The 72,089-nt window shown below is 38.2% G+C and overlaps 1 protein-coding gene across 1 annotated transcript; it reads right to left on the bottom strand.

Moving 5' to 3' along the window:
- Positions 1–47,747: 47,747 nt before the first annotated feature.
- Positions 47,748–48,203, bottom strand: LOC128661487 (protein LDOC1-like). The gene has a single exon (XM_053715738.1). It carries the CDS (start codon positions 48,201–48,203, stop codon positions 47,748–47,750), a length of 456 nt encoding a protein of 151 aa, XP_053571713.1.
- Between the last annotated feature and the right edge of the window lie 23,886 nt (positions 48,204–72,089).

The raw sequence follows: 72,089 nt of genomic DNA, 5'->3' as shown, positions 1-72,089 counted from the left end.
TCTCTTTCATTATTTTCCTCACTCATGGGTGTAGATGATCTAGGACTATATGCATATGAACTGCCCTCTGTGCTTGAAAAGGTAACTTTTCTTTGTGCTTCCTTTTTATTACTGGACATGTCTCCTTCCGCCCTTTTTCCCTTATTCTTTTTGTTCTGATGACTTCTTCTTTTATTTTGCTGAGTATTGGTGTTCCAACTATAAACTATATCTAAGTCATAGTCCTTACAATCTCTTTGATATTTGCCCAATTTTCTTGTGACCACTTCATTATCAATTCTTTCAGTTGTATCTTTCAGTTGTTTCATATAATCTTCAAATCTCTCATCTTCTTTAAGATCATCAATCTGTATTTGTATCTCAGCTAGCTCACATAGAGTGGTTTCTCTTTCCTCTGTTCTTTTCTTTAATAGTTGCTTCATAAGAATCACAGAGCAATCAGTTAGATTCTGATTCCATTCTTTCATAAAAACCACATCCATTTTTTCTGCTGCTGGGTACTTTTTCATTCTGAGGCCTCGTGGTATTTTTTCCTCATTTATATACAGTTGTAAGAATTCCATTTCCCACCATGTCTTAAGTTCCTTAATGGTTAATTTCTCTTTCATAGAAAACAATGTGCTCAAATCTACAGGTGTGTGTTTAGGAGTGGTGTCCCCTTTAATAAGTAAATCAAGTTTTGCTCGTCTGTTTACAATTTCTTCCTGATCCATGGCTTCAAAATATTATCTTATGCACTATGCGCTTGACTTGTCACAGTATAATATGCAATTTGAGAATTTCACTTCAAACAAAGACACACTGTTGCAAAAACTGTGCATTTGAGCCATAAGACATGTAACTACTTCCAGCTGTGTGCAACCAAAACAAACTGTTATATTTTTACAAATTGGTTTGTAGTCTCATATGTATCGTTGCCACAACCTAGTTTTCTACAGGAATCAAATTGTTGCAAAGTTCTTACCGGTAACACTCTAATATCAGGGTACATGTAGAGTGTTAACTGTGTATATTTTTTCGGCTGAGTGAGTTTTACACATACATATTTGGGTATTATATTTTCTCCTTTGTAGGTGAATATACTTTCAAATAACCTCCAAAAACTTTCAGTGTTCCAGTATATTATATTGTATCATAGGTAAATGACATGAGCATGTATATTGGTGGTCTTGAGCTAACTTTATGCAGTGGTGAAAACATCAACCCAGGTTACTCACGGTTATCCGGCCCCACTATGCGGGTAGTTAGAAAGTGTCCAGGCACTCCTCCTTCTCACCAGACAGCCGTTATCCAGTATAGAACTAGTAGCTTAAAAGATCTCCGCGGTGTATCTCACACACCAAAAAGGATCCAATCTTACCACAATTGCGAAGAAATAAGCATTCACAGACCGAGCTAAATCAACACTGTGTATTTATTGTCACATCGAAAAAACAAAGGTTCCACCACTCCACACACATAAGCTACATCCAACGCGTTTCCTGCTGCTAAACAGCACTTCGTCAGGGATACTCACAGCTGTCTGATTGCACCTTTTATTAAGCTCACTATTCATTCTCAGGATTTAAAGGTATACTACCGCTTATATATTTAGCGGCATTAGATATTTTTCCCACCATTTGTGTTAATGTTTCTAACTATATTTTTAGATACAATGTGCTTGTAAATTTAAGATTTTGGAGGAACAAGTATAGAGTGAGTGCACCTATTGTGTGTATATTTAGAGATAAATAATTTTTATCTAAAGGAAATAGTTTTTGTAACCTCGCTCTGTACCCTACAATAATTGACAGTTGTTCCTTCAAACGACTGTCTAATAAATGAAACGTGAATTAACCAAGGTGAGGGGAGCTTATGGTGTGGGTTAAGAAAGTTGTGTCAGAGTGTTTTTCACTATGTGTATTATCACAGTAGAAATGAAAATAAAAGTAATGAAGCTTATATATAGAAAGTATTTATTTAAAACACTTAAAACAAGTTAGAATTGTAAGTATAGAGCTCTAATACTTTAAAACATTAAAAACAATATACAATTAATATAAGGACAACATTGGAGAATTATGAACAGTCTTTTTGATTTGTTTTCAATTTGTTCATATAGTCTGATCAATTAATTTGATTGAATTCGTTTTTTGTTTAGAAAGTTCCTTTTGTCTCCTCAACGGCCTATCCTGGACATATACTAAGGCCATTTTAAAAGTTTTTTATCCAAGACAAAAACGTGAGTAAAAGTAAAACATTCATATAAAAAACTTTCTAAACAAAAAACGAATTCAATCAAATTAATTGATCAGACTATATGAACAAATTGAAAACAAATCAAAAAGACTGTTCATAATTCTCCAATGTTGTCCTTATATTAATTGTATATTGTTTTTAATGTTTTAAAGTATTAGAGCTCTATACTTACAATTCTAACTTGTTTTAAGTGTTTTAAATAAATACTTTCTATATATAAGCTTCATTACTTTTATTTTCATTTCTACTGTGATAATACACATAGTGAAAAACACTCTGACACAACTTTCTTAACCCACACCATAAGCTCCCCTCACCTTGGTTAATTCATGTAAATTTAAGATTGTTATTTTAAATATTGTAATGTGATACTGATGCACCAAATTGAATGACGTATAGATCACAAACATGCCGCTAAATATATAAGCGGTAGTATACCTTTAAATCCTGAGAATGAATAGTGAGCTTAATAAAAGGTGCAATCAGACAGCTGTGAGTATCCCTGACGAAGTGCTGTTTAGCAGCAGGAAACGCGTTGGATGTAGCTTATGTGTGTGGAGTGGTGGAACCTTTGTTTTTTCGATGTGACAATAAATACACAGTGTTGATTTAGCTCGGTCTGTGAATGCTTATTTCTTCGCAATTGTGGTAAGATTGGATCCTTTTTGGTGTGTGAGATACACCGCGGAGATCTTTTAAGCTACTAGTTCTATACTGGATAACGGCTGTCTGGTGAGAAGGAGGAGTGCCTGGACACTTTCTAACTACCCGCATAGTGGGGCCGGATAACCGTGAGTAACCTGGGTTGATGTTTTCACCACTGCATAAAGTTAGCTCAAGACCACCAATATACATGCTCATGTCATTTACCTATGATACAATATAATATACTGGAACACTGAAAGTTTTTGGAGGTTATTTGAAAGTATATTCACCTACAAAGGAGAAAATATAATACCCAAATATGTATGTGTAAAACTCACTCAGCCGAAAAAATATACACAGTTAACACTCTACATGTACCCTGATATTAGAGTGTTACCGGTAAGAACTTTGCAACAATTTGATTCCTGTAGAAAACTAGGTTGTGGCAACGATACATATGAGACTACAAACCAATTTGTAAAAATATAACAGTTTGTTTTGGTTGCACACAGCTGGAAGTAGTTACATGTCTTATGGCTCAAATGCACAGTTTTTGCAACAGTGTGTCTTTGTTTGAAATATATATATATATATATAACTATGCAATATACTTTCATTATTTATTTTGTCCCTTTTTCCTGTAATTCCATTCTGAAATTGTGAGTTTTTCAGTTCCTGTTAGAAATTGAAGTGCAGCACACTGTTATATTCTGCACATCCATTGGCTGCACACTCTAGTGACCTATTTATAACTGTCTCTAATTGGCCACAGCAGAGAAAGTAACCTAAGTTAAATTATGGCAGCTCCCATTGTTTTATAAACACTAACGGCTAGATTTAGAGTTTTGTCGGTAAGGACCCGCGTAGCTAACGCTGGCTTTTTTCTGGCCGCACCATAAAAATAACTCTGGTATTGAGAGCCCACAGAAAGGCTGCGTTAGGCTCCAAAAAAGGAGCGTAGAGCATATTTAACGCAACTGCAACTCTCAATACCAGAGTTGCTTACGGACGTGGCCAGCCTCAAAAACCTGCTCGTGCACGATTCCCCCATAGGAAACAATGGGGCTGTTTGAGCTGAAAAAAAACCTAACACCTGCAAAAAAGCCGCGTTCAGCTCCTAACGCAGCACCATTGTTTCCTATGGAGAAACACTTCCTACGTCTGCACCTAACACTCTAACATGTACCCCGAGTCTAAACACCCTTAACCTTACACTTATTAACCCCTATTCTGCCGCCCCCGCTATTGCTGACCCCTGCATATTATTATTAACCCCTAATCTGCCGCTCCGTAAACCGCTGCTACTTACATTATGCCTATGTACCCCTAATCTGCTGCCCCTAACACCGCCGACCCCTATATTATATTTATTAATCCCTAATCTGCCCCCCTCAACGTCGCCTCCACCTGCCTACACCTATTAACCCCTAATCTGCCGAGCGGACCTGAGCGCTACTATAATAAAGTTATTAACCCCTAATCCGCCTCACTAACCCTATAATAAATAGTATTAACCCCTAATCTGCCCTCCCTAACATCGCCGACACCTAACTTCAATTATTAACCCCTAATCTGCCGACTGGAGCTCACCGCTATTCTAATAAATGTATTAACCCCTAAAGCTAAGTCTAACCCTAACACTAACACCCCCCTAAGTTAAATATAATTTAAATCTAACAAAATTAATTAACTCTTATTAAATAAATTATTCCTATTTAAAGCTAAATACTTACCTGTAAAATAAATTCTAATATAGCTACAATATAAATTATAATTATATTATAGCTATTTTAGGATTAATATTTATTTTACAGGTAACTTTGTATTTATTTTAACCAGGTACAATAGCTATTAAATAGTTAAGAACTATTTAATAGCTAAAATAGTTAAAATAATTACAAAATTACCTGTAAAATAAATCCTAACCTAAGTTACAATTAAACCTAACACTATACTATCATTAAATTAATTAAATAAAATACCTACAATTACCTACAATTAAACCTAACACTACACTATCAATACATTAATTAAATACAATATCTACAAATAACTACAATGAAATAAACTAACTAAAGTACAAAAAATAAAAAAGAACTAAGTTACAAAAAATAAAAAAATATTTACAAACATAAGAAAAATATTACAACAATTTTAAACTAATTACACCTACTCTAAGCCCCCTAATAAAATAACAAAGCCCTCCAAAATAAAAAAATGCCCTACCCTATTCTAAATTACTAAAGTTCAAAGCTCTTTTACCTTACCAGCCCTGAACAGGGCCCTTTGCGGGGCATGCCCCAAGAAGTTCAGCTCTTTTGCCTGAAAAAAAAACCATACAATACCCCCCCCAACATTACAACCCACCACCCACATACCCCTAATCTAACCCAAACCCCCCTTAAATAAACCTAACACTAAGCCCCTGAAGATCTCCCTACCTTGAGTCGTCTTCACCCAGCCGAGCCAAATTCTTCATCCAAGCGGAGCAAGAAGAGGTCCTCCATCCGATTGAAGTATTCATCCAAGCGGGATCTTCTATCGTCATCCATCCGGAGCGGAGCAGCAGGATCCTGAAGACCTCCGACGCGGAACATCCATCCTGGCCGACGACTGAACGACGAATGACGGTTCCTTTAAATTACGTCATCCAAGATGGCGTCCCTCGAATTCCGATTGGCTGATAGGATTCTATCAGCCAATCGGAATTAAGGTAGGAATATTCTGATTGGCTGATGGAATCAGCCAATCAGAATCAAGTTCAATCCGATTGGCTGATCCAATCAGCCAATCAGATTGATATTGATTCTGATTGGCTGATTCCATCAGCCAATCAGAATATTCCTACCTTAATTCCGATTGGCTGATAGAATCCTATCAGCCAATCGGAATTCGAGGGACGCCATCTTGGATGACGTCCCTTAAAGGAACCGTCATTCTTCATGCGGACCCAAGCGGATGGGTCCGCGGTGGAGGTCTTCAGGATGGAGCCTGTCCTCATCGGATGAAGATAGAAGATACCGCTTGGAAGATGATGGTTGCCGGTCCGGATCTACTCTTCTTCCCGGATAGGATGAAGACTTTGGAGCCTCTTCTGGACCTCTTCAGCCACCGGATGATGGATCGCCAGCCCCCGCTTGGGTTGGATGAAGATTTTGGAGCCAGGACCGATCGGTGAACCTGGTATGGTGAAGACAAGGTAGGATGATCTTCAGGGGCTTAGTGTTAGGTTTATTTAAGGGGGGTTTGGGTTAGATTAGGGGTATGTGGGTGGTGGGTTGTAATGTTGGGGGGGGTATTGTATTTTTTTTTTACAGGCAAAAGAGCTGAACTTCTTGGGGCATGCCCCACAAAGGGCCCTGTTCAGGGCTGGTAAGGTAAAAGAGCTTTGAACTTTAGTAATCTAGAATAGGGTAGGGCATTTTTTTATTTTGGGGGGCTTTGTTATTTTATTATTTTTTGTACTTTAGTTAGTTTATTTCATTGTAGTTATTTGTAGGTATTGTATTTAATTAATTGTAGTTATTTGTAGGTATTGTATTTAATTAATTTATTGATAGTGTAGTGTTAGGTTTAATTGTAACTTAGGTTAGGATTTATTTTACAGGTAAATTTGTAATTATTTTAACTATTTTAGCTATTAAATAGTTCTTAACTATTTAATAGCTATTTACCTGGTTAAAATAAATACAAAGTTACCTGTAAAATAAATATTAATCCTAAAATAGCTATAATATAAATATAATTTATATTGTAGCTATATTATGGTTTATTTTACAGGTAAGTATTTAGCTTTAAATAGGAATAATTTATTTAATAAGAGTTAATTAATTTCGTTAGATTAAAATTATATTTAATTTAGGGGGGTGTTAGTGTTAGGGTTAGACTTAGCTTTAGGGGTTAATACATTTATTAGAATAGCGGTGAGCTGCAGTCGGCAGATTAGTGGTTAATAATTGAAGTTAGGTGTCGGCGATGTTAGGGAGGGCAGATTAGGGGTTAATACTATTTATTATAGGGTTAGTGAGGCAGATTAGGGGTTAATAACTTTATTAAAGTAGCGCTCAGGTCCGCTCGGCAGATTAGGGGTTAATAAGTGTAGGCAGGTAGAGGCGACGTTGAGGGGGCAGATTAGGGGTTAATAAATATAATATAGGGGTTGGCGGTGTTAGGGGCAGCAGATTAGGGGTACATAGCTATAATGTAGGTGGCGGCTCTTTGCGGTCGGCAGATTAGGGGTTAATTATTGTAGCTAGCTGGCTGCGACGTTGTGGGGGGCAGGTTAGGGGTTAATAAATATAATTTAGGGGTTGGCGATGTTAGGGCAGCAGATTAGGGGTACATAAGGATAACGTAGGTGGCGGTCGGCAGATTAGGGGTTAAAAAAATTAAATCGAGTGGCGGCGATGTGGGGGGGCCTCGGTTTAGGGGTACATAGGTAGTTTATGGGTGTTAGTGTACTTTAGAGTACAGTAGTTAAGAGCTTTATGAACCAGCGTTAGCCCAGAAAGCTCTTAACTACTGAGTTTTGTCGTTAGATTTCTAACGCTCACTTCAGACACGACTCTAAATACCGGAGTTAGAAAGATCCCATTGAAAAGATAGGATACGCAAATGACGTAAGGGGATCTGCGGTATGGAAAAGTCGCAGCTGAAAAGTGAGCGTTAGACCCTTTTTTGAGTGACTCCAAATACCGGAGGTAGCCTAAAACCAGCGTTAGGAGCCTCTAATGCTGGTTTTCACGGCTACCGCCAAACTCCAAATCTAGGCCTATAACTTTACACTTATTTTGCTAATGCTAATGCATTTTTAAAAAATACATCTACATGTTATTATCAGATTCATCTTTTCTTTGATTGCTTCATTCTATCTAGCATTTGTTTAGTCTTTAATGTCCCTTTAAGTGCTGCAAATACATGTATTACTATTTTAAAAAACACAATAATAATAATATATCTCCTAAAAAATGTCCTGCTGTACAGGACCATATTTAGGTAGGTTGCAGTGTACCCTTTATTTGCTGTTCTTTCCTTTAGAGGGATCTTTTGATTTGATTGGCACCTTGTTTTCCACCCACCAGAAGTCCCCAAAGCACACACTTTTGGTTCCAGTTTTTCTTGGGTAGATAAATGATGGCACAATCAGAGCTTTGTTACCTCTAAGGCCAGTTTTGTGAGCGGCCCAGCAGTGAAACAGTTAATTAGAGCAATTAGAAAAAAAAAACACTACACAATGCAGACTGCAAGGTGTGGTTCCTTTATTAACTGTTTCAATGCTGGACTGCTCACAAAACTGGCCTTAGAGGGAATATTGGGCACAAGTGTTATGTGGCTGGAGTATGCAGCCTTCTGTCCCACCTGTAAGCATTATTAAAGGGATATGAAATCATTTTTTTTTCTTTCATGATTCAGACAGAGCATGCAATTTTAAGCAACTTTATAATTTACTCCTTTTATCAAATTTTCTATGTTCTCTTGGTAGGGTTGCCACCTCAGCCATGTTTTCCTGGACACTTATGAGTTACACATGTTGCAGGGTGTGCAGGGAGGAACATGTATTGTGTTTCTGGACAGCACAATTCCTATTCCTCCCTGCATACCCTGCAGCATGTATAACTCATAAGTGTTCTGTATTTTAAGGTACGGGTGGCAACCCTATCTCTTGGTATCTTTATTTGAAAAGCAGAATTGTAAGCTTAGGAGCAGGCCCATTTTTAGTTCAGCACCTGGGTAGTGCTTGCTGATTGGTGGCTAAATGTAGCCACCAATCAGCAAACACTATCCAGGCTGCAGAACCAAATATGGGCCGGCTATTTAGCTTAGATTTCTGATTTTTCAAATAAAGATACCAAGAGAACAAAGAAAAATTGACAAAAAACAAACACTCCCCTTTTAGACAGCTCAAGACAATGCGGTATATACCCAATGGCAGTAATCCTTAAGAAATGTAAAATACTTTTATCCAGACTCACCAGCGTAGTAGTTCTAAGCAAATGTTCAAACAGCCTATTCAGCCTCCGGATCGTTCACCACTCCGTGGGTCCCCGGGCCGGTACAAAGCACCTCTGGCTGCCGTCTTGCTGAACTTTGCGGTGAAACAAAACTCTGGCTTCATGAAGTACTCCCGCCTCTATAGATGCCTTCTAACACACTCAGGCGTATTGTGATGACGTCATCTGCCGGTCCATAAGCCGGATACTATGCCTTCTGTTCTGGAAACGCCGAGGTTTTAGCTGGTGGTAGACAGCAAGTAATACAGAAAAAAATCCAGCAAACCTCCCAGGCGTATGTTTAACTTGAAAATGTATTGGAAAACCGTGCAAAATAAAAAAGGTAAAACACAAAATACAAAAATTGTCCCAGCAACCTGGAGCAAAATAGAAGTACGTCCTCCACGTTTCAGCAAATATCAGCCTTATTCATGGACATCAAAGAAAAATTGATAATAGGAGTATATTAAAAAAGCTGGTAAAATTGCATGCTCTGTCTGAATCATGACAGAAAAAAAACTGGGTTTAGTGTCCCTTTAAAGAACCACTAAGTGCAGTAGAATTGCAAAATCAAAAAATGCATAATAAAAAAGACTTCAAAAGTGGTTAGTCTGAATTTCAAATAAGTAGTAGATTTTTTTTCTGGCACATTTCAATGTTAGTGTTATTTCCCTTCCCCCTTGCATCATGTGACAGCAATCAGCCAATCACAAATGCATATATGTACTGTATATTCGTTGAATTTTTGCACATGCCCAGTAGGAGCTGGTGCCTCAGAAAGTGTGCATATAAAAAGATTGTGAATATTTACATAATGGAAGAGAATTGGAAAGCTGATTAAATTTGACTGCTCTATCTGAATAATGATTGCTTCATTTTGATTTTAGAGTTCCTTTTAAAGGAGCATTAAAATTGTGTTCCATCTAAATGATGGCATTTGACTGAGTTGTCCTTAACAACCAGCAAGAAAAAAGTCCCTAGAGGAGTCTACAAATACATATTATTCATAGTTTTACTATCAATGTAAACAGCTTTATCTTGACCAATGACCATTTTTCACATATAGGGGCCTATTTATGAAAGGCCTTTCGGACATGATCCGACATTGCGGATCATGTCCGACAGACCTCGGTGAATGCGGAGAGCAATACGCTCGCCGCAATTCAGCATTGCACCAGCAGTTTTTGTGAACTGCTGGTGCAATGCCGCCCCCTGCAGTTTCGCGGCCACTAGCAGGGGGGTGTCAATCAACTCGATCGTATTTCTCAGAGCAGGCGTACAGGTTATGGAGCAGCGGTCTTTAGACCGCTGCTCCATAACTTATGTTTCTGGTGAGTCTTCAGACTTGCCAGAAACACGGGCCCTCAAGTTCCATACGGAGCTTGATAAATGGGCCCCAAATACTTATTTTTACCATACTTTCTGTTCTTTCATTTGCATGATATTAAATATGTACGTTTAAAGTTCTCTTAACTGCAGATGTTTTCTAGTAGTCAAATAATGTCAAAAACATTTCCGATCAAAAGAAGCAGACGCATAATACAAATGTTGGCCTGTTTACCTAACTCTTGTTGAAAGTCATAGGTCTTCTATGTAAAAATTGTTCACTTTCATGGAACAGGGAACTTGTTAAAATCTGAATAATTTTCTTTGGAATAAATTGTATAGTTTGTATCCAGGAAGGCTGAAGTGCTCTTAAAGGGACAGTCTACACCAGAATTTTTATTGTTTTACAAGATAGATAATCCCTTTATTACCCATTGCCCAGTTTTGCATCACCAACACAGTTATAATAATATACTTTTAACCTCTGTGATTATCTTGTATCTAAGCCTCTGCAAACTGCCCCTTTATTTCAGTTCTTTTGACAGTCTTGCAGTTTAGCCAATCACTGCCTGCTCACAGATAACTTCACGTGCACGAGCACAGTGCTATCTATATGAAATACGTGAACTAACACCCTCTAGTGGTGAAAGCTGTTCAAATGCATTCTGAAAAGAGGTGGCCTTCAAGGTCTAAGAAATTAGCATATGAACCTCCTAGATTAAGCTTTCAACTAAGAATACCAAGAGAACAAAGCAAAATTGGTGATAAAAGTATATTGGAAAATTGTTTAAAATTACATGCTCTATCTGAATCATGAAAGTTTATTTTGGCCTAGACTGTCCCTTTAAACAGTATTACATTAAATCATCATTTGGGTTCTTCTCTAACAATGATTTGGTCATTAACTGCCAGCATAACATTTTACAAGTTCAAGTTTTGCTAATTTGTATTTACCTACATAATACACCATAGTCTTTTTAAATTTAAGTAGTATAAGGTGTTGGACCCCGATTATTCTAAATTTTGATGGTTTACTTTGTGTTCCTACTGAATATGATAATTGTAAACTGTAGGAAAAGCATGGAAAAAAATTGTCACATAGTTTAATAAAACAATGACTAAAAACAGTGTACCTGTAGATAAAAGCTGGAGACACAATAGTCCACTTTTTTTTAATATAGTTAAAAACAGTCACATTTTTATTCCTTAATAAAAAAAAATACGGAAGGTTGTGAAAAATATTTTCTTTCTAATGTATGTCTCAGAGCATGAATGTAGTTTTTATCACTTGGGGGTCTATTTATAAAGCTGTTTGCCCCCCCTATGACTGCAGGTTCTCACAAGAGAACCTGCAGTCAAGATTTATCAAGCAACGGTCATCAGATCGCTACTTCCCTAACCTCTTCTCCCCCACTAAGGTCTCGTCCAACCGGGGAGACTGTCAGCACCTGCCCATACGTGATTGGCTGTGTGCGGGCAGGGGGCAGCGTTGCACAAGAGTGTTAAATAGTGCTCTTGTGCAATGCTGAATTCTGGCAGTGGATTGCTGTCTGCCAGAGGCGAGCTGATAAATCGAGTCCTTTGTATCCAAAGAAGCAGCTTCCCTAAGAAACTGTTAAGAATTTTCTTAGATCCAGATCATCTACTACACATATGCAAGTAGACAAAGTGCATCCAAGATTCACAGAAGCATGTATTATGTCAATTAATTTTAAGAGAGTGTTCCCAGAATAACAACAATCTTTTAATAAAATGGTCTAGTGCAGTAATGATCATTTTAAGCATTGCATTACATGTTTTTAATTATATTTTTTTAAACAAGTCACAATAAGTAAAATTAATGCATTAGTAACAATGATGAACTTTAAAGAATTGGTGGCACACCACTAATAATACATTCTACATCCCCACGCAGTACATCTGCAAAGCTAAAAATAAAGGTTTATAAAAAGGCCTTTGTATTATTAGCATCATTTGCATTGATGGCAATGTGCATACTAACCTTACTATCTCTGCTGCACTCTTCTTCCAACAATACTCTTTTAATAAGTAATATGCTTGTGGCAGCAGTTGGACAGTACGGTGGTAGGTAAGATGGCTATAATACAGTGGCAGTAGTAGCACAACAGGATAAAAGTGGCAAAGTGTCAGCAGAAGGCCAGATGGAACTATTAAACTATCTGTAATAAAATGACAGATGTATAAACCAAGTCCCCGTCTCTAAATGCTTTCACCAATTGCTCACCACAAACCCCATTATTACTTCTGTGCCTGCCTCTTCTCCAACCCAGTGTGCCATAATTTTTCTAATTGCTGCCAACATATTTTCTGGGGTGTGCTGCCTATCCAAACCTTAGCATGGAGGAGAAAGGACTCATAGACTAGCTGTGTTATATAACCACCAGTCGTGCCCACGGCTGCATCATCGCAGACATTTGAATACCACCTGTGTGCTGTTACAGAAAGGAAGGTAATCTCAATTAAAAAGCGCTAAAAGAAGCTAAGGGTAAAACCAATACTTAAATGTATTACACACAGGATATATTATAGATCGTATTTTATTGTATATTATAATTAATACAGAATTTAAATACATAAAAAACCTTATGTGATCGATCACTAGACTCCAAATCTATATTGTCAGTAGTCTACAATCTTAAGATCTAAAAATTAGGGCCAATGTACAAATTTAGCATGGTCGCATTAGTTCATGTATTACAAGTTGAAAGTAAAAATATTTGTAATATTGTATATGTTTTATTTGTAATATTAGTCTAGTGGAGCATTTCACGGAATAGGTTCCCTAGAACAGTGTTTTTCAACCAGTGTGCCGTGAGAGATCCTCAGGTGTGCCGCGGCAGACTGACAACAGTGAGGGGGTGTCCCTCTTTCAAATTTTTAAATATTGGTATGTATGTGACAGGCTCATCAGGCATCATTTACAACCATGACATTGACATTCATTCACAGACAATCATTATGATATAGTTTGTAGGAGGCATGGCATGACAGCACAGCACAGTGTGTATATATATATATATATATAGATAGATATATATCTTGTATTAGGCTACAATGTGTGATTTTCTAAAATTTTGGGATGATGGTGTGCCGCAGGATTTTTTAATGTAAAAAAGTGTGCCACGGCAAAAAAAAGGTTGCAAATCACTGCCCTAGAAGATTAATAAGCCACTAACTCTGAGGATGTTTGTAGCAGAACTGCACTATTGTGTGTGCAAAGGTGTTGGTTCACACCTGAGCAAATCAGGTGTTCCAATACTTTGCCTCTGCTGACCAACTTCCCACACAGCTTCCACTTAGCGCTGTGTCCATCTCTCATACTTACAAAATCTTCCCACACCTTCATCTCTTCTGGTTCATAGTCTAATTTCTTCTGATGTATCTTATTAATTCCAAATAAATTGTGCCAGTGAGATGTGTAACCGGAACCTCTGAACTTAGTGCTGGAAAAGCTGGGGAAACCACTGTTGCTGATAACAGCTCTTCCTGCCTTACTATGCTGATTGTGGGTAGTTTGAAATAAAATTGGGCTACTTACAATACGGGCACTGGTGGCACTGGCTATGCTGCTAGTTGTTTGTACTGCTGCATGTCGCACTTCTTATGGTTTGTGAAGCTATGCTTTGTTTTAGGTGTTGGGCTGCTGTATATTTATTGACTGAAAATGATAATGTCAAGTGCACTGCCAGTTGGTTCCTGCCTACTTCCACTGTTTTTTTTTTTCCGTCTGCAGCTGTTGAACCTGCCACACTTAGGGGCGTTTGCTGTGATGGAGCAGTTTCTTTTGATGACCTGTTCTTACTCTTTTGCAGTTACTTAGTTCACTTTTAAACTACTACTAAAAGTAGTACTACTTACTAATTATATACCAAACAAGTACACCTATTGCTATAATTTAATGGGAAGGCAAATAATAGGCAATGTATGTACTTTTATTTAAAAATAACAACGGTTAGGGGCTAGGTCCAGCAGTGATACTATTGTTTGGTTTGTGAAATTATTATTATGTTCATAAATTATTGGAATATTTTAATTATGTAATATCCGTATAAATTAACTATGAAATTAAAGGCCAAATGGCAAAATGCGATGACTCAAACAGTTACAGTGCTGATGTGCCAACCTGCCACTGCTGCTAGTGCTAGCCTATAACTAAAAATAAAAATAGATAATACATAAAAAAAAAATCAGTTTAGAACACTAGTACAGACAATCAGTATAAAATTATAATATATTATAGAAGTATATAGAAACTTTGTAGAAAAGCAATACAACTGTACCAACTATTATAACTAGTACTACTAACTCGGTTATCTTAAATTTAAATATATATATATATATAAACTGTAGCAAAGAAGCACTCACTGAACGATTCCAACTGTGACAAAAGACTTTAATTCAAACGAGTGACGTTTCGGGACAATAGCAGTCCCTTCCTCTGACAAGCTAACAATGTGAAAAAGCAGGCCTTAAATAGGCTCCAAAAATACACTCCCCATAAGTGTGACCAATCATGGTCAAGGTAACAAAACCTATCTTACCCAGTAACAAATAGTAATCAATATTACAATAGTGCAAAACAAGTTAATCAAGTGAGTTAAAACATAGGACCCCGTGTTGCTAATAGAGTGGGGGGAATAATCTCAGTCCAACCAAGACAGAGATAACATGCTACTCCGCAAAGAATCAAGGTGGATCTACGAACTTGGTACCCTCAGTCCCAGGGGTCTCAACACCCACACAGGATGGCAATGTTATCTATGAACGCTGAGACCCAGGCTATATGAATATTGATGTCCATTTCAATGAGAGCTCATGATCCATTAGTTCCTAGTCTTCACTCTTTCTCTATTTCTCTTTCCTTTCTAACTTGATTTCTTGAATCCTTCGTATCTATACTTATTGTGTTTTCTTTTTTTATTTCATTATCTGTATGGTGGCTGTTTCTGTCTAATCTACTACTGGCTTTGTTCTTCTTCTTCAGTTTCTTCCCCTTTTTATCTCTTGTCTTTTTATATCTTATTTATCTTCATTTATATTTATTTTTATATTTATTTTTATTTTATTTTATTTTATTTTTATTTCTTTAGTTTATTTTATTTCTTTATTTATTTTGATTTATTTATTTATTATTTATTTCATTTTATTTTATTTTTTTTATTTTTTTTTTTTTTTTTTTTTTTTTTTTTTAAAGGAGCTTTATTGGAAAAAGAAAAATAAACAGATATTATACATGAAAATCAATGATATGGCATAAAAGAATATACAGAATTTGAAAAAGCTTTGACAATCATTTTGCTCCGTTTTTACCATTTTTTAGAAATTTTTCTATAGCATGAAATATAACTTTTGTAGATATGCCCAAAAAAATTGGGCAAATCGAGCACATAGAGAAAAAGAAAAAACCTAACAGGGCCAGTTAAAGTAAAATAAAAATGATATTGACTTATTTCAGTATGTCATCACTACTAAAGTGGCCGGTCCTTGTGTACCCCTCGACTTCATGTCGATAAGTGAATAGTCAGAGAATAGGCAGGAAAATATAAGATACTAGAATAGAGAGAGGTGAAAATGAGAAGGAAAGAGAAGAGAGGAAAAAAAAAAAAAAAAAAAAAAAAAAAAAAAAAAAAAAAACCACCCCATTATAAGAGAATAGGTAACTTACATTGTGCACCTATCTATTAGGTTACAATGGTTCCAGGTCTACTAACTAGCCCGCTGAGCGGGCACCATCCCACATCTGCAACAGCGTCATATAGACGTCCAGTTTCTGAATCCTAACATAGTGATATTTTTCCAAAAGCAGGATATCCTGCACACTTTGTTTCCAATCCGCCAGCGTGGGAATCTGAACTGATTTCCACCTCTGGGGGACAAGGTTCTTAGCTCCTGTCAACATCAATTTTAAAAGTGTCTTTTTCAGACTGTCCTTTATTTTATTGGGAAAATGGAACAGCAATATCTCTGGGATTTTTGGAATATCCATCTCCAGAATCCCCTGAATCTCCCGCCAAACGGAGGTCCAGAAGGGCTCCAAGAGGGGACAATCCCACCAGATATGTAAAATCGTTCCTGTCTCCCCACACCCTCTCCAACACCTGTCTGAAACTCTAGGGTAGATTGCTCGAAGCCTAGATGGCGTTAGATACCATCTACTTAGAAACTTGTAATGAGATTCTTGTATACGAGCTGAAACCGAGACTGTCCTGGCAGCCCAAAAAATACGCTGCCACTCCTCCTCGGACAAATCCGTTCCCAACTCTCTATGCCACCTTCTGGTATAATTTGGAAGGGGGCTATCCTTGGGGTGAAGGAGAAGGGCGTAAATGATAGAGATCAAATGTCTAGATGGAGTTTTTTTCATACATAAAGCCTCGAAGGGTGTAGGGTCCCTCAATAAATGTGTCTTATGTTTATGGGTGCTTATGAAATGGCCTATTTGTAAATAAGTAAACCAAGACAATGGGATATCAGAAAAATCTGCCAAAATCTCTTCCCTTGCCTTTATTCTCCCACTAGAAACAAAGCTAGCCACTCTGTTACCGAACTCTCTGCTCTGTTCCGGGGGTATTTTAGACTGAAGTGGTAAATCGGGGTTAGAATATATAGGCGTCAGGGGGGAATACAATGTTGAAACATGGGAGTCCACTTTTATCGTAGTATCCCATACGCTAAACAGCTCCTCCAACAAGGGGTACTTCCGCACACAGGAAGATCTGTACTTAGCAGCCGTCCACAATAGGGGCGGCAGTTCCTGCCCTTGTAAAACTTCCTTGTCAATAGTAATCCAGTCTTTTTGTGGGTTACCCTGGCACCACTCAACTATTCTCTGCAGAATCACTGCTTTCCTGTATAGTCTGAGGTCCGGGAGGCTCAGTCCGCCATCTTCTCTAGCTAGATACATCGTTTTTCTGCATACTCTCGGTCTGATCCCCTGCCAAACATATTCCTCGATTAAGGTTTGAAACTGTGTAAGAAAAGTAGGAGGTAGAGGAATAGGTAGTGTTTGAAACAGGTACATTATTCTTGGAAGGATATTCATTTTCACTACCCCTATTCTTCCCAACCAAGAGATTGTTTTGTGTTTCCACCCTGAAAGATCAGCCATAACTGTGCGTCTAAGAGACATATAGTTAGCCTCAAAGAGGTCTGCAACTGAGGCAGCTAAGTGTATGCCAAGATATTTCAATTGTCTTTCTTTTATTTGAAACGGGCTATGTTCCTTGAGCCATCCCATTACAAGTGGGTCTAAATTAACTCCCAGGACCTCAGACTTAGTGGCATTCAATAAAAAGTTTGAGACCTTACCATATTTGTCAAACTCTTGTAGTAAGGCAGGAACCGATGTCTCTAGATCTCGTAGTGTAAACAGAAGATCATCAGCATACATACATATCTTACATTCCCGATCTCCTATTGGATATCCTTTGATTTGTTTGCAGTCGCGGATATTACACGCTAGGGCCTCTACCGAGATGGCAAATAATAAGGGGGATAGAGGACACCCCTGCCTAGTGCCATTTGAGATATTGAGTGGTTCTGAAAGAAGACCGTTGACCCGTATCCTCGCACTCGGAGAGGAATAGAGGCTAAAAACTGTGTTAATAAACCTCCTCCCAAATCCCATTCTCCCCAAGGTGCCTCTAAGGAACTGCCAGTCCACCCTATCAAAAGCTTTTTCCGCATCAGTCGACAGCAGGGCGAACGGCAGCCCCCGGTCGGCAGAATGTGAAATCAGCTGCAACACCTTAAGGGTGTTATCCCTGGTTTCCCTACCCGATATAAATCCGACCTGGTCTAAAGCAATCAAGTCTGGTAGGTACTTATTAACTCTGTTTGCTAACACCTTCGCCAAAATCTTGACGTCAGTGTTCAGCAAAGATATCGGCCGATAGCTTTGCGGTTTGTCTGGGGCCTTTCCCGGCTTTGGTAATACTGTTATGTATGCCAAAAGCATAGATGCCGGTAATACCCCACTCTCAGGTAAAGTGTTGAACAAGTTCTGGAGGTGTGGCAGAAGCTCCGGGAGAAACGCCTTATAGTATTTTGCGCTTAGACCATCTGGGCCCGGACATTTACCACTCGGGAGGCTTTTCAGCGCATTCGCTATCTCCTCCCCGGTCAGGGGTGTCTCTAAAAAAGCCTCAGCTTCTTTGTCTAAGGTTCGGAGTTGAGTGGTCGTGAGATAGTCTTGGACCAATTGGCTCTGTGTGGGCATGTCCCCTAGTTGGGTAGCCGGGCTATTTTTGAGATTATACAGCCCATCGTAGTAGTCACGGAATACTTCTGCTATACCACGGCTGTCCCTATGGGTCACATTTCTGTGATCCTTCATAGAATATACATAAGCTTTGAGCTGGGATCTTTTTAGTGTCCTAGCCAGTAATTTACCAGCTTTATCCCCCTCCTCGTAGTACCTTTGCCTAAGCCAGGTCGCTATTTTATGATTTTCATCACGAAGAAGTTGTCTAAAATCCAATCTGGCTTGTGTCAGTTGGTTGTCAATATCGCTATTTAAGGGGTTTTTCTTGTGTTGTTCCTCTAATATTTTAATATCAGTTAATAATTGATTATATCTCAACCTTTTTTGATTCTGCAATCTGGCTTTATGTTTAATAAGATGACCTCTAACCACACTCTTATGGGCCTCCCACACCGTGGAGAGGGGCATATCCTCTGTTAAATTCAATTTGAAGTATTCTCGCATACGCTCTGAGACATCCTCTCGGATGACCGGATCACCCAAGAGGGTCTCATCCAGTCTCCAAATATAGGAGGTAGCAGGCATGTCGGGCCACAGCATTTCAAATGAGACAGGTGCATGGTCAGACCATGTGATTGAAGCAATATCACTACGTTGCACATATTCAATACCATGAGAGTTTGTAAAAAAATAATCTATACGGGAGTATTTCCTGTGCGGGTTGGAATAAAATGTGAATCCTGTATCAGTGGGGTGTAACGTACGCCATATGTCATGCAGCAAATGACCTCTAAGCATCATATTAATATGTTTCAATATATAGTGAGGCACACTTGAGAGACCATTGGAAGTATCCTGTTTTGGGACTAATGGAGTATTAAAGTCACCCCCCATGATAAGAATTCCTTTAGAATGCTCGAGCAATCTCCCCGAGAGTGTTTTGAAGAAGACATGCTGTGCTACATTCGGGGCGTATACATTAATCAGAGTGACTAGAACATTATGTAATAATCCTACCACTATGATATATCGGCCTTCCCTGTCTCTTACCACATCTTGCACCTGAAATGGTACCCTATGATGTATTAAAATACCCACCCCATTCTGTTTACGAGGGCCGGAGGAAAAGAAAGCAGTTGGATATTTATGATTGTGCCATTTTGGTTCTTTTTGTTTGGCAAAATGAGATTCCTGTATAAAAACCACATCCCCCTGAAGCTTATTTAGTTCTCTTGTAACTATGGATCGTTTACCAGGGCTATTCAAGCCTTTCACGTTTATTGTTAAAAATTTCAGTGGGTGAACCTGGGGATTATTATGTCTGGCATACATTATTGGAGAGAAAAAAATAAAAAAAAAAAAAAAAATAAAAAAAAAAAAAAAAAAAAAAAAAAAAAAAAAAAAATAAGAGAAGATTAGAGAAAGAAACAGCAGAAAAAGGGTAAGAAAGTCAGAAAAGAATTATAGTTATAGAAGAGAAGATCCTAGTTCTAAAGGGGATCACTAACTATATAGTCTGGATTGCTGTCGAACTAGGGTCTCTTAGTATACTAAAAGTCAGAAGTAGAGAGGTATCTGCAAAATAGTAGTTTTTAATGGTCACGTGTAACAACTATACTAAAGGAGAAAGCTACCTACTAACCTCTGTATCGGTTTCTACTAAAGGGAATATGCCTACGGTCGGCCTAAAAAAAAGAATTTAAACATTTTAACAGGACCTGAGGGGATTAAATATAAATTAGACATTAGTGTAAAACATATAATTATTTTAAACAAACAATACACAAAATGTAAATAAGAGCCGACATTTTGGAACCGTATGGGACATATATGAGTAGAGAAGGACCCTTCATACAAGTATAAATGATAACGACCCATCCCCAGCCACACAGTCCTTAATAGCATACACTAGTCTGCATAAGACCCCAATCAAAAATGAGCTGATATATGAGCTTCATATGCAAAAAGGTGATATTTATTGTTAACAATGTCCCCCACAAATAAAGCAACTAAACCCTAGAATACGAAAAACCGGGGGCCCAATACAAGTTAGTAAAACTCAAGGAGATCTTGGTATCCGAAGGGGGGCTTATAGTTAAATTAAAATGGAACCCTTATTTAAAAAGGGCATAACTAACAATTTAGAAATCCACATCCTCCCAACACCAAAAAACAACAAGAAAATAAAAAAAGAAAAAGGATCTAACTCCATTAAAGAAAGTGCATCAGCCTAAGATATCTGGGCAGATCTAACAAGTAACTGTGGCAAGGTGAGGACAAAGTCTTTATTAAAGACTGGTCCATCATAACGAAGTCTTTATAATGTATTATTGTCCTCATACATTCATTTTAGAGCAGTTCCAAGGTAAATAATTCCAAGGGAAATAAGCCAATAGTCTTACCCATCCGGTTAGATCTAACGTCCGCCTTCCTGGGGATCAGAAGAAGGGCCTGAAGAATTATCTTGGAGCGGAACCTCCACTCCCAGATCAGAGCAAAAATTCTCCAAATCAGACATGGAGCGGAAAATTGTAGATTTTTCTCCATTAAAGGCTATCAAACTAGTGGGGAATCCCCATCTATAAGGGATCTTGTTATCCTGGAGAACTGATGTTAGGAAACGCAGTTCCCTACGTTTCTGTAGGGTTGCAGGGCATAGATCAGAGAAAATTTGCAGGGTAATCCCTGCGTATTGAACTGGTTGTTTGTTCCGGCTGCAGCGAAGTATCTCCTCTTTATCCTTGTAGTACAACAGCCTAAGAATGACATCTCTTGGAGGGGCATTTAAAGATGGTTTGGGCCGCAACGCCCTATGCGCCCTTTCTATGATCACTTCTTGCGCCGACGGTGTTCCCTTGATAGTTTTAAAGAGGTCTTGTAAATACCCCAAAAGAGCAGTGGGGTTGATTGTTTCCGGAATTCCTCTAACTCTGAGGTTATTCCGCCTGCTGCGATTGTCCAAGTCCTCTATTTTTTCCAGAAGACCCTGTATAGCATTGGTATTTTGTTGAGTCTGAAAGGTGTTATCCTGCAGCTTTTCCTGCATTGTAGCCTGTGAGGTCTCGACGGTATTAACCCTCTGAGAGAGTTCAGCTAGGTCTCTTTTTAGTTCACCAAATAAATTCTTGATGTCTGCTGCTATTCCTTTTATATCCTCTTTAGATGATAAAAACTTCAAATCCTCTTTAGTAACATATTGTGAGGATTCAGGAGTAGGTAAAACTACAGGTAAAGCTACAGATAAAGCTACAGCATCCTCTCTTGAGGATGTCTGTGTCTGATCAGCACTAGGTACTTGAGATCCAGTAGGCTTAGTGTAGTAGTTCATATTTCTTGTTTTCGTGCCCTTTTCACCCCCAGGCTTTTTTTGTGACATAATAATATTTGTTTATAGGATTAGTAGGTTTTGCAATCCCAAAATTAGCTTGTTAAAAGAGAGGTAGGTTTCCTACTGTATTAATCTCAATCTAATTTTGGATTTGTGTCCCAGCTATAGAATAAGCACGATGGTGCTGATAGATTTTGCAGTCCCAATGTAAGCTTGTCAGAGAAAAAAAAAAAAAAAGAAAAAAAAAAGACACTGCAGACTCACTGTGATAATTCCTGCTGTGTTAATCTGCTTTTGCTTTGTGTCCCATCTGTAAAATAGGCAGAATGGTATACTGGTGTATTGTGTGCTGTATTAAATAGTATTGGGGGGTGATGATAGTCCTGAGAAACAGTATACACTGAAATTTTCAGCTTATCCTTATCCTTATCAACTCAGGTATTTTTGCCAGCAACCCAATAAGTTCAAGCCTGTAACAGCTGCTCCTCACCCCTTCACAAACTTATAACTTATAACCTCCAATGCTTGTGAGCTCTATGTAAACTCTCTGTGCAAGCTCTATGTAAGCTCTTAATACTCTTAATACACACCCACTCAGTAAACAGATCGTGATCCTCTGTAAAGCCGTGAAGTCTCTCAGCCCCTTTTGCCTTTTTCCGTGTTTTACTGACAGTGAAACAAACAAACAGTATCTCACCAATCCTTATGGAGGAAAATTAAGAAGGCTAGAAGGCTAGAAAGCGGGTCTCACGGCACCTCAAGTACACCACTCCAGCTGTATGCCCAAAACGCCGGGCTGTGCACGCCTCCGGTCTCCCTCCGCCAGCCGCCCCACAGCACCGCAGCAGCCGATGCGGGAGATACCCGCTCCACAGGTAGAGAGGCGCTCAGAAGTAAAAGTACTCGGTCCTTTCCCCAGGTATTGGCGGTAGTAGTGGCAAAAACCCCAAACTCTAAGGCACAAGTCGGCGGCAAGCTCAAACTGGGCCACAGATCCACTGCACAGGTAGCGCACAGGTATACAGGTATACAAGTAACACCGGGGGGCAAAAAGTCACGACTCAGACTCAGAAAGTCAATTAGCAGTTAGCAATGATTCCCTTGGTTCTTGGGCTCAATTTAGGCTCAGTTCAGGTAGATTCAGGTGGATTCAGCTCATAACTCAGGTCTCTTTTGTTATTTTTGATATCATTTGGTCGACCTACGGCTCTGGAGCACTATCCAGACGCGGCCATACTCCTGCACAGCCAGGCTCCACCCCCGGCTCTTTATTTTATTTTATTATTATTATTTATTTATTATTATTTTTATTTATTTATTTATATTTTTATTTTTTATTTATATTTATCATCTCATTTTATTTATTTATATTTATTTATTTTTAATTTTATTTATTTTTTCCAGACCCTGAATACAGTTGACTGATTTAAGAGCACAATGTAACCGAAGACAATGCTGATTTCTCTGTCCTATATTGCCCCTATGTAATATCCATAGGTGGCTCTCTTAACATTATGTTGGTATTATTGTGTCCATTATATGGACAAATTAATTTTAACATTTTCTTAATTTAATTGTATGTTTCACTTTGTGTATACCCCGTGTTGCTTTTTAGCTTGGGTGGTCTACCTCACACCAAACCCATAATCGGTGCCACAATTATAATTATGGTTAGATGCTAAGCTTGCGGTGCCCTTACAAGGAACCGACAGTGATATACATCTCACTTTTTCGTTATTATTCACTATGGATATAGAATAGCTTATATGTTGTTTTATACATATAGGTTTTATGCATATAGATCCTCTTTCTATATATATATATAGGTTCATTTGTTTCTGTTTACACTGTTTACACTTTATTTTTAGGATGTTGATTGATGCACAGAATATGAGTCTGCATGCAGCGACCGTAGAAACAGATAGGTATTAGAATCACAGTTTGTTGTTATGAAATAAACAACTAACACTTATTGGTAATGTTACACGAATATAGCCATGTTCGCCATTGTCCGTCAATGTGTGTGGTCCTAGAGGGAAACTGCTTGTCACTTCTATATGAGTGTGATTATCTTAATAGGTTAGCCCATCATCTCTGATATAGAGTCATAGAGGCGGACAATAACATAGCGATGGTCTTGTTACGCCCATGGGGGTGTGGACATACTGCTGATTGGTCAGATCTCGCCATCTCTTTAACAGCATTAGTTTGGCTGTGTAACGCCTCTGTTATCTGATATAGGTAATACTAACAATAACTCTGAAGGAAATCCGCTGTGATTTCTATGGCGAGCGCATCGCTGCATCTGTCCATGACTGGCAAGCAGCGATCTGGTCCGATTTAGCAAAATGTTTTTTGCTGTGTTGCTATAGCAACAGGCATTGTCAGTGACAGGTGGGCGTATCTGGAAAGCGTAGAGGTATGACGCTTCTGATACAGAATGCTATTAGGCTGCTGATTGGTACTATTATGATTCCCACAAGTCAGATGACTGCCCATTGGTGGAATTACGATCTACATGACTGGGACCACACTGATTGGTTGGATTACGATCCTCACATTATATTATTTTTTTACTTCGTTTTTTTACTTTGTTTATAGTCGTTTAGCAGCTTACTATAAAGGGTTGGAATGAGATTATTCCCCCCGCTCTATTAGCAACACGGGGTCCTATGTTTTAACTCACTTGATTAACTTGTTTTGCACTATTGTAATATCGATTACTATTTGTTACTGGGTAAGATAGGTTTTGTTACCTTGACCATGATTGGTCACACTTATGGGGAGGGTATTTTTGGAGCCTATTTAAGGCCTGCTTTTTCACATTGTTAGTTTGTCAGAGGAAGGGACTGCTATTGTCCCGAAACGTCACTCGTTTGAATTAAAGTCTTTTGTCACAGTTGGAATCGTTCAGTGAGTGCTTCTTTGCTACAGTTTATCTATTATCTTACAGCACCCTGACAAGTTGCATAAGTTGGTGAGAGTGCACTTACACCATCGCTTGAAATATATATATATATATATATATATATATATATATATATATATATATATATATATATATATATATATCTAGATAAATAGATAGATAGATAGATAGATGGACAGATAGACAGATACAGTATTGTCTTGAGAAAGGCCTAGGAGGGCCGAAACGCGTCGACATACTGGTGAGCAAATTTCTGATTTTATTATACCACATCTAGACGTTATTACACTATTGCACTTTATTTCACCCACAGATTAGGAGGAGGACTTTGGACCTACCCGCCACATTATTGTACTTTTTTTTTTTTTCTTCTGCATTTTTATATTCTACATTTTTAATATATTTTTTATATTCTGCATTCTTATAATCTCCTTCACGTCTACCACAGCTATTGGAGTTTATTTTGGAAGTTAATCATCTAGGATTTCTTTGAACGCACTTACCCACCATATTTTTTGAACACTTTGATATTTATTTGTGGATTAATTTTTTACAATTTTTGTGGAATACTTTTGCAATTTTTGTGGAACACTCTGATATATATATATATTTTTATTTTTTTTTGGAACACTGTGATTTTCCAAAGAGACATTTTTTAAGAAACTATTTGAGAGACATAAATTTCTTCATTTTTTCAACAAATTTTATTTCCATTTTTACACAATTGGATTTCTCCTACACTTTTATTTATATTGTATTTCTATCACTTATACTTTTATACTGCATCTGTATTGTTGACATCTGTATTATTGACATTGTACTACGCCAATTTTGTCCATTTACATCACATCTGCTGTTTGTAAATATCTGTGCTTAAACTGCACTTTATAGACCATAATACTATGGTCTTAGACTGTTGTCGGAGCTAACGTAATATTTGTTCCAACACCACAGATATAGGTAACACTATATCCTTAAGACTTATATCTCATGGATCCATAGAGATTTTAGGAAGAATTTTAGAAGCTTTTTAATTTGTATGTATTATTTTGTATTTTCATTGTATATTAACTGTAATAAATACATTCCATTTTTAACATATCCATACCTCACAGTCCTTTTAAGCTTCCCAGCGCTCACTATATCACACAACTGCTGCTAGTGCTAGCCTATAACTAAAAATAAAAATAGATAATACATAAAAAAAAATCAGTTTAGAACACTAGTACAGACAATCAGTATAAAATTATAATATATTATAGAAGTATATAGAAACTTTGTAGAAAAGCAATACAACTGTACCAACTATTATAACTAGTACTACTAACTCGGTTATCTTAAATTTAAATATATATATATATATATATATATATATATATATATATATATATATATATATATATATATATATATATATATATATATATATATATATATATAGATAAATAGATAGATAGATAGATAGATAGATAGATAGATGGACAGATAGACAGATACAGTATTGTGGAAAACATTTTGGTAGGTGTGAAAAAATAATGTAGAGTAAAAATGCTTTAACAAATAGAAATGTCAATAGTTTATTTTTATCAGTTAACAAAATGCAAAGTGAGTAAATAGAATAAAAATTGAAATCAATGTTTGGTGTGACCACACTTTCGTCGAAACAACATAAATGCTTCGACGTACACTTGTGCAAAGTCAGGGTTTTTCGCAGGCATAAAATTACGTGCCTGATTAAACAATTAAATCAAACAGGTGCTAGTGATCATCATTTAAATATGTAGGTTGAAACACAACCATTAACTGAAACAGAAACAGCTGTGTAGAAGGAATACAACTGGTTGAGGAACAGCCAAACATTGCTAAGAAGGTGAGGTTTCTGAAGACAGCTTAATGTCAAAAGATTGAGCACAGCAACAAGACACTAGGGGGCCTATCTATCAAGCTCGAGCTTGAGGGCCCGTGTTTCTGGTGAGCCTTCAGACTCGCCAGAAACATAAGTTATGGAGCAGCGGTCTAAAGACCACTGCTCTATAACCTGTCCACCTGCTCTGAGGAGGCAGACAGACATTGCCGCAATTCAACCCGATTGAATACAATCGGGTTGATTGCCACTCCCCTGCTAGCCGCGAATCTGCGGGTGACGGTGTTGCACCAGCAGTTCACAAGAGCTGCTGGTGCAATGCTGAATGCGGAGAGCGTATTGCTCTCCGCATTCAGCGAGGTCTTTCGGACATGATCCGCAATGTCAGATCATGTCCGAAAGGCCCCTAGGTAGTTATACTGCATCAACAGGATATCTCCTTGGCAGAAATTTCAAGGCAGACAAAGGTTTGCATAAAGTTAAAAAAAATCCAAGAAAAAACATAAAAAAAATAGAAAAATACTGTGGTCTGGTGGAAAAGAGTGCCAAACATGTTTTGGGCCTATCCCTAGCCCTTGATCACTGGCATACCCACAGTCTCCAAACAGACCTCTATTTAAGACAAATGTGTCTCTAATTAGCTCAGAAACACCTAATTCAATTTACATCTTAAAGGTATATTACTATATGTTACATTGCTGTTGTAAAAGACAGCCACAATGTATAAACGTTAGTATAAATGTTAGTACCAAAGTCATAATTAAATATTTCAACATGAATACAATATCAATGAAATCAACAACTTTAAAAAACAACAACAAAAAAACACCCTGATATATGCAACAACGTTATGTATCAATGTTATTCATGTACTTTTTTCTATTGGACAGCCTTGGCCCTTGTTTATATACTAATTGAGTATCCTAAATCACTCCCTTGTTTTTTTATTTTTTTGTTAGAAGATCCTAAATAGTTAAATGAGATTAGAATTTTTAATAAAACAAATTTACATCCATAATGGAATTTAAGCCATCTGGGTGTTTGGATTGAAACTTGAAAATCCAAAATACTTCTTTCTGATCCAGTTACCTCTCTCTATCCCCCCCTCTCCTATGCCTGGGGATATGATCAATACCTTGTATTTGTAAAAGTGTGTCATTTGATTGGTGTTCATACCTAAAGTGTTTAGCTATGGGTGTGTTACTGTCAAGATTACTGATATCTCTAAGATGTTGAAGAGCTCTGTCTCTCAAGGCCCGTTTGGTACGACCCACATACTGTTTGTTACAGCCTTTACATGTCAATAGATAAATGACATGGGTTTTGTTACATGTTATGTTATATCTAATCTTGTATGTTGCCTTAGTTACTGTTGATTCAAATTTAATTCCACTTTTAATGTATTCGCAGGTTTTACATGTATTGCCATTACATTTATGACAACCTAATCGGGTACGAAGCCATGTGTTGGGTTGTTGTTTAGGTAACATAGAAGGTGAAAGAATAGTCCTAAGTGTTTTTGACCTCCTAGTAGAGATATTACAGCCTCCAGATGAAATCACATTTAGTTTCTTGTCACCCTTTAAAATTGGAAGACAACTCTGAATAATGTTTCTTACTTTGGTGTAATCTCTACTATACGTAGTAATAAATGTGGGTTTGGAATTAAAAACAGAATTTATGCTTACCTGATAAATTACTTTCTCCAACGGTGTGTCCGGTCCACGGCGTCATCCATTACTTGTGGGAATATTCTCTTCCCCAACAGGAAATGGCAAAGAGCACAGCAAAAGCTGTCCATATAGCCCCTCCTCAGGCTCCGCCCCCCAGTCATTCGACCGACGGTTAGGAGAAAAAAGGAGAAACTATAGGGTGCCGTGGTGACTGTAGTATATAGAGAAAGAAAATTTTTCAAACCTGATTAAAAAACCAGGGCAGGCCGTGGACCGGACACACCGTTGGAGAAAGTAATTTATCAGGTAAGCATAAATTCTGCTTTCTCCAACATTGGTGTGTCCGGTCCACGGCGTCATCCATTACTTGTGGGAACCAATACCAAAGCTTTAGGACACGGATGAAGGGAGGGAGCAAATTAGGTTACCTAAACCGAAGGCACCATGGCTTGCAAAACCTTTCTCCCAAAAACAGCCTCCGAAGAAGCAAAAGTATTAAATTTGTAAAATTTGGCAAAAGTGTGCAGAGAAGACCAAGTCGCTGCCTTACATATCTGATCAACAGAAACCTCGTTCTTGAAGGCCCATGTGGAAGCCACAGCTCTAGTGGAGTGAGCTGTGACTCGTTCAGGAGGCTGCCGTCCGGCAGTCTCATAAGCCAATCGGATAATGCTTTTCAGCCAGAAAGAAAGAGAGGTAGCCGTAGCTTTTTGTCCTCTCCTCTTACCAAAGTAAACGACAAACAAAGATGAGGTTTGTCTAAAATCCTTAGTTGCTTCTAAATAGAACTTTAAAGCACAAACTACATCTAAATTGTGTAACAAACGTTCCTTCTTTGAAACTGGATTCGGACACAGAGAAGGAACAACTATTTCCTGGTTAATATTCCTGTTGGAAACAACCTTCGGAAGAAAACCAGGCTTAGTACGCAAAACGACCTTATCTGAATGGAACACCAGATAGGGTGTATTAGACTGCAAAGCAGATAATTCCGAAACTCTTCTTGCAGAAGAAATAGCAACCAAAAACAGAACTTTCCTAGATAGTAACTTGATATCTATGGAATATAGGAGGAGTCAAGGGTCTGTAAACAGGCTTGATTCTGACCAAAGCCTGTACAAAAGCTTGTACATCTGGCACAGCTGCCAGTCGTTTGTGTAACAAGACAGATAAAGCAGAAATCTGTCCTTTTAGAGAACTCGCTGACAATCCTTTATCCAAACCTTCTTGGAGAAAGGAGAGGATCTTAGGAATTTTAATCTTACTCCAGGAGAATCCCTTGGATTCACACCAACAGATATATCTTTTCCATATTTTATGGTAAATCTTTCTAGTCACAGGTTTTCTGGCTTGGACCAGAGTATCTATCACTGAATCTGAAAACCCACGCTTGGATAAAATCAAACGTTCAATTTCCAACCAGTCAGCTGCAGAGAAACTAGATTTGGATGTTCGAATGGACCTTGAACTAGAAGATCCTGTCTCAAAGGTAGCTTCCATGGTGGAGCCGATGACATATTCACCAGGTCTGCATACCAAGTCCTGCGCGGCCACGCAGGAGCTATCAGAATCACCAAGGCCTTCTCCTGTTTGATCCTGGCTACAAGCCTGGGAAGGAGAGGGAACGGTGGAAATGCATAAGCTAGGTTGAACGACCAAGGAGCCACTAATGCATCCACTAAAGTCGCCTTGGGATCCCTGGATCTGGACCCGTAGCAAGGAACCTTGAAGTTCTGACGGGACGCCATCAGATCCATGTCTGGAATGCCCCAAAATTGAGTCAACTGGGCAAACACCTCCGGGTGGAGTTCCCACTCCCCCAGATGGAAAGTCTGACGACTCAGATAATCCGCCTCCCAGTTGTCTACTCCTGGGATGTGGATTGCAGATAGGTGGCAGGAGTGATCCTCCGCCCATCTGATGATTTTGGATACCTCTCTCATCGCCAAGGAACTCCTTGTTCCTCCCTGATGGTTGATGTAAGCTACAGTCGTCATGTTGTCTGACTGGAATCTTATGAATCCGGCCTTCGCTAGTTGAGGCCAAGCTCGGAGAGCATTGAATATCACTCTCAGTTCCAGGATGTTGATCGGGAGAAGAGACTCTTCCCGAGACCATAAACCCTGAGCTTTCAGGGAATCCCAGACCGCGCCCCAGCCTAATAGACTGGCGTCGGTCGTGACAATGACCCACTCTGGTCTGCGGAAACTCATTCCCTGAGACAGGTGATCCTGGGACAACCACCAACGGAGTGAGTCTCTGGTCATCTGCTCTACTTGAATCTTTGGAGACAAGTCTGTATAGTCCCCATTCCACTGCTTGAGCATGCACAATTGTAATGGTCTTAGATGAATTTGAGCAAAAGGAACTATGTCCATTGCTGCAACCATCAATCCTACTACTTCCATGCACTGAGCTATGGAAGGCTGCAGAATAGAGTGAAGAACTTGACAAGCGTTTAGAAGCTTTGACTCTCTGACTTCTGTCAAGAAGATCTTCATTTCTAAAGAATCTATTATTGTTCCCAAAAAGGGAACTCTTGTCGACGGAGACAGGGAACTCTTTTCTTCGCTCACCTTCCACCCGTGAGATCTGAGAAAGGCTAGAACAATGTCTGTATGAGCCTTTGCCTTGGAAAGAGATGACGCTTGAATTAGAATGTCGTCCAGATAAGGTGCCACTGCAATGCCCCTTGGTCTTAGAACCGCTAGAAGGGACCCGAGCACCTTTGTGAAAATTCTGGGAGCAGTGGCTAGTCCGAATGGGAGAGCCACGAACTGATAATGTTTATCCAGAAAGGCGAACCTTAGGAACTGATGATGATCTTTGTGGATAGGAATATGTAGATACGCATCCTTTAAATCCACGGTAGTCATATATTGACCCTCCTGGATTGTAGGTAAAATTGTTCGAATGGTTTTCATTTTGAACGATGGAACTCTGAGAAATTTGTTTAGAATTTTTAAATCCGGAATTGGTCTGAAAGTTCCCTCTTTTTCGGGAACTACAAACAGATTTGAGTAAAACCCCTGACCTTGTTCCACAGTTGGAACTGGGTGGATCACTCCCATCTTTAACAGGTCTTCTACACAATTTAAGAATGCCTGTCTCTTTATTTGGTTTGAAGATAAGTGAGACATGTGATACCTTCCCCTTGGGGGTAGTTCCTTGAATTCTAGAAGATAACCCTGAGAGACTATTTCTAGTGCCCAGGGATCCTGAACATCTCTTGCCCAAGCCTGAGCAAAGAGAGAGAGTCTGCCCCCTACTAGATCCGGTCCCGGATCGGGGGCTACCCCTTCATGCTGTTTTGGTAGCAGCAGCAGGCTTCTTGGCCTGTTTACCCTTGTTCCAGCCTTGCATTGGTTTCCAAGCTGGTTTAGTCTGGGAAGCGTTACCCTCTTGACTAGAGGCTGCAGAGTTGGAAGCCGGTCCGTTCCTGAAATTGCGAATGGAACGAAAATTGGACTTATTCTTAGCCTTGAAAGGCCCATCTTGTGGGAGGGCATGGCCCTTTCCCCCAGTGATGTCTGAAATAATTTCTTTCAATTCTGGCCCAAAAAGGGTCTTACCTTTGAAAGGGATATTAAGCAATTTTGTCTTGGAAGATACATCCGCCGACCAAGACTTTAGCCAGAGCGCTCTATGCGCCACAATTGCAAACCCTGAATTTTTCGCCGCTAATCTCGCTAACTGCAAAGCGGCGTCTAAAATAAAGGAATTAGCTAACTTAAGTGCGTGAATTCTGTCCATGACCTCCTCATATGGAGTCTCCCTACTGAGCGACTTTTCCAGTTCCTCGAACCAGAACCACGCCGCTGTAGTGACAGTAATAATGCACGAAATAGGTTGAAGGAGGTAACCTTGCTGTACAAAAATCTTTTTAAGCAAACCCTCCAATTTTTTATCCATAGGATCTTTGAAAGCACAATTGTCCTCAATGGGAATGCTCGTGCGTTTGGCTAGTGTAGAAACCGCCCCCTCGAACTTAGGGACTGTTTGCCATGTGTCCTTCCTGGGGTCGACCATGGGGAACAATTTCTTAAATATAAGAGGAGGGACAAAAGGTATGCCTGGCTTCTCCCACTCCTTATTCACTATGTCCGCCACCCTTTTAGGTATCGGAAAAGCATCAGGGTGCACCGGGACCTCTAGGAACTTGTCCATCTTGCACAATTTTTCTGGAATGACCAGATTGTCACAATCATCCAGAGTAGATAGCACCTCCTTAAGTAATGCGCGGAGATGCTCTAATTTAAATTTAAATGTCACAACATCAGGTTCTGCCTGCTGAGAAATTCTTCCTGTATCAGAAATTTCTCCATCTGACAAACCCTCCCTCACTGCCACTTCAGACTGGTGTGAGGGTATGACAGATAAATTATCATCAGCACCCTCCTGCTCTACAGTGTTTAAAGCTGAGCAATCGCGCTTTCTCTGAAATGCTGGCATTTTGCATAAAATATTAGCTATGGAGTTATCCATTACTGCTGTCAATTGTTGCATAGTAACAAGCATTGGCGCGCTAGAAGTACTAGGGGTCGCCTGCGCGGGCATAACTGGTATAGACACAGAAGGAGTGGATGCAGAACTATCCCTACTTCCTTCATCTGAGGAATCATCTTGGGCAACCTTACTAAATGTGACAGTACTGTCCTTACTTTGTTTGGACGCCATGGCACAATTATCACATACATTTGAAGGGGGAATCACCTTGGCCTCCATACATACAGAACATGATCTATCTGAAGGTACAAACATGTTAAACAGGCTTAAACTGGTTAATAAAGCACAAAAACCGTTTTTAAACAAAACCGTTACTGTCTCTTTAAATGTTAAACAGGGCACACTTTATTACTGAATATGTGAAAAACTATGAAGGAATTATCCAATCTTTACCAAATTTTCACCACAGTGTCTTAATGCATTCAAAGTATTGCACCCCAATTTTCAAGCTGTTAACCCTTAAAATGCAGAAACCGGAGCCGTTTGCAATTTTAACCCCACTACAGTCCCAGCCACAGCCTTTGTTGCGACTTCACCTACCCCAGGGGGTATACGATACCAATTCAAGCCTTCTAGGAACGTTTTCAGTGGATACCAGACCCTCTCACATGCAGCTGCATGCACTGCACTCAAAAGAAACTGTGCAATAATGGCGCGAAAATGAGGCTCTGCCTACTACAGTGAAAGTCCCTACCTGATTGGGAAGGTGTCTTAACTAGTGCCTGGTGATAAAAACGTTCCCCAAATAATAAAAAGTGTGAAATCCACTTCAAACTTTAAATAATAACTTAAATAAACAATCGATTTAGCCCTTAAGAGTGTCCACCAGTTAATAGCCCATAATAAGCCCTTTATTCTTTCTGAGTCTAAGAAAATGGCTTACCGATCCCCATGAGGGAAAATGACAGCCTTCCAGCATTACACAGTCTTGTTAGAAAAATGGCTAGTCATACCATGAGCAGAAAAGTCTGCAAACTGTTCCCCCCAACTGAAGTTCTCTGGGCTCAACAGTCCTGCATGGGAACAGTAATTGATTTTAGTTACTGCTGCTAAAATCATACTCCTCTTTTAAACAGAACTCTTCATCTCTTTCTGTTTCAGAGTAAATAGCACATACCAGTACTATTTCAAAAAACCAAACTTTTGATAGAAGAATAAAAAACTACAAATAAACACCACATACTCTTCACCATCTCCGTGGAGATGCTACTTGTTCAGAGCGGCAAAGAGAATGACTGGGGGGTGGAGCCTGAGGAGGGGCTATATGGACAGCTTTTGCTGTGCTCTTTGCCATTTCCTGTTGGGGAAGAGAATATTCCCACAAGTAATGGATGACGCCGTGGACCAGGCACACCAATGTTGGAGAAATTAGTTATTTTCTTTTTAGATATTAGTAAACTCTCTCTGGGTATACAATTTACTTTTTTTCTCACTGTATCAAGCAATTCTGTACTATAGCCACAGGCTATAAATATATATATATATATATATATATATATATATATATATATATATATAATTTTAATTTTTTTTACAGTATGTAATAACTTTTAATAATTATTATACATTTTTTAAATATTTTATATGTTATATTTTAATAAAGTGATGTAAGTTTAGTAATTCTTTATGTGCGCTAACCCGACATTGCGTTAGACCTAAATCGCAAACCACGAATTGCGCTACGCATATTTTACATTTCTATGTTCTTTGTATAGAAGTTTTTTAAAATTGTATTATTAAATACACACATATATATATATATATATATATATATATATATATATATATATATATATATATATATATATATATATATATATATATATATATATATATGTATGATACTGTTAATGTAAAAATGTTTCTTAAAGGGATAGAACCAAAGAGCAAGTAGATGATTTTAAGAATTTCATGCTACAACACTGCACTCCAACGCTGTGACACAGTAGTACTCACTTTCGGCTTATAATTATATATCTTCCTATAAACTGAAGTATCAGCTTAATGCCCAAGGGATGCAGAAAAAAAAACTTAAAAGAAAGTTTAAATTGTATATACAAACTGTTTACTTCAACAGATTTGTGCTCAGCCTTATCAGATCATATAGCCAAGATCACTTTAAATCAATCTCACTGAAGTGGTTTTGATGCCTTTGCAAAAAACGAAACTAATTCTGCAAATTTAATGAAGGCATTAGGGAAAATTGACATTTTGCTTCAGGGCTATAATCTGCATGATGCGTGTTGCAGACAAAACTGAAATGAAAGAATATACATTCCGCATATATATAGATATATATAAATTTATTCTGACCGCCAAAAAAATCTTGAGTCGAAAAGATGGACTTATGTTCTAACGTTGGCAATTGCTGAACAAATTTGTTTTATTTGTTAAGCAATATAAATCAGTCATTCTCAGAGATTTTCTGTTTATGAAAGATACATTAGTATAATTATATTAAAGGGATACTAAACCCAATTTTTTTCTTTCATGATTCAGATAGAGCATGAGATTTAAAGCACCTTTCTAATTTACTCCTATTATCAATTTTTCTTTGTTCTCAGGCTATCTTGATTTGAAAAAGCAGTACTGTAAGCTTTAGAGCCAGACCATTTTTTGTTCAGCACATGGGTAGCACTTGCTGATTTGTGGCTAAATGTAGCAAACCAATCAGCAGCTCTATCAAGGTGCTGAACTAAAAATGGTCCGGCTCCTAACCTTTTATTACTGCTTTTTCAAATCAATATAACATGAGAACAAAGAAAAATTGTTAATAGGAGTAAATTAGAAAGTTGCTTAAAATTGCATGCTCTATCTGAATCATGAAAGAAAAAATGTGGGGTTAGTATCCCTTTAAGATACAAATCTTGATTTCTGTAAAATGCAAAAGTCCTTTCTAATGCTAAATACTATGTTACCCATTGCAGAAAGAAGAGAGCGGTGTAATTCTCTGTTGTGACGAAGAGTAAGATACATATTCATCTTGATATTAGTCTAACATTTGAACTATTAAATTTGAAAATATCTGAAAATACCTGAAGTATTGAACTCAACACTATTTTTAATTCCAGTTTTGAAAAAGTTTTTGTTTGTTGTTTTTATCAAAAAAAAAGAATCTAATTTGAATGTTAAATTTGCTATACAAAAATGTTGAATGTTCAGCAAGTATTTAGCTTGAAAATAAAATGGCCAGAATTCGTTATTTCGAACAAAGGTTCTTTACATCCCTAATGTAAAGAAAATAATAACGTGTACAATAAATTAATGTCCTAAAGAAACATAAAAACCCAAAAATTATTTGATGATTTAGATAGAGCAAACAAAATATAAAGCTTTGCAGTTTGCTCAGGAGCACACACTATAAGGAACATTATATGGCAATAGTTTAAATTTACAACAATGCCTTTAAAGGCACAGGGAACTCCAACATTTTCTTTCGTGATTTGGATAGAACATACATCCAATTTAAATAACTTTTTAATTTACTTCTGTTATCTAATTAGCTTTATTATCTTGTTATCCTTTGCTAAAGGAACATCATTGCATTACTGAACACATCTTGTTAGCCAATCACAAGAGGCAAATGTGTGCAGGCACCAATCAGCAGCTATCTCCCTCTAGTGTAGGAAATGTGTGTATTCTTTTTCAACAAGGGATACAAAGAGAACAAAGCACATTTGAAAATAGAAGCTAATTTATAAGGGTCTTAAAATGACATACTCTATCTGAATCATGCACGTTTAATTTTGACTTTCCTATCTCTTTAACAAAGTTATATATTGAGCAAACTCTGCTGAAATCTATTGATCAAAAGTATATAACTACTGCCCTATAGCGCTCCAGAGACATGTATACTCCTGAGCCTACCTACCAGTTTTCCAATGAAGCATACCAAGAAAACAAAGTAAGGGATTGATTAAAATTTACTAAAATCTCCACAGACATTAATGGTGGATTTTGTAGAAACTCATTAGATATTTCTACAGGTTTGTAATAGGCCCCTAAATTTGATAATAGAAGTAAATTGCACATAAGGGTGCAGGGTCGTCACGTCTCTTGATTAAGTGATCTTTCAGAAGCAGTGCTGACATATTGCATACATATGAAATGCTGTTCATGCATGCACACACCTGCTATGTGCACACTCTCACACAGGTTTAGCCTGTAGAAGGGATGGGCGAATGTTTCGCAAAATTTGAAAAATGAAACGAATTTTAACACATTCGTTTGTTTGAATTGAATTTCGAATGTTTACATAACATTCTAACATTCGATTTTTGAATGTTCGGTTTCGAATTTTACAATTACATTCGAAAATATTAGTTTTCAAAAATTCGAATTTATATTTGTAATAGTATTTCTAATGCTTTCTTTAAATCTAATATTCGAATTATGCAATATTCGAATTCGAAAAATTGGAATTTATATGTTTGTAATAGTATTTCTAATGCTTTCTTTAAATGTAATATTCAAATTATGCAATATTCAAAATAGAAACATTCAAATAGATATATTTGTATCTATTATGTATCAATTTACTAGATTCCCGCCCTACCACATGAACTATTGAACTTCTGACTAGTATTTGTTAAATAGAATGTTAAATTCGAAATTTCGAATGTGGACATTCAATATAATTATAAACATTCGAATTCGAAAGTGACATTCGAAAACTGTAAATAGCATTCGATTATAGAATTTTTAAGAATATTCGTTCTTATCAACATTCGGATTTATAATTCGAATTTCGGTAATAACATTCGTTCTAACATTCGAATTTGGAGATTTACACATTCGCCCATCCCTTTCCTGTAGCAGATGTTTGTGCCGGCTATGTGCAAACTGCAACAGAATAAAGTATAACCAGTAAGAGGACTGAGAGTGGGGGCATACAATAAGAAAGACCAGCACAAAAGTGCTGATTAGGGTGGAGAATCATAGCACAAGAGGGACTATTAAAAAGTGAATATTTTTTTTCTTAAAGGGACATAATACTTATATGCTAAATCACTTGAAAGTGATGCAGCATAACTGTAAAAAGCTGACAAGAAAATAACTGAGCATCTCTATATTAAAAAGGAAGATATTTTATCTAAAAATGTCTTCAGCTAATTAGAGTAAGTTCTGTGTGAACAGTTGCTGTCCAGCTGCAATTTAACAAAAAAAAAAAAAAGCCAATCATCATCAGCAGTGCTGAGGTAAGAGAATGTTTAAATCAGCCAATAGGATTTCAGTAATTCTCATCCTATTGGCTGATTTAAAAATGTCAGCCAATAGGAATGCAAGATACCCCATTTTTAAATGGGTACCTTGAATTCTATCCTCAGTGTGCGGCGGTGATTGTACGAAGAGGATCTCCATGCTGGATGGCTCCGCGGCCCCTGGTCTTGTCCCTTGGTCACCTCCCGCTCTGCTTCGCCTTGGTCCTGGATGAAGCTAGAAGAGGTCCCTGCACTGGAATAAGATGTCGCTGCCTCCAAGAAGTCTTCTCCGCCTGCAATAAGACCTTCTCTGCCGGACTTCAGGAACGGTGAGTACCTATTTTTTTTATTTTTTGGGGTGGCTTTTATTTTTAGATTAGGGTTTTTTTGGCCTGTAAAAGAGCTGATTGCCCTTTAAAGGGCATAAAAGAGCTGAATGCCCTTTTAACGGCAATGCCCATGCAAATGCCCTTTTAGGGGCAATGGGTAGTTTAGGTTTTTTAGTGTTAGGTTTTTGTATTTTGGGGGGTTTGATGGGTGGGGGGTTTTACTGTTAGGGGGGTACATAGCAATTTTTTTAAATGTAAAATAGCTGTTTAACTTAGGCAATGCCCTACAAAATGCAATTTTAAGGGCTATTAGTAGTTTAGTTTAGTTTAGATTAGGGGGTGTTTTTATTTGGGGGGGGGGCTTTTTTATTTTCTTATGGCTAGATTTGGAGTTTTGTCGGTAACGACCCGAAAAACTAACGCTGGCTTTTTTCTGGCCGCACCATAAAAATAACTCTGGTATTGAGAGTCCACATAAAGGCTGCGTTAGGCTCCAAAAAAGGAGCGTAGAGCATTTTTAACGCAGCTTCAACTCTCAATACCAGAGTTGCTTACGGACGCGGCCAGCCTCAAAAACGTGCTCGTGCACGATTCCCCCATAGGAAACAATGAGGCTGTTTGAGCTGAAAAAAAACCTAACACCTGCAAAAAAGCAGCGTTCAGCTCTTAACGCAGCCCCATTGTTTGCTATGGGGAAACACTTCCTACGTCTGCACCTAACATGTACCCCGAGTCTAAACACCCCTAACCTTACACTTATTAACCCCTAATCTGCCGCCCCCGCTATCTCTGACACCTGCATTTTATTTTTAACCCCTAATCTGCCGCTCCGTAAACCGCCGCTACTTACATTATCCCTATGTACCCCTAATCTGCTGCCCCTAACACCGCCGACCCCTATATTATATTTATTAACCCCTAATCTGCCCCCCTCAACGTCGCCTCCACCTGCTTACACTTATTAACCCCTAATCTGCCGAGCGGACCGCACCGCTATTATAATAAAGTTATTAACCCCTAATCCGCCTCACTAACCCTATAATAAATAGTATTAACCCCTAATCTGCCCTCCCTAACATCGCCGACACCTAACTTCAATTATTAACCCCTAATCTGCCGACCGGAGCTCACCGCTATTCTAATAAATGGATTAACCCCTAAAGCTAAGTCTAACCCTAACACTAACACCCCCATAAATTAAATATAACCCTAACACTAACACCCCCCTAAGTTAAATATAATTTACATCTAACGAAATTAATTAACTCTTATTAACTAAATTATTCCTATTTAAAGCTAAATACTTACCTGTAAAATAAACCCTAATATAGCTACAATATAAATTATAATTACATTGTAGCTATTTTAGGATTAATATTTATTTTACAGGCAACTTTGTAATTATTTTAACCAGGTACAATAGCTATTAAATAGTTAAGAACTATTTAATAGTTACCTAGTTAAAATAATTACAAAATTACCTGTAAAATAAATCCTAACCTAAGTTACAATTAAACCTAACACTATAATATCATTAAATTAATTAAATAAAATACCTACAATTACCTACAATTAAACCTAACACTACACTATCAATACATTAATTAAATACAATATCTACAAATAACTACAATGAAATAAAATAACTAAAGTACAAAAAATAAAAAAGAACTAAGTTACAAAAAATAAAAAAATATCTACAAACATAAGAAAAATATTACAACAATTTTAAACTAATTACACCTACTCTAAGCCCCCTAATAAATCAACAAAGCCCCCCAAAATAAAAAATGCCCTACCCTATTCTAAATTACTAAAGTTAAAAGCTCTTTTACCTTACCAGCCCTGAACAGGGCCCTTTGCGGGGCATGCCCCAAGAATTTCAGCTCTTTTGCCTGTAAAAAAAAACATACAATCCCCCCCCCCAACATTACAATCCACCACCCACATACCCCTAATCTAACCCAAACCCCCCTTAAATAAACCTAACACTAAGCCCCTGAAGATCATCTACCTTATCTTCACCTCACCAGGTATCACCGATCCGTCCTGGCTCCAAAATCTTCATCCAACCCAAGCGGGGGATTGGCGATCCATCATCCGGGGGCTGAAGAGGTCCAGAAGAGGCTCCAAAGTCTTCATCCTATCCGGGAAGAAGAGGCGATCCGGACCGGCAACCATCTTGATCCAAGCGGCATCTTCTATCTTCACCCATCTTCTTCCAGCGACGTCCAACTGAAGAATGACGGTTCCTTTAAGGGACGTCATCCAAGATAACGTCCCTCGAATTCCGATTGGCTAAAAGGATTCTATCAGCCAATCGGAATTAAAGTAGGAATATTCTGATTGGCTGATGGAATCAGCCAATCAGAATCAAGTTCAATCCGATTGGCTGATCCAATCAGCCAATCAGATTGAGCTCGCATTCTATTGGCTGTTCTATCGTGTTCTATTGGCTGATGAAGACTTTGGAGCCTCTTCTGGACTTCTTCAGTGGATGTCTAGCCCCCGCTTGGGTTGGATGAAGATATCGGAGCCAGGACGGATCGGTGATACCCGGTGAGGTGAAGACAAGGTAGGATGATCTTCAGGGGCTTAGTGTTAGGTTTATTTAAGGGGGGTTTGGGTTAGATTAGGGGTATGTGAGTGGTGGGTTGTAATGTTGGGGGGGGTATTGTATGTTTTTTTTACAGGCAAAAGAGCTGAACTTCTTGGGGCATGCCCCGCAAAGGGCCCTGTTCAGGGCTGGTAAGGTAAAAGAGCTTTTAACTTTAGTAATTTAGAATAGGGTAGGGCATTTTTTATTTTGGGGGGCTTTGTTGTTTTATTAGGGGGCTTAGAGTAGGTGTAATTAGTTTAAAATTGTTGTAATATTTTTCTTATGTTTCTAAATATTTTTTTATTTTTTGTAACTTAGTTCTTTTTTATTTTTTGTACTTTAGCTAGTTTATTTAATTGTATTTATTTGTAGGAATTGTATTTAATTAATGTATTGATAGTGTAGTGTTAGGTTAATTGTAGGTAATTGTAGGTAGTTTATTTAATTAATTTATTGATAGTGTAGTGTTAGGTTTAATTGTAACTTAGGTTAGTATTTATTTTACAGGTAATTTTGTAATTATTTTAACTATTTTAGCTATTAAATAGTTCTTAACTATTTAATAGCTATTGTACCTGGTTAAAATAAATACAAAGTTACCTGTAAAATAAATATTAATCCTAAAATAGCTATAATATAATTATAATTTATATTGTAGCTATATTAGGATTTATTTTACAGGTAAGTATTTATCTTTAAATAGGAATAATTTATTTAATAAGAGTCAATTAATTTCGTTAGATGTAAATTATATTTAAGTTAGGGGGGTGTTAGTGTTAGGGTTAGACTTAGCTTTAGAGGTTAATCCATTTATTAGAGTAGCGGTGAGCTCCAGTCGGCAGATTAGGGGTTAATAATTGAAGTTAGGTGTCGACGATGTTAGGGAGGGCAGATTAGGGGTTAATACTATTTATTATAGGGTTAGTGATGCGGATTAGGGGTTAATAACTTTATTATAGTAGCGCTCAGGTCCGCTCGGCAGATTAGGGGTTAATAAGTGTAGGCAGGTGGAGGAGACGTTGTGGGGGGCAGATTAGGGGTTAATAAATATAATATAGGGGTCGGCGGTGTTAAGGGCAGCAGATTAGGGGTACATAAGGATAACGTAGGTGGCGGCGCTTTGCGGTCGGCAGATTAGGGGTTAATAAGTGTAGGCAGATGGAGGCGACGTTGAGGGGGGCAGATTAGGGGTTAATAAATATAATACAGGGGTCGGCGGTGTTAGGGGGAGCAGATTAGGGGTACATAAGGATAACGTAGGTGGCGGTCGGCAGATTAGGGGTTAAAAAAATTTATTTGAGTGTCGGCGATGTGGGGGGACCTCGGTTTAGGGGTACATAGGTAGTTTATGGGTGTTAGTGTACTTTAGAGAACAGTAGTTAAGAGCTTTAGAAACCGGCGTTAGCCCAGAAAGCTCTTAACTACTGACTTTTTTCTTGCGGCTGGAGTTTTGTCGTTAGATGTCTAACGCTCACTTCAGAAACGACTCTAAATACCGGAGTTAGAAAAATCCCATTGAAAAGATAGGATACGCAATTGACGTAAGGGGATCTGCGGTATGGAAAAGTCGCGGCTGAAAAGTGAGCGTTAGACCCTATTTTGAGTGACTCCAAATACCGGCGGTAGCCTAAAACCAGCGTTAGGAGCCTCTAACGCTGGTTTTCACGGCTAACGCCAAACTCCAAATCTAGGTCATAGAGATTAGGTTACATTTTTTAATTATTGATAATTTAGTTTATTTTTTTTCTGTAATGTTAGACTTTTTTATTTTTTGTAATTTTAGATTAATTTCATTTAATCTTAATTTTTTTTTAAGTAATGTTGGGTTTGTTCTTTTAATTGTAACTTAGTATTTTTTAATTTAATGTAATTGGGGTTAATATAGGGGGTGTTAGGTTAGGGGACTTAGTAATTAAATTAGTTATTTGTGTTGTGTTGGGTTGGCGGTTTAGGAGTTAATAGATTAATTTGGTTTATTGCGATGTGGGGGAATTGTTGTTTAGGGGTTAATAGGTTTATTAATTACATTGTGATGTTGGGGGATGGTGGATTAGGGGTAAATTCATTTATTAGGTAGATTTGCGATGTGGGTGAATGGCGGATTAGGGGTTAATAGATTTATTAGGTAGTTTGTGATGTTGGGGTTGGCAGATTTAGGGGTTAATACTTATATTAGGTAGATTGCGATGTGGGTGAATGGGGGATTAGGGTTAATAGTTTAATTAAGCTTGTAACGATTAATTCTTCCCCTAAATTTGAGAGAAATAGAGGAAGATAAGGACCTCAGCTGCAGGTTAATTTTTTATGTGTTGGATGGGTGATGGAGAGCACTTCCCACATAGGTAAATAGGAATGTGGTAACTGTGGTGTCTCTACAATCCCCTTTCAGATACTATACGGTAATGCTGCTTTCACATCTGAGATGGGAGAATAGTATTTCTTTGCACAGGGTGAAAAACAGTTTAACCGGTAATTGAGTAAATGGTGATGATAACAAAGAATAAGGTATGGAAGCCCTAAAGTACTTGCAAGTAAATTAGTTAATATATGTGTATCGTAGTATTTCCTTACTAAGCTAGGAGAAATCTCTTTGTCAATTATCTGGTTAAATATTATGTTACAAACAGTTGGTAATTTAGTCACATCTAGTATCCAGTAATAACCGTTTAAGAACATATGTAGAATGATTCCCCAAGATACATATATTATTTCAGTTGAGCTCCAGTATGATTTCTAAATATAACTCTGTTAGGTCGCTTACCGGTAAGGACGAGTTTAGTAAGTGGGATAACGTCCAGTTGAATTTAGTAAAGTTGTCTGCAGCGAGATGCGGCTAACAGCTATGCTGAGAGACGATGTCGAGTGCACTTCCGGTGGCGTGTGACGTCACACGATAGTTGCTGGGAGCAGTAGATTCAGAGAGATTCCGAATCGAAGAATGGCTTGAAGCTTGAGTGCAGTTGCTTAGAGTAGGCGGCACAAATACCAAGCAATTAGATAAGGGTAAGTTCATCCTTTATAGGAAGTTGGAAGTAGGTGTGTCGATATAGGTGCAAGAGCAAAGGGAGCAAACGATACTAAAAGAACAAGACCATTCATAAAAATATGACAGGATCCCCCCCCCAAATGATCAACTCCGGTGATCAGGAGCAGGACGGTCAGGATGGCGGCTATGAAACTGGGCAAGGAGTCGGGGAGCTGAGAGGTTAGCAGCCGGTTCCCAAGAATCCTCAGAGTCAGGGTAACCCTTCCAATGTATCAAATACTGTAGAGAGCCTCTGAGGAGACGAGAGTCAAGGATACTGTGGACCTCATACTCGTCTGGGGGCAGAGGCAATGAAGGTAGATGAAGATCCTGTATAGAATGTTGACGGAGAGTGCGATAAGGCTTGAGGAGGGAAACATGGAAGGTAGGATGAGTCCTCATATGAGATGGTAAGGTCAAAGTCACAGCGTTTGCATTCACTATTCTAGCAATGGGGAATGGTCCTATATAAGTAGAGGAAAGCTTCTTGGAAGGGAAAGGTAGACGAAGGTTACGAGTAGAAAGCCAAACGTAGTCACCCAGTCGATATTCTGGGGATGGTGAATGTCTTTTATCATAGTGGCGTTTATATCTTTCCTTGGCAAGCTTTATATTTTCAGTTGTTAATGAAAAAGCATCTGAAATAGTGTTTACCAGTTCATTCACCACTGGACAGGTGTTTTGGTTAGAGTTTTGCCAATGGAAAGTGGGATGGAATCCGTAGTTGATAAAAAATGGTGATGCTTTGGTGGAACTGTGGTAGGTGTTGTTGAAAGTGAATTCAGCAGGAGGTAGTAGGTCTACCCAATTATCCTGTCGAGCTGAAATGAAACAGCGGAGGTATTGCTCAATCCATTGATTAGTCCTTTCTGTTTGACCGTTAGTCTGTGGGTGAAATGAAGTACTGAGGCGGCTGGTGATACGGAGAGTGCGGCATAATTCCTTCCACAGTCTGCTGGTGAATTGAGTCCCTCTATCAGAGGTTATAGTTGTGGGAAGTCCATGTAACTTGAAGACATGAGAGAGGAGTAAATTGACCGTTTCAAGAGTAGTAGGTAGTTTATGGAAGGGTATAAAATGAGCCATCTTACTAAATAGATCTACAACTACTAGGATAGTGTTCTGTCTCCTGGAAATTGGTAGATCGACAATGAAATCAATGGCAATTTCTGACCAAGGACGTTCCGGAGTGGGTAGGGGTATTAATTTCCCCGTAGGTGAGGTCCTGGAGGATTTTGAGACAGTACAAACCTTGCAAGTCCTTACAAAATTGGCTGTATCTGATAAAAGATTAGGCCACCAGAAAAAGCGAGAAAGGAGTTCTTGAGTCTTGTTGATGCCTGGATGTCCAACCAGTAGTGACTCATGAAGAGTGCTTAAGACTTGTTCCCTAAGGACGGGGGGTACGTAAACCGTGTCATGATGATAGTATAACCCGTCGGAATATTGGTTCAAGGCAGTTTTGGGTAGGGTGGCATCTTTCATTTGTTCATCTCTGAAAAGCTTAGTATGTTTTACAGAGAGTCCTATAAAACGTTCTAGAGGGATTAAAGAAGATTCTTCAGGATGGATAAGTGGTTGAGGAAATTGGCGAGAGAGAGCATCAGCCTTTTTATTCTTAGAAGCAGGTCTATAGGTGATGAGATAGTTAAAACGGGCAAGGAATAAATTCCAACGTACCTGTCGTGAAGAGAGAGTCCGATTGCTTTTGAGGTACTCCAAATTTTTGTGATCAGTATATATCAAGATTGGTATTTCAGTACCCTCGAGTAAGTGCCTCCAATGTTCCAATGAAGCCTTAATTGCCAATAGTTCCTTATCCCCTATCGGGTAGTTCAATTCAGGAGAGGTCATAACCCTGGAATAGAAGGCAACTGGATGTAGGGGTTCGGTGCTAGTTTGTCTTTGGGACAATATAGCTCCAAGTGCATAATTTGAGGCGTCTACCTCAAGAACAAACTGGAGTTTAGGATCTGGAAATCGTAGAATTGGAGCTGATGTAAATGCAGATTTTAAGAAGTCGAAGATTTGTTGTAATTGTTCATTCCATATGAACCTTCCCTCCTTTTTAGTGAGGTTAGTTAGTGGTCTGGTTAGGGCAGCAAAATCTTTTACAAATTTGCGATAGAAATTAGCAAAGCCCATAAACCTCTGAACATCCCTCTTAGTGGTCGGAGCTGGCCATTTGAGAATAGCAGCTACCTTATTTCCTTCCATTTGTATACCATCTGGGGTGATTTCATAACCCAGGAAATTGATCCTTTTTGAGTGGAAAATACACTTTTCTAATTTCACATACAGGGAATTTTCTCTAAGACGTGTTAAGACAATTTTGACGTGCTTTATATGCTCCTCAAGAGTGGGAGAATATATCAGAATGTCATCGAGGTAAATTACTACGAAGAGATCTAGTAAGTCTCTGAATATATCATTGATAAAATATTGAAATGTGGCAGGGGCATTACATAGACCAAAAGGCATTACTGTGTATTCATATAAACCGTAGCGAGTACGGAAAGCTGTCAACCATTCATGTCCTGATTTGATTCTAACTAAATTATAGGCACCTCTGAGGTCTAATTTAGTGTAGAAAGAAGCATCTTTCAATCTGTCTATTAGTTGAGGGATTAAGGGTAGAGGGTATCTGTTTTTTATGGTACGTTTGTTTAGTTCCCTGTAGTCAATGATTGGTCTGAGAGATTGGTCTTTGTTTCTAACAAAGAATATCCCCGCACCTGCAGGAGAGGTAGAGGGACGTATGAATCCCTTTTCTAAGTTTTCTTTTAAGTAAGTTTTGAGATGTTGTAGTTCAGAATCAGACAAAGGAAATATATGGCCATATGGTATGTCTACACCGGGTAGTAGGTCTATAGGACAGTCATATGCCCTATGGGGTGGTAGAACCTCTGAGTCCTTTTTGCTAAAAACATCAGAGAATTGGTTATATTCTTGAGGTACAGGGACAGGTTCTGTGAGTAGCAGCTGTTCATGGAAGAGGCAATTGTCCTTACAGTAGGAGGAATTAAATGTGACAGTCGAGTTAGACCAAATAATAGTGGGATCATGTTTTTTGAACCATTGAATCCCTAAGATTACAGGGAAAAGGGGTGAAGGTATTACATCAAAAGTAGCAAATTCGGTATGATGTGTATCAGTGGTTATGCGTAGTGGAATGGTATGATGTGTTATTGGACCAGTGGAAATTTCTTTACCATCTACAAAACGAAGGAGACTTGGGTTTAACTTTTTAAGTAACGGTATTTTATTTAAGTGTACATAGTCAAAGTCAATGTAGTTGTGGCTGGCACCAGAATCAAGTATTGCTTGGGTCTGCAGTCGCTGATGTTCCCACTGCAACAGAATAGGTAAAGAGCAATGGTTAGTTTGTGAATGTTTTAGGGAAAAACATATTTGTACTTTCCTATGCTTACCATTCTTACGTTGCAATTGGGTACATTCTTTGATGGTATGGTCTAATCCCCCACAGTACATGCATAAGTCGTTAGCCTTACGCCTGAGTTTTTCCTGTGGGGTTAAAAGTCCTCTTATAAAGCCAAGTTCCATTGGAACTGATGATGACTTGGTGATAGATTTGGATGGCAGTGTGGGGGTGTGGTAGACTTGTGGGTGTTTTTGTACTGTGTCTGGGTAACGTCTTTCAGATCGTCGTTCTCTAATACGTCTATCTAAGGTTATGGATAGATCTATAAGTTGGTCAAGGGTGTCAGGTAATGGTTGTCTGGCAAGTTCGTCCTTTAGGGCGTCAGACAAGCCCAAGCGAAATTGATTTCGCAAGGACAAGTCATTCCAGAGGGTATCAGCGGAGTATTTTTTAAAATCCGTTATATATTCCTCGACTTGTCTCTTAATTTAGCGTAGGGAGCGCATAGCTGTTTCAGCTGAGAGCTGCTTAAAGGGGTCGTCATAGAGTTGTGCCATAGCTTTAAAGAATTGTTCAAGTGAATAAAGAATTGGGTCATCAGTCTCAAAGAAAAAATTAGCCCATATGCGTGGTTCTCCCCGTAAATATGAAATGGTGGTGAGAACCTTTAAGTGGTCATTGGGATAGGTTTTTGGTTTTAACTGAAAGTATAGGTAACAAGAATTTTTAAATTCTCTAAATTCATTGCGGTTACCTGAGAAAGGTTGAGGGGGGTTGGGCTGTGGCTCATGGGTACTTAAAGTAACCTTAAGTGTGTCTATTTTGTCATTTATATACTGTTTAAGAGAAGTGTTCTCTGTTTGTAAGGCAGTCATTCCCTTGGTTAAATTCTCTACAGTCAGGGTGAGTGCCTCCACATGGCTGATTAATCCTGCTGGGTCCATGTTCAATGGGCTTGGTATTAGTGTAACGATTAATTCTTCCCCTAAATTTGAGAGAAATAGAGGAAGATAAGGACCTCAGCTGCAGGTTAATTTTTTATGTGTTGGATGGGTGATGGAGAGCAATTCCCACATAGGTAAATAGGAATGTGGTAACTGTGGTGTCTCTACAATCCCCTTTCAGATACTATACGGTAATGCTGCTTTCACATCTGAGATGGGAGAATATTATTTCTTTGCACAGGGTGAAAAACAGTTTAACCGGTAATTGAGTAAATGGTGATGATAACAAAGAATAAGGTATGGAAGCCCTAAAGTACTTGCAAGTAAATTAGTTAATATATGTGTATCGTAGTATTTCCTTACTAAGCTAGGAGAAATCTCTTTGTCAATTATCTGGTTAAATATTATGTTACAAACAGTTGGTAATTTAGTCACATCTAGTATCCAGTAATAACCGTTTAAGAACATATGTAGAATGATTCCCCAAGATACATATATTATTTCAGTTGAGCTCCAGTATGATTTCTAAATATAACTCTGTTAGGTCGCTTACCGGTAAGGACGAGTTTAGTAAGTGGGATAACGTCCAGTTGAATTTAGTAAAGTTGTCTGCAGCGAGATGCGGCTAACAGCTATGCTGAGAGACGATGTCGAGTGCACTTCCGGTGGCGTGTGACGTCACACGATAGTTGCTGGGAGCAGTAGATTCAGAGAGATTCCGAATCAAAGAATGGCTTGCAGCTTGAGTGCAGTTGCTTAGAGTAGGCGGCACAAATACCAAGCAATTAGATAAGGGTAAGTTCATCCTTTATAGGAAGTTGGAAGTAGGTGTGTCGATATAGGTGCAAGAGCAAAGGGAACAAACGATACTAAAAGAACAAGACCATTCATAAAAATATGACAAAGCTGATATCATAAGGATCTGCCCTAAGTTTCTCCAGTTTACCAGTTATCTAGACATATAGGGCTCGACTTGTCAAGCCTTTCTCTTCCCTTTGACTGAAGGTTTGTGCAAGGAAACCTGCAGTCAATATTTAAAAAGCAGCAGTTGGGGGCGTGGATAGGAAGCTCCCAGTTCAACTCTAAATATTCATTGAGTTTCTTAAAATAAATATATCTCACCATACTCCATATTTGTGACATTCAGCTACCTTATAGTGTTGGATATTCATCATATCGAGTTTGTTTTATTTGATCCTTCCGGGATCTGATTTAGCCTTTTTTGAGCATTGGTGGAGGCCTTAACAAGGAAATTAATCCCCCCCCCAGACACCCTGGGTTAAATTGGCTATTGACCCGCTGTTTTTCTTGATCTACTGGTCTGCAAATATTGTAATCTATCGTGCTCTTTCCCTTTATTTTGAAAGTCAATTCAGTTGAAGATCAGAGACCACATTAACTTTGCATTTTGACATGAACATGGAGGAGGAACAACGTTCACTGATAAAGGAGCTTCTCATGAAAATAGATCTGCAGATGCATAGCAGTTTCAACAGACTCCTACAGATAATTAGAGTTCCATGTGCGGAAGGAGATTCTAGTGTACTTAAAATGGCGGAAAGAGGGGTGTCATTATGCAGCGTAAGGAATTTTAAGCTACTACAAATATCCATTATTCTACGGTAGAACACAATAAGAGCTGTTTGCTTCAGACTGGTGAGACAGAAGCAGAGCAGAAACCTAACCTACTTCAGTGGGAAACTGGAAATCATCATAATACAGTCAGATCTGATGTCATCATGCAGCATATTAGATCTCAAGCAGAGTCCCCATGCAGAGCTCTGAACCGGTAGGATGGGGCCGACCTCCTGGTAAGAGACAGCAATTAGACCAACGCTCAGAGAGATGAAGTTCAGACCATTGCAGTGAAGAGAGAAGAAGGAAGGGCCCAGCTATGTTCTGGAAAGCATAGAAAGAGGACATATATTTGTTTGATCCCACTATTATGCATTATCCTCAGAAGACTGAAGCAACCTGTCTTGCGGCGATCTCTCTACCAGCTGACCCAGATTCTGTTGCCCTATACACCTAGACTTGATCAACTACATAAGAGAGGAATTGGCTGATTGTGGGGACGTTGGCAATTCTAGTCTGCAGGGTACCTAGTCACTAATTCACTGCAGATCTATGTCACTTTCAAGTAGCTACTGTACAAATAGTACTCCTTACTGACATGTCAGGATGAGTTTTCTTTCCTCAGTGGTAATGTTACCTTCTGTTATTCTGTGCTTAACTTTTTAGTTCTGTCCCAAGATATTTAGGAATGCCTAGACTAATAGTTACTAGCATGTAAACTGGGACTTTACCATGCTTTTCCATCTTGAGTATGTATATTGGAAGCCTATTGGAGACATGCACCTTCCTAACAAAAGGGATATAACTAAGCTTAGGTCTTACTCATATGTAGAATGAACACAGAGCAGTTATCTCCAAGTTTTTATTTTATTTTATATATATATATATATATATATATATATATATATATATATATATATATATATATATATATATATATATGCTATTATTTAACTATGCAGCTAAGCTTCTTATAGTACTCAGGTAATACTATAAATATTCCTCCTATCTACTGGACTTATCATTTGACTATATCAGTTGCTAGATTTCCTCCAGATAGCCTTTCATTATATTTTTTTTATAAATTTCCAGGGCTCAAGAGTGACCATTCACATTATGAGAGGAATTTATAATGTTAAAAAAAGAGGTTTCTATTTTGTTGTGTCACATGTTGTATTGCTAATTTACATATTATTCAAGGGTGCAGAGGCGATGTAACTCTCCAATTTTTGCCTACAGATTTTTTTTCCATTCTTTTTTATTCTCATAAAGACTGTTAATAACTAGCTATACTTATCCCTCTTACCTTCTTGTTGAGGATTGAAAATATATTGTATACTGATAGTTTATGTGATGAGATATATATTATATTCTTCAAATTATACAAACCTCAATAAAAAATGATGATTTCAAAAAGCAGTGGTAATTAAACCGTTGCTTCCCTACCCTGTTCTCTACTGCTTAGGTGGATAATTTCAATCTTCACGGTCTGGTCCGACTGGGGAGATTGACAGCTCCTGCCCACGCATGATTGGCTGTGGAAGGGCAGGGTCGGAGTTGTACGAGAGCGCTCCTTTAAATTCCAGCAGCGGATTGCCGCCCCAAAAGGAGAGCTCAGGCTGACAGGGGCATATATATACGCCTCTGTCCTTCATGAATTAATAAATCGAGCTCATATTAGATACTGCGTTTTTAAATCCAATAACACAGTTGAAATTATCTTAAGCAGTTGTTATAGAATGTTCCTTCATTTACCACGCTGAAGAACATTTCAGTAGTGGATTACAGAATTGTAGTTGGGTTACAAATAATAATTTAAATATTTCAAATGCATACAATAAAATCAATAAAGAAAAAATTTAATTGGTCATCAGGATGCATTGGAATATCAGTTCATTGTCAGAAGCAACATTTTATAGATCCTGTGATGAAGTCATGTAACCTTTTGAAGCCAAACTAGATATCACACTTTATTAGCCCATCAAAGACCAATGATAACGTGCCTGTTTGGGTTCACCAAGCTCGCAGTCCGTTAATCTGTAAATTTATTTAATAAAAATAGGCTGAACCTCACTGTGCCGACGAGTGCTGATGTGTCACCCCTAGGAAATAATAGGGATCACAGCTTCAGCAAAAGTCTGTCCTCTTCGCCACTCATCTGCAATATCAGCGGAGGGGGCTGTATTTGAAATGTTCCAACACAGCACAGGCAGTGCTTAAATAAAAAGAGATTTCTGTTTAGGAACACTTCAAATAATGTCTGTTTAACCTTACTTTTACTGTACCTACACTACATTCCTCACACTGGAAAGTCTTGCCACTAAAGAGTTGGTGAGATACTATGGCTGAAAACCTGTACATAACCTGCAAGACAGTACTAGGAATATATTGCACTACTGGTGAAGTTTTCCATTTAAAATGCATGGAACAGGGCCAAATTGGGCCACAGGGATACCTGGGAAAATCCCGGTGAGCAGGCAGAGGCTGGGCTGGGGCAGCTTCAGAAGTGTGTGGAGACAGAGCAGCAAAGTTGTGACTCACTTGTGAGAGTGCCACCCGCCAGCAAGCAGGCCAATGAGGCCATATTAGTCAGGAGTCTATTCTAATTGCTTGTAAGAATCAGAGTACATTATTAGCCACGCAGGTACCAACCTGTGCTGGGTGATTTTTTCAACTGGACACTGTGGGTATATGGGCAAGTATATACTTGATCACAATTCTGAAAGGTATTAGTGTCCTTATATGTATTGCAGATCATGATTATGCACTGCGACATTTAAAGAGGGTTGTCAGTACAGTGAGGCAATCGTTCAAGTTCCTGTAAAGTAGCCTAGCCATCCAGTTTCTATTTCTTTCACAACAAAGCCCATATCATTCAGAGTTGCAGCTAGTGGCTTCACATTGTGCTGATGTCCTACTGCCAATGCTTTTGCTGTCTTGAATAAAACCAGGGAGCATAGTTGGCTGGGCTAGAGGGGCGGGGCTGTGTCGGAAGGGGTGGGGCTGGGCCAGAGGGGACTGGTCTGGCCCGGTCTATACAAATTTCCAGGGCCGGTCTGTTTTTCCAGTCCAGCCCTGGCACGGAACACCCAGCTCACTCCAACCAAACACCCACAGCTACATCATGTCTGTGATCTACCTTGCTAATAAAGTAAAAAAAAAAAAGCCTTCCTATTAAAACTATAGAAGCTATGCCGATACACGAATATGCAATGTTTTATGTATATGTATCTTATTGTACAATGCAATGCTATGTATTTTAAGTATTGTCCGTATTAATCTGACTCTTTACGGGGGGCAGATGTGGGTCCAAGGTATAGCTCCTTTGGGGCTGTACTCTTTTTCTATCTGATGTGTCTTCTTACATTTTCAATCTTCCATCCAATGTCATATTCCATCTTCAATTCGAGGTCTAAGTAGACTAGGGGATTATTGTAGTCGGGGTAATGGCAGTTTAGGAGTTAAGTAGAGTAGGGAGTTTATTGTGGTGGAGGATGTGGTGATTTAGGGGTTAAAATGTGTTAGGGTTATTGCAGTAGGGGGTTATGTTGGTTTGGGGGTTAATAGTGTAGGGGTTTAATAGCGATCGGGGGTTATGGCGGATTAGGGGTTATTCTTGTAGGCTGCTGTATGTTTACTTGGTTGAGTGATATATTTAAAAGAATTTATTTAGTTTACATTGTCAATGTAAATCTTGATGCTGCTTGAAATATATCGCCAGCATTGCCATCGATTACAATGTAAAGTAAAACGCCTCTCAGCAATGCTGCCTTTAAACACTGATGTCAGCCACTTGGAATATTTTGTCGGCTTTCTCTACATGCCAATGGATCCCTTTTGAATATTGTGCTGCCTTGTGGAACTTTCGGTCATCTGGGCTTTTTTGAGCTATAAACAACTCCCTTCCTACGTCTTGGGTATCCCTTCTAAGGGGGCAAATGTATTGGTGCATTTAAAAACTAACGCCTAGATTTAGAGTTCTGCGGTAGCCGTCAAAAGCAGCGTTAAGGGGTCCTAATGCTGCTTTTGGCCGCCCGCTGGTATTTAGAGTCATGTAGGTAAGGGTCTAACGCTCACTTTCAAGCCGCGACTTTTCCATACCGTAGATTCCCTTACGCCAATTGCGTATCCTATCTTTTCAATGGGATCTTTCTAACGCCGGTATTTAGAGTCTTGACTGAAGTGAGCAGTAGACCCTCTACCGACAAGACTCCAGCCGCAAAAAAAAGTCAGTAGTTAAGAGCTTTCTGGGCTAACACCGGTTTATAAAGCTCTTAACTACTGTGCTCTAAAGTACACTAACACCCATAAACTACCTATGTACCCCTAAACCGAGGTCCCCCCACATCGCCGCCACTATATAATAATTTTTTTTTACCCCTAATCTGCATACCGCACACCGCCGCCACCCACATTATCCCTATGAACTCCTAATCTGCTGCCCCTAACATCGCCGACACCTACATAATATTTATTAACCCCTAATCTGCCCCCCCCCAACGTCGCCGCTACCTACCTACACTTATTAACCCCTAATCTGCCGACCGGACATCGCCGCTACCTACACTTATTAACCCCTAAACCGCCGCACTCCTGCCTCGCAAACCCTATAATAAATAGTATTAACCCCTAATCTGCCCTCCCTGACATCGCCACCACCTAACTTCAAGTATTAACCCCTAATCTGCCGACTGGACCTCGCCGCTACTATAATAAATGTATAACCCCTAAAGCTAAGTCTAACCCTAACACCCCCCTAAATTAAATATAATTTTAATCTAACAAAATAAATTAAATATTATTAACTGAAGTATTCCTATTTAAAGCTAAATACTTACCTGTAAAATAAACCCTAATATAGCTACAATATAACAAATAATTATATTGTAGCTATTTTAGGATTTATATTTATTTTACAGGCAACTTTGAATTTATTTTAACTAGGTACAATAGCTATTAAATAGTTATTAACTATTTAATAGCTACCTAGCTAAATAATTACCAAATTACATGTAAAATAAATCCTAACCTAAGTTACAATTAAACCTAACACTACACTATCAATAAATAAATTAAATAAATGAACTACAAGTACCTACAATTAAATACAATTAAGTAAACTAAACTAAACTAAACTACAAAAAAAACCCACTAAATTACAAAAAATAAAAAAATATTACAACAATATTAGGCTAATTACACCTACTCTAAGCCCCCTAATAAAATAAAAAAGCCCCCCAAAATAATAAAGGTCCCTACCCTATTCTAAATTAAAAAGTAACCAGCTCTTTTACCAGCCCTTAAAGGTCTTTTTGCAGGGCATGCCCCAAAGTAATCAGCTCTTTTGCCTGTAAAAAAAAACACAATGCCACCCCCCAACATTACAACCCACCACCCACATACCCCTACTCTAACCCAAACCCCCCTTAAAAAAAACTAACACTACCCCCCTGAAGATCTCCCTACCTTGAGTCGTGTTCACCCAGCCGGGCACCGATGGACCAAAAGAGGACATCCGGAGTGGCAGAAGTCTTCATCCTATCCGGGCAGAAGAGGACATCCGGACCAGCAGACATCTTCATCCAAGCGGCATCTTCTATTTTCAGCCATCCGGAGCAGAGTGGAGCAATCTTCTTTCAGCCGACGCGGATCCATCTTTCTTCACCGATGCCTACTCGCCGAATGAAGGTTCCTTTAAATGATGTCATCCAAGATGGCGTCCCTCAAATTCTGATTGGCTGATAGGATTCTATCAGCCAATCTGAATTAAGGTAGGAAAAATCTGATTGGCTGATTGAATCAGCCAATCAGATTCAAGTTCAATCGGATTGGCTGATCCAATCAGCCAATCAGATTGAGCTTGCATTCTATTGGCTGTTCTGATCAGCCAATAGAATTCGAGGGACGCCATCTTGGATGACGTCACTTAAAGGAACCTTCATTCGTCGGGTAGTCGTCGGGGAAGGAGGATGTTCCGCGCCGGAGGTCTTGAAGATGGAGCCGATCCTCGTCGGATGGATGAAGATAGAAGATGCCGCTTGGATGAAGATGTCTGCCGGTCCGGATGTCCTCTTCTGCCCGGATAGGATGAAGACTTCTGCCGGTCTGGATGTCCTCTTCTGCCCCATTGGATGAAGACTTCAGCCTGGTTGGGTGAAGACGACTCAAGGTAGGGAGATCTTCAGGGGGGTAGTGTTAGGTTTATTTAAGGGGGGTTTGGGTTAGAGTAGGGGTATGTGGGTGGTCGGTTTTAATGTTGGGGGGTGGTATTGTGTGTTTTTTTACAGGCAAAAGAGCTGATTACTTTGGGGCATGCCCCGCAAAAAGCCCTTTTAAGGGTAGGGAAATTTTTTAATTTTGGGGGGCTTTGTTATTTTATTAGGGGGCTTAGAGTAGGTGTAATTAGCTTAAAATTCTTGTAATTTTTTTTATTTTTTTAATTTAGTGTTTTTTTTTGTAATTTAGTTTAGTTTATTTAATTGTAGGTAATTGTAGATAATTTATTTAATTAATTTATTGATAGTGTAGTGTTAGGTTTAATTGTAACTTAGGTTAGGATTTATTTTACAGGTAATTTTGTAATTATTTTAACTAGGTAGCTATTAAATAGTTAATAACTATTTAATAGCTATTGTACCTAGTTAAAATAAATACAAAGTTGCCTGTAAAATAAATATAAATCCTAAAATAGCTACAATATTATTATTTGTTATATTGTAGCTATATTAGGGTTTATTTTACAGGTAAGTATTTAGCTTTAAATAGGAATACTTTAGTTAATAATATTTAATTTATTTCGTTAGAATAAAATTATATTTAAATTAGGGGGGTGTTAGGGTTAGACTTAGCTTTAGGGGTTACTACATTTATTAGAGTAGCGGCGAGGTCCGGTCGGCAGATTAGGGGTTAATAAGTGTAGTTAGGTAGCAGCAACGTTGGGGGGCAGATTAGGGGTTAATAAATATAATATAGGTGTCGGCAATGTTAGGGGCAGCTGATTAGGGGTTCATAGGGATAATGTAGGTTGCGGCGGTGTCCGGAGCAGAAGATTAGGGGTTAATAATATAATGCAGGTGTCAGCAATAGCGGGGGCGGCAGATTAGGGGTTAATAAGTTTAAGGTTAGGGGTGTTTTTGTAATTTAGTTTAGTTTATTTAATTGTAGGTAATTGTAGGTAATTTATTTAATTAATTTATTGATAGTGTAGTGTTAGGTTTAATTGTAACTTAGGTTAGGATTTATTTTACAGGTAATTTTGTAATTATTTTAACTAGGTAGCTATTAAATAGTTAATAACTATTTAATAGCTATTGTACCTAGTTAAAATAAATACAAAGTTGCCTGTAAAATAAATATAAATCCTAAAATAGCTACAATATTATTATTTGTTATATTGTAGCTATATTAGGGTTTATTTTACAGGTAAGTATTTAGCTTTAAATAGGAATACTTTAGTTAATAATATTTAATTTATTTCGTTAGATTAAAATTATATTTAAATTAGGGGGGTGTTAGGGTTAGACTTAGCTTTAGGGGTTACTACATTTATTAGAGTAGCGGCGAGGTCCGGTCGGCAGATTAGGGGTTAATAAGTGTAGTTAGGTAGCAGCAACGTTGGGGGGGCAGATTAGGGGTTAATAAATATAATATAGGTGTCGGCAATGTTAGGGGCAGCTGATTAGGGGTTCATAGGGATAATGTAGGTTGCGGCGGTGTCCGGAGCAGAAGATTAGGGGTTAATAATATAATGCAGGTGTCAGCAATAGCGGGGGCGGCAGATTAGGGGTTAATAAGTGTAAGGTTAGGGGTGTTTAGACTCGGGGTACATGTTAGGGTGTTAGGTGCAGACTGACGGCTAGATTTGGAGTTTGGCGGTAAAAGGGCTGTTAACGCTCCGCGGGTTTTTTTCTGGCCGCACCATAAATTTAACTCTGGTATCGAGAGTTCAAACAAATGCTGCGTTAGGCTCCAAAAAAGGAGCGTAGAGCATTTTTACCGCAAATACAACTCTCGATACCAGAGTTGCTTACGGACGCGGCCGGCCTCAAAAACGTGCTCGTGCACGATTCTCCCATAGGAAACAATGGGGCTGTTTGAGCTGAAAAAAAACCTAACACCTGCAAAAAAGCAGCGTTCAGCTCCTAACGCAGCCCCATTGTTTCCTATGGGGAAACACTTCCTACGTCTGCACCTAACACTCTAACATGTACCCCGAGTCTAAACACCCCTAGCCTTACACTTATTAACCCCTAATCTGCCGCCCCCGCTATCGCTGACCCCTGCATTACACTTTTAACCCCTAATCTGCCGCTCCGTAAACCGCCGCCACCTACGTTATCCCTATGTACCCCTAATCTGCTGCCCTAACATCGCCGACCCCTATGTTATATTTATTAACCCCTAATCTGCCCCCCACAACGTCGCCGACACCTACCTACACTTATTAACCCCTAATCTGCCGACCGGACCTGAGCGCTACTATAATAAAGTTATTAACCCCTAATCCGCCTCACTAACCCTATCATAAATAGTATTAACCCCTAATCTGCCCTCCCTAACATCGCCGACACCTACCTTCAATTATTAACCCCTAATCTGCCGACCGGAGCTCACCGCTATTCTAATAAATGTATTAACCCCTAAAGCTAAGTCTAACCCTAACACTAACACCCCCCTAAGTTAAATATAATTTTTATCTAACGAAATAAATTAACTCTTATTAAATAAATGATTCCTATTTAAAGCTAAATACTTACCTGTAAAATAAATCCTAATATAGCTACAATATAAATTACATTTATATTATAGCTATTTTAGGATTAATATTTATTTTACAGGTAACTTTGTATTTATTTTAACCAGGTACAATAGCTATTAAATAGTTAAGAACTATTTAATAGTTACCTAGTTAAAATAATTACAAATTTACCTGTAAAATAAATCCTAACCTAAGTTATAATTAAACCTAACACTACCCTATCAATAAAATAATTAAATAAACTACCTACAATTACCTACAATTAACCTAACACTACACTATCAATAAATTAATTAAACACAATTGCTACAAATAAATACAATTAAATAAACTATCTAAAGTACAAAAAATAAAAAAGAACTAAGTTACAGAAAATAAAAAAATATTTACAAACATAAGAAAAATATTACAACAATTTTAAACTAATTACACCTACTCTAAGCCCCCTAATAAAATAACAAAGACCCCCAAAATAAAAAATTCCCTACCCTATTCTAAATTTAAAAAGTTACAAGCTCTTTTACCTTTGCGGGGCATGCCCCAAGAAGTTCAGCTCTTTTGCCTGTAAAAGAAAACATACAATACCCCCCCCCCCCAACATTACAACCCACCACCCACATACCCCTAATCTAACCCAAACCCCCCTTAAATAAACCTAACACTAAGCCCCTGATGATCTTCCTACCTTGTCTTCACCATGCCAGGTTCACCGATCCGTCCTGGCTCCAAGATCTTCATCCAACCCAAGCGGGGGCTAGACATCCACTGAAGAAGTCCAGAAGAGGCTCCAAAGTCTTCCTCCAATCCGGCAAGAAGAGGACATCCGGACCGGCAAACATCTTCTCCAAGCGGCATCTTCTATGTTCTTCCATCCGATGACGACCGGCTCCATCTTGAAGACCTCCAGCGCGGATCCATCCTCTTCTTCCGACGACTAGACGACGAATGACGGTTCCTTTAAGGGACGTCATCCAAGATGGCGTCCCTCGAATTCCGATTGGCTGATAGGATTCTATCAGCCAATCGGAATTAAGGTAGGAATTTTCTGATTGGCTGATGGAATCAGCCAATCAGAATCTAGTTCAATCCGATTGGCCGATCCAATCAGCCAATCAGATTGAGCTCGCATTCTATTGGCTGATCGGAACAGCCAATAGAATGCGAGCTCAATCTGATTGGCTGATTGGATCAGCCAATCGGATTGAACTTGATTCTGATTGGCTGATTCCATCAGCCAATCAGAAAATTCCTACCTTAATTCCGATTGGCTGATAGAATCCTATCAGCCAATCGGAATTCGAGGGACGCCATCTTGGATGACGTCCCTTAAAGGAACCGTCATTCGTCGTCTAGTCGTCGGAAGAAGAGGATGGATCCGCGCTGGAGGTCTTCAAGATGGAGCCGGTCGTCATCGGATGGAAGAACATAGAAGATGCCGCTTGGAGAAGATGTTTGCCGGTCCGGATGTCCTCTTCTTGCCGGATAGGAGGAAGACTTTGGAGCCTCTTCTGGACTTCTTCAGTGGATGTCTAGCCCCCGCTTGGGTTGGATGAAGATCTTGGAGCCAGGACGGATCGGTGAACCTGGCATGGTGAAGACAAGGTAGGAAGATCATCAGGGGCTTAGTGTTAGGTTTATTTAAGGGGGGTTTGGGTTAGATTAGGGGTATGTGGGTGGTGGGTTGTAATGTTGGGGGGGGGGGTATTGTATGTTTTCTTTTACAGGCAAAAGAGCTGAACTTCTTGGGGCATGCCCCGCAAAGGGCCCTGTTCAGGGCTGGTAAGGTAAAAGAGCTTGTAACTTTTTAAATTTAGAATAGGGTAGGGAATTTTTTATTTTGGGGGTCTTTGTTATTTTATTAGGGGGCTTAGAGTAGGTGTAATTAGTTTAAAATTGTTGTAATATTTTTCTTATGTTTGTAAATATTTTTTTATTTTCTGTAACTTAGTTCTTTTTTATTTTTTGTACTTTAGATAGTTTATTTAATTGTATTTATTTGTAGCAATTGTGTTTAATTAATTTATTGATAGTGTAGTGTTAGGTTAATTGTAGGTAATTGTAGGTAGTTTATTTAATTATTTTATTGATAGGGTAGTGTTAGGTTTAATTATATCTTAGGTTAGGATTTATTTTACAGGTAAATTTGTAATTATTTTAACTAGGTAACTATTAAATAGTTCTTAACTATTTAATAGCTATTGTACCTGGTTAAAATAAATACAAAGTTACCTGTAAAATAAATATTAATCCTAAAATAGCTATAATATAAATGTAATTTATATTGTAGCTATATTAGGATTTATTTTACAGGTAAGTATTTAGCTTTAAATAGGAATCATTTATTTAATAAGAGTTAATTTATTTCGTTAGATAAAAATTATATTTAACTTAGGGGGGTGTTAGTGTTAGGGTTAGACTTAGCTTTAGGGGTTAATACATTTATTAGAATAGCGGTGAGCTCCGGTCGGCAGATTAGGGGTTAATAATTGAAGGTAGGTGTCGGCGATGTTAGGGAGGGCAGATTAGGGGTTAATACTATTTATGATAGGGTTAGTGAGGCGGATTAGGGGTTAATAACTTTATTATAGTAGCGCTCAGGTCCGGTCGGCAGATTAGGGGTTAATAAGTGTAGGTAGGTGTCGGCGACGTTGTGGGGGGCAGATTAGGGGTTAATAAATATAACATAGGGGTCGGCGATGTTAGGGGCAGAAGATTAGGGGTACATAGGGATAACGTAGGTGGCGGCGATTTGCGGTCGGAAGATTAGGGGTTAATTATTTTAAGTAGCTTGCGGCGACGTTGTGTGGGGCAAGTTAGGGGTTAATAAATATAATATAGGGGTCGGCGGGGTTAGGGGCAGCAGATTAGGGGTACATAAGTATAACGTAGGTGGCGGTCGGCAGATTAGGGGTTAAAAATTTTAATCGAGTGGCGGCGATGTGGGGGGACCTCGGTTTAGGGGTACATAGGTAGTTTATGGGTGTTAGTGTAGTTTAGGGTACAGTAGTTAAGAGCTTTATGAACCGGCGTTAGCCAGAAAGCTCTTAACTCCTGCTTTTTTCAGGCGGCTGGAATCTTGTTGTTAGAGCTCTAACGCTCACTGCAGAAACGACTCTAAATACCGGCGTTAGAAAGATCCCATTGAAAAGATAGGCTACGCAAATGGCGTAGGGGGATCTGCGGTATGGAAAAGTCGCGGCTGTAAAGTGAGCGTTAGACCCTTTAATCACTGACTCCAAATACCAGCGGGCGGCCAAAACCAGCGTTAGGAGCCTCTAACGCTGGTTTTGACGGCTACCGCCGAACTCTAAATCTAGGCCTTAGAGAGGAAACAATGGGGCTGCGTTAGGAGCTGAACGCTGCTTTTTTGCAGGTGTTAGGTTTTTTTTCAGCCCAAACTGCCCCATTGTTTCCTATGGGGGAATCATGCATGAGTACGTTTTTCCAGCTAGCCGCTACCGTAAGCAACGCTGGTATTGAGAGTTGAAGTGGCGGTAAATATGCCTGTACGCTCCCTTTTGGAGCCTAACGCAGCCCTTCAGAGAACTCTAAATACCAGCGTTGTTTAGAAGCAGCGCTAGAAAAAAAAGACGTGTAGCTAACGCACCCCTTTGGCCGCAAAACTCTAAATCTAGGCGTAATATATTATGTAAACAACATTACTATTGGACTGTTGTTGTTTTACAGGATTCTAGTTTGAATTCATGTAGATTTGTAGATACCTATGTTTTCTCTGAATTACATGCAAAGAACACAATAATCTTAACACTCATAAATATTTTACTCACAAAAAATCTAAATGGAAAGGGAGTTAGTCAGTCTTGGTAAATAGTGGAAATCTGGTGCTGGAGATAGTTATGAGGTACATTATATCCTTATTCTGCATTGGTAGGGGTGGATGTTGAATGCTACAAGGGATCAGGGTGTGTTTACTAGGGATGGGTGGCCAAGTATATTTTATCAGAAGGAGAGGTTTCATAAGTGTATACAAATTACACCAATACCTATTATGGAGGTAACAGTGTTTATTTTTGGAGTTGTGGTTTAATATTGGAGTCTGGTGGATAGAGGGTTTTTACGTTTAATTATTATCTTAGAGTTGTCAGTTTATGGACTTTACTGGTACCTACAATGTAAGAACCAGTGCATTTACAGTAATCTATTATTAATAGTGAAAACATAGTATAAAAAATAAAAAAATGCAGAGAAAAAAAAGTAGAGGGATATTTGTTGGCTTGGAATCACTCAAAAATCACTCAATAACATACGGCTTTGCTTAAACTTGCCTTTGTAGTAGCCCTTTACTGTATCTTTTTTAGCCTCCAAAAAAAAAAAATCTACACAAGGGAAGGGCCAAGAAAATTATTATAGGGTGTTCTAAAATGGATCAACCTATAAGTAGATTTCATGAGGCTTTAAAACTTACACAGGCTTAGTGGCAGGATTTGTTTTTTTCACCCATAACCTTATTAGTTAGGCACCTTGATAAAAGATGATTTTAAATATTTCATTACCCACATATATTGTATTGGGGCAATTATTGTAAGAGTAGAACATATTGACATAGCATGGTGAGTCTTGAGAGTTTGGGTCTTATGTGTGGCAGTTAGATTCATTAGACCAACAAGTTGTGGGTACATTTTAAAAAATCTAATTTTATTCCTAATCATTTTGTACCAAACTATAAAATTGCATTATTGTGAAATCTAGATCTATTTAGATTTGCATGTTTATTTAATCATGTACAGTCAGCACAGTGCCACAAGGTTTGTTCCCATAGCCTGGAAGTGGACTGGACACACTTTGGCCTTAGTAATTATTACAATTCAGACTCTGGTGTGGGTAACAAGATGCCTGAATGATATAGGTGGTGGGGTACCTGGCTTCTGATGGTTTATATCCACTTCAGCTCTATAGATGGTACAGACTGTAGAGAGGGAACACTGAACATTGACTTGTTAGTTAAAGGGAGCCTCTTTACCTGTATCTGCCCTTACCACAGTTGCATCTTTTTGCATTTTATGCTCCAACTTAATAATTGATTAGTAAATTGATGGGGCCTTGGCTATATTGTTTCCTTGTAGAGCTGATTATGACCTAACAGGCAGAGGATTCATATGAAATCTTAAGAAACATCAGCACCTAAAAATAAAATTGTCTGACCAGATAACTACACTTTGCTTTAGCTAGTAAGATTGGGATAATGTGTGCAATGATCTAGAAGTTAGTAAGAATCTTTCTCTTAAAAAGGGGGCACGTGAGTTGTTTCTTACAATATTATATATTGCTTCTCTCACACTGAGTAGGTTATATTTTAAGACATTTACATTTGTCCTTAGGGAGTCAGAGTTGGTTAATCTATTAATGACTACCATTTAATATATGATAACATATTAGCTGTCATTAGTTTGATAACAAAACAAAAAAAAATCTTTATATTTCATTTTCCATATTTAATAGAAACACACTCTTTAAATAATTTCAAGCACCTTACATTATAGATGTTTGTTTCATCCTATGGTTGTATCCATAGCAGTGATCTACATCCTCAGCTGTCATTTAAATATTACATTAATCATCTCAATTGTGTACCTGCTGCTCATTAGCAGTGTAAAATAGTGGCTGAAACATTTGTCATACATTCTCTGAGCGTGTTGGAAGGTGTTCGCATGGAAACATAATGAAAGGTCTATCTCTTTCACAGCAGTCAGCTGCTTACATGGAGAGAGAAGAGAGTATTGTTTGTGAAAGGCAAGATGAAATTACATTTTAATATCAACCTCAAAGTGATTAACCTATGCCCACTTGGTATAAACCAAGTCAAGTTTTGCATTCCATTATTATTCATACGTCAAGAACACCAGGAAGCGGTAGAATCAATCTATTTGTCCTTCACTGTACACATTTAATCTGTTGTACTGTTTGTTTAGCCATTGTCTTCCTGCTGTAAACTTGTATCCCTCTTCTCAAAATGAAAAAAAAAATAAAAAAAATATTTCATTTCAAAACTGAAGTGCAAAACAGCAGAGAAAGGCATTGATATCATTTTCTGAAATGGTAATGATTCCTTCATTGCATCGAGGTGAACATACAAAGCTTTCGATCAAGAACAAACAATGAAAAGACTGATATTTCACCAGCGCCACAAAGAAATTTATTGACTGTTTTTTTTTTCTTCTCTCAATGGTTTTTCAGACTTCTGACATTCAGAATGTAAATGATATAATTGTACTTTCTCATATTTTAACATCAAATAGAATGACTGACTACGGAATTTGAGCAGTCTACAGGTGGGGCCAATTATCATGTGAATAATCACTCTGCCACACAAGAATAGCGAGGTCCGTGGACTGTGACACATTTTTATCTCTATGCATTTCAATGAAGTCAGCATGGTACATAAAAGGTTATCACCGCGGAAACACATTTTCCTAAGCACAAGTTAAACATGCAAGCCAGATCAACAGAGATATTCAATTTATCCACTCAACCCTAACCCTATTAATATTTTAACAAAATCCAGCGAGGATAATTTTTTTTCTTTGATCCCATTTGATTTGAGCAGCCTGAAAAATGAGGAAGAAAAATTAAAAACAAAATAGTCAAGCATAAAGAATGAGGTTATATATTAAGTGGACTGTTTAACGAGTCTGGCATTTTATAGCCCTGAGGGAAGAGTGGATGGATATACAATCAAGATCTTAGCTTTCATAAGCCACAAAAGTTGGTGGAACATAAACTAATCTATGTCTGCCGGCTTTACAAATCCTTCTGGACACTTTTGCTTTATCTCACTTGGGCTTTTTGAAATCAACATATATCATATAGGAAGTTGAGCTAAAAATGAGAAAGGATCTGCACTCAGTAAGGTTTTCCGGCTGCTGCACATTTTATGCAATGATACACAGCATATACATTCACAAATTATTCATGTATACTTTGCTGATTGTGTCAAAAGGCAAAGCAAATAGTAAAGTAAATGAAATATGCAGAATCAACACACTATATATATATATATATATATATATATATATATATATATATATATATATATATATATATATACAGTATATATATATATACAGTATATATATATATATATATATATATATATATATATATATATATATACACAGTGTATATATATATTTATATATATATATTCCAACTGTCTTGGTTACTGGGTGCTTCCAATTATTTTGACTAGTGTCCTACAGCATCACTGGGATTCCTCAGAAGTGACAAGTATAAAAAAAGGTTTATCCTTCTATTGTGGTTTAATGGGTAGAAGTTGAGTACATCCATAAGCCCATAAAGTGCTTGGTACCCTATAATATTATTAAAAATCACCAGGTGTTGGCTAGAGCATTGTACATTTAACCTCCAGAAACACATTCCTATGATCACGAAAATGTGTGTGCTTTTTTTTATGCCTTGCTTTTGGTTTCGGATTGCCAGGGATGGCACAATATGCTTCCTCCGAGACTACCAATGGTATAACATCAATTTCATGTATGTATAAAAATGCTCTGATTCACATAAAATCATGCAAATTATATATTTGATTTGTATGAAATACAACAGTCAATTTTGCACTTAAAGGGACAGTCTACTTGAAACTTTAGGGTCAATACATTAAAGTCTGGCGGACATGATACGCTCTTGTGTATCATGTCCACCAGACATCGCTGAATGCAGACAGCATATGCTGTCCGTATTCAGCATTGCTCAAGCAGTTCTAGTGAACTGCTTGTGCAATACCGCCCCCTGCAGATTCACTGAAAATCAGCTGCTAGCAGCGGGTGTCAATCAGCCGATCGTATAGGATCAGGTGGATTGCTGTACGCAGCCTCAGAGGTGACGTATGAGTTAAGGAGTAGTGTTCTATAGACCGCTGCTTCTTAACTCCTGTTTCTGGCGACCCCTTAGTATTGTTTGAAAAGATAGATAATCCCTTTATTACCCATTCCCCAGGTTTGCATAACCAACACTGTGTTATTAATACACTTAATACCTCTGTGATTACCTTGTATCTAAGCTTCTGCAGACTGCACCCTTATCTCAGTGCTTTTCACAGCCATGAAATTTAGCCAATCAGTACTGGCTCCTAAATAACTCCACGGGAGTGAGTACAACGTTATCTATATGTCACACATGAACTAGAACTGTGAAAAACTGTCAAAATGCACTGAGATAAGAGGTGGCCTTCATGGATCATATGAGTCTACCTAGATTTACCTCTCAAAAACGAATACTAGGAGAACAAAGCAAATTTGATGATAAAAGTAAATTTGAAAGTTGTTAAAAATAGCATGCCCTATCTGAATCATGAACATTTAATTTTCCCTTTAACTAAATAATTTATATATAGACTAGTGCTTCAGAGTTGACAAGTAATGTAAAGCATTATAAACATCTGTTTAAGACCTTACAGTCAAAAATAGTAACATATATCACAAAGCAGTGAACATGTGCTTAGTATATATATATATATATATATATATATATATATATATATATATATATATATATATATATATATATATATATATATATATATATATATATATATAAACACAAAAGAGGGGACAGAAAAAGAAAAGAAAGAAAAAAGTATGCCCTATGGCAGCACTAATCATGAAAAAAATAATATGAATAACTTCATCAAAGCTGGGTGTGAGAGCTACTGGTCTAGTTGATATATAAGCCCCTCCCCTATAAACATAACCCTGCTAGTCATAGATGTACAAAAAAGATATTCAATTTATTAGTTAAAAATACATATAGATATATAAGAACGAGTAAAGAAGTGCCTAAGTGTAATAAAATACCTATCTACCAATGGCCAATGGGGAGAAACCTGTATCCATGGATAGAGCTCAAATAGTAGTGACTCAAAACATCGTAATAGAGCCTAATAAAGTTCATATAGTGGTCCTATATTTAAGAATTGTGGCCTATAAAGTCCATGCAGGATAAACACCACACTAATCTCTAGGACATGCAGTAGGACCATACATTTGAAGCAGTCATATAAGGAGAAATGTTAGTAGAGAACAGAGGTTCATGCAATCATATGCCATGCAATGCAGGTAGGGAAGCAAAAAAGCAATATATCAGTCAAGTAGTTCAAATATTAAGGACACAACTGTAAGATATTCCAAGATTTTGTTGTCTCCCAGAAATTGCTGGGTATACTTGCTGCAGGGTACTACCTACTGAGTGATTTACCCTCCTTAAGGGATCCTTAGTTAAAGGCAAGTGACGTGGATAGATCTCACCTGTCTTCGTCAATATATGACATCGATATGTGCTGGTATGTGTCGGTCCAGACTCAGTAAAGTGCAGAAGTGCTGAGATGTTGTTTCCCCCATATGCTGCAGTCAGATGCTGAAACTCCAAAGCGTATGCTGTGATGTTGCTGCTATTCCTTGTCTCTCGATGGAGATAAAGTGTGGTGTAAATAGACTCCCCAACAGTAAGAAAGGTCCAGGACCCTCAGCTGGCCTAGCCGAGGTCAGTAGTGCAAAACTATGCTGCACGTGTTTCGTTGCCAGGGATACTCTGTGTGGCTTCTTCAAAGCGTGCCTTTCCTGTTTGTGTGCATTTGGAAGAAATCACTTAGTGCCTACTACTAAATGAACCCTTAGCTCTGATGGGTGACCCCTAGTGGTCAGAATCATTTAAGGAAAATCAGAAAATCAGAAAATATCAAAGCGCCAGCTGACCGGCTTGGGTTCAAAAAATGTGAAACCTATTCCTTCACAGTAGAGTTAAAACAAAGTAGTTTATTTAAAACAATATTAAAATATTAATACATTAAAACATAGCTTCTAGGCACCTTTTGGAGTAAAAAAGTTAGTGTTCCTAAGGCAGATGGTGAACAAATTCGGTATACATATAGTGGATTATCTTACATACATCCACATGTTACAATTAACAATAAAACAATAAAAGGTGCCTTCGAGATGAACAATAAAACAAATGGTCCTATAGCAGTGTTACCTGTTGTAATTATGGATAACTTAAGTAGGGTAACTTAGAAACATCCAGAAATAAATAAACTCTCCTATAGCAGTGCTACCTACTATAGTTTTCAGACCGGTTTATGGTTTATACAATAAAGCATACGGTTTTGTGACAATGTTCCCTGCTAGAATTCTTACACAGTTCAAAACAGACCGGTTAGGGATATCTTTAATACGGTTATGCTCAAAATTGCTTTTACACACAGATATAACCAGAGCAGTTTTGTCCCTCTGGAGATATATTTCTAAACAAGTTGAAAGTGGGCTATGGCCCCAAAACGTACTAGTTCCTTTGGTGCTTTTAGCTGAAAGAATAGAACTGATCTACTGTACCTCACAAGGATCAGTGACCGTTCTCCGCTAGCGGATTGAAAAGAGGATGTGTGCTAAATACACGCTAAGCTTTATCCATAATTACAACAGGTAACACTGCTATAGGACCATTTGTTTTATTGTTCATCTCAAAGGCACCTTTCATTGTTTTATTGTTAATTGTAACATGTGGATGTATGTAAGATAATCCACTATATGTATACCGAATTTGTTCACCATCTGCCTTAGGAACACTAACTTTTTTACTCCAAAAGGTGCCTAGAAGCTATGTTTTAATGTATTAATATTTTAATATTGTTTTAAATAAACTACTTTGTTTTAACTCTACTGTGAAGGAATAGGTTTCACATTTTTTGAACCCAGGCCGGTCAGCTGGCGCTTTGATATTTTCTGATTTTCTGTTTGTGTGCATTCCCTCCCGGGAATTTAAACTCGATTTCGGAAGTTCCAGATGTGATACTTCCTATAAGTCATATTGTCCTGTTAAGGTGGTATCTTACTTTTAAGGGAGTATTAGTCTAAAGTACCTAGCATTATATTTACAGAACATATTGCAAGTATATACATAAATAGAACGTTTAATAGGAGAGAGGCTTAAATATGGATATAGTATATATATATAGTCTCACACTTCATTTGTTAGAACAGGTTAGGTAAGAACAGATAAATAACAATTGTAGTGTATAGTATTTCAGTAAAAGTTCTGCCTCTTTGATTTAGATAGTAGTAGTATTTAAAGGCCTCCATTCCCATTGTATGAGGGATTGAGGAGTACAGTGCTTCCACATCTATAGCTACCAGTATGGTATTATCTTCAACTGTAAGCCCATGTAATTTCCTATGCACATCATTGGTATATTGGATGAATGAGGGAAGTGTCACCATGAAGGGCTATAGACAATAGTCAATGTATTGGGAAATCTTCTCATTTAGGCTCATTTGCCTCAAAATTATTGGTCTGCCTGGGGATGGATGTTTTTTCTTTTGTATTTTAGGTGTTGTATAGAAGGTGGCTGTTCTAGGGTTTTTTATATGCATGTAGTTATATTCTGCCTTGTTGATAATTCCTTTTTTTAATGCTTCTTTTAATAGGTCTTCAAGTTCCATTTGATATCCTATTGTTGGATTACCTTTGAGTAATTCATAATGTAGTAAGTTGTCTCAAACATTCCTTTTTATATTCTTGTGTGTCCATTATTACCACATTGCCACCCTTGTCTGAGGCAGTGAATATTCAGCACATACCAGTTTCACCCTGAATTTATTGAAATTTGTCCTAGAGAGAAATTTCTTCAAGTTTGATCATAAATTCTATCGTCTAATACTTGGCACAGCAATGGGGGATAGTTGTGCCCCCACATATGCCTGTCTTTATCTCGGGAAATGGGAGGTTGACTGTATAAGTAACACTCTAGCAGAATATGAAGAAAAAAATCAGTCTCTGGGCACACTATATAGATGACATCCTAGTGGTGTGGCACGAGACAGACAAGGAATTAAAAGAATTTATTAATTTAATAAATAATAGCAATTTAAATTTAAGAGTTACATACACATAAGTAGGGATACCATCAATTTCCTAGATTTACAAATAACGATCAAGGAGGGAACCATTATGACTGAAATGTACAGGAAAGAAACATCAGCTAACACCATTTTAATGGCAGAAAGTCAACACGTGGGATCAGTCCTAAAAGGTATCCCTTACAGTCAATATCTGAGGTGTAAAAGAAATTGTTCTACATCTGAAACTTTTGAAATCCATGATAAAAACTTGACACATTGAGGCCTATTTATCAAGCCGTCAACTATGCTACATTCGCCGGCACAAATACGCTCGCCTAACATCGCCTAACATCGCGGCCGCAGCCCTGAATACACTCTCCATATTTATCAAAAAAGCTGTCAAAAAGCCATGTACCAAGTACAGGACGATGAGCATCGGACTGTTGTTAACTAACAGTCATCGATCTCGCTGCTATTCGGCTTTTCCCAACTTTATTTATACCCTGTCACTAAACGCCACCACTATACTAAAATGTTTAACCCCTATCCCGTCGCTGCTGGAGCCCACCGCAACTCTATTAAAGTTATTAACCCCCTATCCCTCCGCTCCCAGAGCCCACCGCAACTCTAATAAAGTTATTGACCCCATCCCACTGCTCCCGGAGCCCACCGCAACTAAATAAAGTTATTAACCCCCATCCCGCCACTCCCAGACCCTGCCGCAACTTTAATAAAGTTATTAACCCCTATCCCTCCGCTCCAGGAGCCCACCGCAACTCTAATAAAGTTATTAACCCCTATCCCGCTGTTCCCGGAGCCCACCGCAACTAAATAAATGTATTAACCCCTAAACCCCTGGCCTCCCACATTACTACCATTTACTAAACCTATTAACCCCTAAACCGCCAGTCCCCCATATCTCCATAAACTAAATTAAGCTATTAATCCCTAAACCTAACAAACCGCTAACTTTACATTAAAATATTAACTCATCCATATCTTATAATAAATTTAAACTTACCTTTAGAATTAAAATAAAATATATCAAACTACTAACTAACCTACCCTAACTATTATACTACAATTACATTAAATTACATTAAACTATTTATTAACCTACCCTATTATACTAAAATTGCATTAAACTAACAATCAAATTAACTATATTACATATTTAAACACCTAACCCTACTCAAGTTATTTAAATCTACTATTAAATATTACTAAGTTATAAAAAACTAACAACTAAGTTACACAAAATAATAAAAAAAACTAAGTTACACAAAATAAAAAATAAATTATCAAATATTTAAACTAATTACACCTAATCTTATAGCCCTATGAAAATAAACCCCCCCCCCCCCCAAATAAAAAAAAACCTAGCCTACAATAAACTACCAATGGCCCTTAAAAGGGCCTTTTGCGGGGCATTGCCCTAAAGAAATCAGCTCTTTTACCAACCCCCCAAATAAAAACCTATCTGAAAAACCTAAGCTCCCCATTGCCCTGAAAAGGGCATTTGGATGGGCATTGCCCTTTAAAGGGCATTTAGCTCTTTTTCCGCCCAAAGTCCCTAACCTAAAAATAAAACCCATCCAATAAACCCTTAAAAAAACCTCATTCTAACCCCCGAAGATCCACTTACAATTTTTGAAGACCCCAAATCCATCCTCAACGAAGCGGCAG

This window comes from Bombina bombina, chromosome 1, assembly GCF_027579735.1.
Source record: "Bombina bombina isolate aBomBom1 chromosome 1, aBomBom1.pri, whole genome shotgun sequence".
In the NCBI taxonomy this organism is placed as follows: domain Eukaryota; kingdom Metazoa; phylum Chordata; class Amphibia; order Anura; family Bombinatoridae; genus Bombina; species Bombina bombina.
The sequence above is the reverse complement of the archived record's forward strand: the minus strand, read 5'-3'. Positions and strand labels throughout refer to the sequence as shown.

Coding starts and splice junctions, on each gene's coding strand:
- LOC128661487 (XM_053715738.1), bottom strand. CDS start 48,203: ATGGACCCAGCAGGATTAATCAGCCATGTGGAGGCACTCACCCTGACT.